The sequence below is a fragment of the Gordionus sp. m RMFG-2023 genome, chromosome 2, assembly GCF_954871325.1.
Source record: "Gordionus sp. m RMFG-2023 chromosome 2, tfGorSpeb1-WG-v2, whole genome shotgun sequence".
In the NCBI taxonomy this organism is placed as follows: domain Eukaryota; kingdom Metazoa; phylum Nematomorpha; class Gordioida; order Chordodea; family Parachordodidae; genus Gordionus; species Gordionus sp. m RMFG-2023.
The window spans coordinates 46,631,315-46,688,371 of NC_088776.1; the positions used below are offsets into that span (position 1 = coordinate 46,631,315).

Consider the following 57,057-nt stretch of genomic DNA (forward strand, 5'->3'; position numbering starts at 1 on the left):
GAATTTATTTGATCAAATAAAATGAGGGTTGAGGAATAAGATAATGAATTATATAATTGGTATTCATGACTCAATTTGAAAGTCTAAGGTAAAAAATAGAAAATAACTAATTTGAAATATTCGTCTCTAGTCTACTCAAGTTTACGACTCAAGTTCATAGTTCGTCTTCTAGTCGACTCAATTATATAATTCTTATTCACGACTCTAGTTATAAGTCTAAAGTAAAAAAATGTAAAAAACAGAATAAATTATTTAATAAAAATAAATCTGAAATATTCGTCCTCTAGTCGACTAAAGTAAATAATATTTATTCACGAGCTCAAGTTAAAAGTCTATAGTAAAAAAATGTAAAAAAAAAACAAATATATTAACTATAATAACTAATTTGAAATATTCGTCCTCTAGTCGACTCAATTTCATAAAACTATTCGTCCTTTAGTCGAATCGTTCATAGAAATATTCGTCCTCTAGTCGACTAGAGGACGAATATATTATAAACTTGAGTTGAACTAGAGGACGAATATTTTATGAACTTGAGTTCACGACTTGAGTCGACTTGAATTAGTCGACTAATTCGACTAACGACTCAAGACTCTGAGTCGGATTCGGATGAACTCGACTTTTTAACAACACTAAGCCTCACTAATATTTAATAAATTATTTCGAAATGAATAAAGATAAAATAGTTAATAAATTAAAAAGTAATCATTAATTGAAATTTTGTAATTTATCATGAATATTTTTTGACTATTGATTTGATAAATAAATTCAAATCAACACTTATTTATCCTTCATTATACAAGAAATTTATATACTTATTTTTTATTATTTATATAAATTTTCAAACTAATTAGCAAAATATTATTTTTAGTTTTTTTTTAAATAGTGGAGATGTGTGAGAAAGGGGATTTTTTTTTCAAAAACCATTTCAGGCGGACTGATAATGTTTTTTCAAAACCATGGGTGGCAGACAAAAAATTAAAAGCAATGCACGGTTTTGGGAGGGGGTAATTACTAGTGGATTAAAAGCCACCCATAGACACCTCAAAACTAGATATAAATATATAATTAATAATTAAAAATCATAATTAGATAAAAATAGAAATTATATTACATAAGTCTATTTTAACAAATGAAAATTAGAAACATTATTTTACTTTCTCTAAATTTCGTGAATTTTTCTTAGTGATAATATCTTTTCCATTTGTTTTTAATGATAAGGTAATATAATCACCTAGAAATAAAAACACATAAGGTGAGAGTAAAGAACTGCAAAATCAATTTATCCTTATACTTGTCCTGACTGAGTTATTGATTTCAGCCTCTATATCGGGGGGGGGGGGGGGTAGGAAGCGTTAGCATCCAATTTATTGAGGGGTTAGAAGGTAGGCGCCTTTAAGGGAGTCAGGAGAAATTTATTGGAGGATCTTTTAAATTTTTAGATGAAATAGGGCAAAATATATTGCTATAAAAATTATAACTTTTATTATAGACCTATTATAATACAATGATATTGCTAATCATTGACCAATTCTATATATTGCATACAATCATAGACATAATTTTCCAAATAAAACTTTCAATTTAAAAGAATTAGACTTTCTCAGCAAATTCATATTCATGCTAAACAGTATACTATAATGCATCCATTATTCATTGTATACTATAATAATGCATTCATTATTCATTGTAAATGAGGGGGTTTTTAATTGATTTCATATTCTATAAAAATAACTATTTTATATTTACAATATTTTGATAGTTTGAGAGCTAAAATAATTTTAGTTATTCTTTTTAAAATTTATGAATAGAGTACCATCATAACTAAAAAAGTGTAATTAATAATGTAAAAATATCGTCGCCGAAGGTTACTGTAATTATTTTTAGATATGTAGACATAGGTATTTAAGGGGGGGGGGGGTTTGTATCCAATAAAAATTCTGTCATGTAGACGTTGGGTCATATTCCTCTCACTATACTTTATAACCTTGCTAGACACAAGAGCCATATTATACGAAATTATAACAGCATCGTAATCGTATTAATATTAAAATGAAAAATGTATAGAATTTAAAAGAATAAAAAAGGTTTGACACTATTTTTGTTGCTTGCCTTCAAACATATAAAAGTAGTAGAATAAAGGCGAAAGATAGATATTGTTTAAAACGTCCTGTTACATTCTAGCTGTACCCGAAATTACTCATATTACTATAAGTATATGATTTCTTTAAAATGTAATAATTTGTGTTTTATAGAATAATTTTCTGCATCTTATAGATAGCGCCTAGAGTATTAAAGGAAGGTGGCGTGGTTGGTTTTATTCTATAGTCGTAATGATGAGGGAAACTCTCCTTTATACAACCTAAATCCCCAAAATAAACATTTTATCGCAAAAGATCAAAATACATACCTTAGAATCCCAGTCTCGCATAAACTTATATAAAATAAGTAATTTCCCTAAGGGGAATGGAAAGAGCTCTGAACTCGATATTCACAAGGTATATTTAAAATTAGATTGACTATAATACTTTTACAAGATATTAGGTAAATCAAAAAATTTAAAAGGCGCGTTCTAAAGGTAATTGTTTAATAATTTTTCAAAATAATTATATATTTTCATTCATTCATTCATTACCATGCCAGAAAAGTGATAATGATGTGAAGGATGATGAAATGAAACCACTTAAAAAAATAACATTATTCTTTTATTGTTTGTGAGATGATAAAAGATTTTTTAACATATAATGATAATATAATTTAATTTAAACACAACTCGTTTTTAAAACCCATATTAAATCAATTGAGAATTTAATCCTTTGTTAAATTTGAAATTAATACAATTAAATTTTTATATGCTCGAAAACTCTCAAAGACTAGGTTTTAAATCCGATAACATTGGTTAAATTACACTGTCTAGATGTCTGATTGTTAAAAAATCTACGAAATTATTACAACAATAAATTATCAGAACTGGTTATTAACAAAACTAATAAAAATATATGTTAAAAACTAAGTCAAAAAAAAATTTATCTTTAAATATTTTAAACATGATTGGTTTACATAATCTACTTCTTATGAAGAATTTAAAAGGATCTTCTGAAAAAGATTCTAGTAAGCTATAAAAATGTTAATAACATATTTATTTTTAGATTATGCGAATACTGAAAATGTTAAAGTCACAGAATCTGGATCGTGAAAATCGATGAGACGGTAAACTAATCAATTTACTTTACCTTAATAAGGTAACAATATATATATGTATATATATATAATATATTAAATTTAAATTTAAATATTTTTTATTGCTCCTTATCATTACTATTTTTGAAAATTTTCATTTATAGTTTTATAGTTAGAGCATTTGTTAAAATTGTTTTGTCTCATATCTTTTATTGTTTTGTTTCGCTTTATTTTGTTTTTCAGTTTGTTTTGTTTCGCAAAGTTTTATTTCGTTTCATTTTGTTATGATTTATTTTGTTTCGCAGTGTTTCCTTACTTTGTTTTGTTATACTTCATTTTATTTTGCATAATTTTGATTCGTTTAGGTTTTTTTCGCAACGTTTTGTTTCGCAGCTCTTTGTTTGACTTCTTCTTATTTCGCGACGTTTTGTTTCGCTTTGTTATGTTACGCTTCGTTTTGTTTATCATTGTTTTGTTTCATTTCGTTCTGTTATGCTTCGTCGTGTCTATCATTTGTCTTGCAGCGTTTTGTTTCTTTTTTTAAGCCTAACAAAACCAATTCTAATAAATAACAAATCAAAGCCTGACAAAGGCAATCATGACAAAGCAAAGCCTTGCCTGGTAAAACCAATCATGGCAAATCGTGAAAAAAGCCAAACCTGACAAAGAGAATCATAAAGCCACGCCTGACAAAATCAATCGTGACAAAGTTAAGCCTGATCATAGGCGTAGCCAAGAAAGGGGGGCAAGGGGAATTTCCCCTTTCAGAAATTTATCACTTTTTGTGAATATCATTTTAAGCTAATAAAAAATATCCCCCTTATCCCTCCCCCACTCCCTGACCCCAAAAAATGTATGCATATATCTTAAACAATAATTTGAAAGAAAGAATGTAAAAGTTGATATTTTTTTTATAAAACTATTCATCATAATTTATACATTTTTGGGAAAAAGCATTTATATATAAAAAGTGAACCAAAAATGTTTTTTAAGAAATGGAATATAAGCCAAAGATAAATCTTAAGACAAAAGTGAAATGTATTATAATTATTAATAATAGATCCATAAAATTATTAAATAATATAATATATCAAATATAATTTTTTATAAAGTGAATAATTTTAATTTATTTATTTTAATAAAAGTAAAATATAATTATAAAACTATTGATAAAATTAAATCATAAATTAAATAAAAAAATTAAAGCACAATACAAACAGTGGAATATTATATGTCGTAGATTTACAGTATATCTAATTTTATCAATTATCAGCTCATAATCAAATAATTTTTACCAATATAGCGAATAATATATTTTATAGAAAACTATAAAATATTGATATGATAAGGACATCAGAAAATATCTTTTAAAGACATTGTGGGGTGAATAATATCAAGATTATTTTTTAATATTATTTTTTATTTAAAATAAATAGATGGCGTTAAATAATTGAATGCAGATTGTTGCTATATTTATTATCAAGAGCATTGATTAGTAAATTTGTTAAAATATTAACTGTAATATATTCTTTAACTGTCAAATATGTCTGTAAAAGTGGAATTTTACCTAATATTTTGTAACCAATTCAATATAATAGAGGAATATTAACTATACGTCTACTTACTTTTTATAAATAAATTTCTTATACTTGTTTGGAATAAATTATTACCATGATATTAAGGTATATACAAGTAATTTATTATATTTTATATGAACTAATAAAAATACATTTTATATGAACTTATAAAAATATATTTCATATAAACTAATAAAAATATATTTCATATTTATTCCAGTTTTTTTTATTAAAAATAACCTCTCTTGTAAAAATATTTTATGACTATATATAGACTAAGGTAACCCGGCTGAAGGCCGGGCAAAAGGGGGCCTAAGGCCCGCCCAAAATGGGGCCTGGGGGGGAGGCCCTCATAAATTTTTTAATCCCCCCCCCCTCATTAAGAAAATCCTGGCTAGTCTCCAATCCTGGCTAGTCTCCAATCCTGGCTAGTCTCCAATCCTGACACAACCACGACTGACACAGCCACGCCTGACAAAACCATTTGCGACAAAGCCATGCCTGGTAAAACTAAGCCCGCCATAGACAATCCTGAAGTCAGTCTGACAAAGTCAACTTGACAAAGCCAACCCTGACACAACCACGCCTGATAAAGCCAGGCATGACAAAGCTAAAACTGACAAAATCAAGCCTGACAAAGCCAATCGTGACAAAGTCAAGCTATACAAAGCCAGGCCTGGTAATACTATTCCTGACAAAGTCAAACTTGACAAAGCTAAACCTGATAAAGCTTTATCAAGCTAAGATAGGCTATCAAAAAAAGCCAAAACAAGTTCATTCACCTTTTAACCGATCCGACATTTAATACATAGTCATTCAAACCAAGCCAACAATTAAAACAAAGAGGATGACAACTTCAGATATTAAGTAATGTAATAGAAATAAAGAAGTTCGTTTATAAATCTTTCTAGGAATTAAGAAATGCGGCAATAAATTTTGACTCAAGAAATAGGTTACTGTCTATTTTTACATCCTATTTTATGAAGTAGATATAGGGATATTGTAAATTTTCTAAATTTTAAATTTCTGACCCAAATATGGAAATGCCTTTCGTAGTATGATTTTGTAAAGTAATTAAACAAGTTAGAGCTCTGCGATTAGGGCTCACTCTAATGGCCATCTAGTTTTTTCAATTCGATGAAAAAACGAAAGGAGCAGAAGGATAGCTTTTTTAGAAAGTGAAAGCCTCGCATACCCCTTATTAGTTTTATTATCGGGGTACACTCCTATTCTGGCGCGGAGCATTGTGTCAGTGATTTAAGCTAGCAACGAGTTACCTGAATTTTTAAGCGGTGACGAAGTTTAGGAGATAGGTTTTTTTTTACCCCTTCTCAAAAATAAAAAAAAAGTGAACCATAAATAACAATTCATTAAATTAATTTGATTTGATTTATAAAAATAAATTTATGATGTGGAAATTCAGCATAATTGTGTTTTCTTTAACTTTAAATTCGAGCACTAATTTTACAGATGTCAAACTTGTTTTTTTAAAATAAATTATACCATATAATATAATCATTATCCCGGTATTTATGTTATCACTTGGATAAAATTGTAAAAAACACAACCATTACAAATCTGTGTATGATTACCTCAATCTTTTGGAAACCTCCCACCTAGATTGTTATTCTATTTACCAGTCTACTGTTACAGAGTAGGGTCACAATCAGTATAATCTGATCTTAAGGTAAAAGTCAAGATGTTGGTTAATATTTTTACATAAATATCTTAATCAATATACTTTAAAAAAATTTAAATATAGAAAAATAAATAATTAGAAAATCAAACAAATGCACAAATAATTCCTATATCTTAGCCAACGAGATGCAAAATATATTGTTTGGGAGATCATGTTTTAGTAAATCCATTGCTCATATTGATTGGTCAAAAATTATCATTGATGGTTATAATATCATTATCTCCTGCGGGTCCAAGTGCACAACATCAATTATACACGTATTAACATAATTTCTTATGCCATTAACTAGGGCATTTAGGATACCGCCGTTACAAATTTACTTACCTTCTAAATCACATATAACAACTTTAGATTACATTACATAGTGCATGCAGAGATGTCAATAAAGATTTTATATTTCAATAAAGATGGGTAGAAATTCAATGATTATAATTGACCTTATATATAATGTCTTTTATTTTTTAAACATATTATGTAAATTTGTTTTATATTTTAACTATATATAAGTTTGTAAAACTGAAATATATATTTTCATAAAAAAGTTCCATTTTCGTACAATAAAAATATCGAATAATTAATCTACAAATAAGGAACTACATAAGAGTTTGATGAAATTTTATCAACCTCAAACATCTATATTAATAGAGGGGGGGGGATATCCACCGTAAAAAATGAATGGTTATAAAAAAATAGAGCAGACAAATTTGAGAGAAAAATACAATATATTAACTTAACATTACTTTTTAAAATTTTCATGACCAATTTATTTTACAAAACATTTTGAGCACAATTCCATTTTAATTAATTATATTTTTGTCTAAAAATCTCAAGATATAATTAGTTTTAAAATTATTTGATAAGAAAATATTTACTCCTATATAACATTATCTTCGATCTCCTCTATCTCAAATATTTTTAAACATAATAGTTTCACCTTTTTATAAAAAAAATTTGTTTTATTTTTTGCTTTAATACACAAAAATTAGCATTATAAATATTTAAATATAGTTGGTCATTGATTATAAAAAATTTTATGTAAAGACTAATATTAATGTAATAAATATAACTATTTATGTTAATATTTATTATTTTATTTATTTTGATGCATTTTAATTTTAAATCATTTTTATACTATCATCCCTAAGTCTAGATCGACGATCAGATAGTATAAGTTTCGTTTTACTAAATAATCTCTCACTAGCCCTGAGGGCAATGCAGTATTTAATTTTATATAGATATTTTTAATATAAAAAAATTAGCAAAAATAATTATTTATTTTTAGATTTAAAAGAGCGTCTCGGGGATTTTTATTATATTAGTTGTCATATTTGTCATATTATTATTATTTATTTTTAAAAATTATTTTGTTTAATATTATCAAATTTATAAATAGTCGCCTGATTTTATACACGTGTAAAACTCGTGATCTCCAGAAAGTATAAAAGGGACTAGATTTTATTATTATGATGACTTTTAGTTTTTTTTAAGGATATATAATCAATAAAATTTGAAGACGAAAATTTATTAATTTTAGTGTTAGAGTTGTGTTGGGTAAATTGAGTGTGTTATAAAATGGCGTTGTACTACTGGTAGAGTTTTTTATATAGCATATACACAATAACGGTTAGAGTTTTTTTTATAGTGTATAATTATCATATTAGTATCCTTTATTTCAAAAATGTTATCAGTGGAAGTCGTTTATGTGATTCTAACTAGGGCATCTTTGTTTGATATTATACTCTTAAGCCTTACCATAAGTATCACGTTGATCTTTAGCATCATCGATTAGAGCATCTTTCATCACTTTAAAGTTATTTAATATCTTAATCATTAATGGCTAGCCACAAAAAATTGTTGTACCAGGGGATAGAGTTTTAATCATCATTGTAAATGATGGATTATCAACCAATTACATGGCTGTATCAATTATAAAATCGACAATGACTTTATCAGCCATTTTCTGAGAAATATTAACGTGTGCAATATTAATCAATTTAGTTTAAATTGAATTGAATTGGTCTTTTTGGGTGTAGTTTTCCTTATACCAAAATATTTAAGATGCTTTTATATCTCTTTAAAACTGTTGGCGTGAACATTCTTACAAAGTAAAATACTATTAAAACTTAAAAATGACAATTACCATTAGGTGTTTTTTTGAGGATACTAGATTTATTTGTGGATTAATTTTTTCTACATTTTAAGCAAATAGTTTGTAGTCACCTTTTGTTTTTACATTGATTTGAAAATATTTTTGAAATCTTGGAAATAAAAAATTTATATTATTGTTATCAAGAACATTTAGGGTACCTTCCACTTCATAAATATTATCATTGTCTGACCAATTACATTGATTTCGATATATATTTGCGATGACATTTTGAATAATTTATACCAGATGATTTAGGTTTATAATACAAAAATGGAAATATAAATTACAAATTGAAAATACAAATTTCAAATTAAATAATAAATTATATAAATTAAATAATAAATCATAAAAATTATAATTAATTATGATATTATATTTAAATTTTCATATTTATAGTTACATTCATTTTGAAAATAGCTAAGTAGCTTTATTTTATTTTATAGAAAAGGGAAAGAACGCAAACTATAAAAAAATAAACATATAAATAAATTTTTTTAATAAAAGCCGTTAAAAATTATTATTTATTTTAATAATTGATGGATGACTAGAGAAAATTTGAGGATATTTAAATTTATATTGAGATTACTTTCAAAAAAAGTAGCGCGCTAAAAAATAAATAATTGGGAAAAAAAGTAGCACACTATTAGCTATCGCTACTAAATAAGATATCGCGTTATAGTATCACGTTACTTGAACAACTCTGGCATCTACAAATCATAAACCATAATATCTTCACTTCCTTAACCCAGCCAGCGTCTACATGAGCGGGAGGGGTAGGAACAGTTTAATCCTATTTTTTTGAGGGGGTAGGGGTAGGCGGCTTTAATGGGGGTAGGATTAATTTTTGGGGGGTTTATCTATTGAATTTTGAGAAGAAATAGGACTAAATTTATTCCTGTAAAAATTAATACTTTTATTATAGAACTTTTATAATACAAATCATCGATTAAATCTATATATTGCAAACAATTATACATATTGTTTTCCAAATAAAACTTTCTGCAATTTAGTTATTTCAGCAAGCTCATAAATTTATAATAATAAATTCATTGTAAATAATGGAGGATTTAAATGAATTTATTATCTAAAAAAAAATCCTTTAGAAAATTTTTTTTGGGGGTAGGCAAAGGTTTTTGAAGGGGGTTTGCATCCAGTGAAAATCCTGTCATGTAGACGCTGAACCCAGCTTTCAAAACGCTTTCAATGTTAAAAGATAGGAATTAAAATTCTCACTTTTAACATTTATAGTGATTTAATGACAGCTTTAAAAAAGTGAATCTGACCTAATACTACTTATTTTAAAATATTTATGAAAGAAATATATTCTTTTATATTTTAATTGTCCTATAAATTTTATTCAATTCAGTTGCAGTGGGACTCGAAATTAATTTTATTTAATGTTTATCTTCTTTCTAATTAAGACAATTTTTAAAAAAGGTAAGACCATAGTCTGCGTCTTAACCCTTTCCGGTGCGAAGATTATTTTATCTGTAATAGTGTTGTGCAGATTTAATGGAAAACATTTCTATATTTTTTAATTTGTTTGTAAATAAAATTATTTAACTTAAAAATGGATAAGAATATATAAATGTATTATTTTAACAATTTTTTGTAAGTCAAATTTTCAAATAAACTAAAAAATAATAAAATGTTCGCTATAAAATCTCAGCACTTTAGTTAGTAGTTTTATTTTTATCTAAATAAATAAAATAAACATTAAATCTTTCAAAAATATTTCATTAAAATAAGTGTTATCACTTCCTCCGGCCATATTTTACATTTATCTATTACTTTTTTTTATAATATATGGCAATCAAATGAAATCATTTGCTTGTTGAAAAATAATTTTTTCTTTGACGATCATTGATAGCGATTAATTTTTACTAGAGATTAAATATAAAAAATAAATGATTTTACAATATTAAAATTTTTCATCTTAATTAAAGAATTTCTTTATTACCATAAGCGGATATTTACCGATACAGTATCCTCCAATTTTTTTTAGGTCTACTCACTTAAAAATTTGCCCATTATCTACTTAAAAGATATATTGAGGCAAATTGCGCTCACAAATTTTCGAAAAAATTACTAATTATTTTTTTTTAATTTCTTTATTTCTAAAAATAACAACTTTCCTAAACTTTTAAAAACATATTATACTTCATAGCATATTTTAGATTCACATACGCGTTTTAATCTTCGATAATTATTATTGCGGCTAAATATTATTAATCTTTATAGTAACCTAGTTTATTTAACAAGCTTAGAGTTTCCATTTGAAATATATTGTAAAAAGTAGACGATGTATTTAGAAAGGTGTAAAAGAAAAGATATAAAACTGAACCAAACATAATTTCGGAAGAAATGTAAGGTTTACTTTTAATCTTTATTAGTAACCTAGTTTATTTAACAAACTTAGAGTTTCCATTTGAAATATATTGTAAGAAGTAGACGATGTATTTGGAAAGGTGTAAAGATATAAAACTGAACCATACATAATTCTTGAAGAAAGGTAAGGTTTAGGGTAAAAAGTCTAACACCAGTCACTTATGGTTTTTATAGCTGAAAGTATTTTGTCAAAAGATGTATATATAATACATACTATATACCATATATTTATACAGAAGTAGAGGTTCATGTTCAAAAAATATTGATCAAAAACTATTCTTGGTAACATTTTCACCACAAGACTTTTTGGGTATTTTCTGATTTCAGATAAAAGTATTATTTCAAATTTTATTAAAATTACTGTTTCCCTCGTGATTAAGCTTAATTCGGAGTTTTAGCACATGTATAGGAATCTCTGGTAAAATGTATGTTTACTTGCTAACTCCAAGCTATATACGACAATAATTGGTAACTAAAAGAGAATTAAATTGCAAAATATCCAACATTTTATTTTTCTATACATTAATTAAATAAATGAAAGATTATTGATGAGAACAATTCCAGTATAAACATAGGGCGACAGCTGGCCAGAATAGCATATTACTCATCAAAAAATGGCCTATATAGATAATTAATTACATCGTAATAATATAATGTATAATTATAATAATCTATCCTTTTCATAGAAATTAAATTCAAAACTCGATAGGAATCTGACCAAACATTTTCATGTTGGCAAATAGGTAGATGAATTATTTTTGATGATATATAGGTCAGTGACAGCAATGTCTAGCCATTTCAATTTCAGATCTTCAATAAGTAATTTTTAAAAACTAGCAAATAAATAATACACGTTAAAAAAATTAAAGCACGAAAATGAAAAAATTAATAATCAATTATTTGATAAATAACAATATTTAATCAACTGGGGAACTGCTATAATTATTAACTCATATAACAGAGGATATTAGGGCTAGAAGAGCTAGAAATAGCAAGTTTTAGCAAATCTGGATTTGCATCAAAATAGGTAGATCTAATGATAACTACTTAATTTTAAAATAAGATTTTATAAAAAATACTTCTTATAAATTGAAAATATTATCTAAATGAATTTCTGTACATGTAATGGAACAGATACAAAACGTATCAACGAAGATTACATTAAATGGGTTATTTCTTCATAGATAAAAAATGTCATTCGAAATAATATTATAAACAAATTAGTTCAAATTGATGGTGTTCTTATTATTTAAGATAAATTTTGAACGGGAATATATTTATTTTTTGACAAATGCTTTATTTTTACGTTCATTCAAATAAATTATCTTAATATATTTTATTAATAAAAAGAGGCAGCATATGCATGCCGAAGAATGCTTTGCTTATGATATTAATTGAAATGAAGTTCATATGTGGATTAATGTCGGAAAGGCACTGGTAAGTCAATATCATACGATATCCCCTAAGTAGATGAGAATACAATTAAAGTAAAAAGATTTGTCTGATATATGTTTGCTATTATTGCGAACTTTACGTCTAGTATCAGGGCAAAAAATGACATGTTTTTCCAGGATTTAAATATCTCTCTCGTTTAAGTATATTAACATCTTGACCAGTAAAATATTTTGTCCAACAAAATTTGTTATGTTGACTATATTAAATAATAGTGTTGTTTACTAAATAATATTTTTTAAAAATTTATTTAAAACCGGGTAATGTTTAGCCAATATGACATATGTTCATCACTACATCCATTTATTTTGCCCCGCTAAATTTTTAAATTATGGCACTCGATGAACAATCGTTACGAATTTCACAGAGAATATATTCAGATTTCTTAGATGATGAGGTACTAATATTTTTTATTCATTTTTATAAAAGATTTATAGCAAAGAGATTCCACATATAATGATAAAATCAATTCAATGATTAAAGCTGAAGGAGTTAGATTAATTGTGAATATAAATGATCTTAGATCTTGGAATGCAGAAAGAGCTCTTAAGTTAACCATATTAATTTTGATTATAAATTGTTTTAGCCTCATTCAGAAAGCTAGTTTGGAATTAATTGCCTTCCAGAGAGCTTTAAAGGACATTGTAATGGAAAAGGATCCCAAATATGCAAAATCTTATGAAGAATTTTATATAGGATTAGAAGGAAGGTTTAAATTTTTTTTATATTTAACTTTTTTTTTACAATAATATTCGAATAAGTAGAATATAAATTATCTAAAATACTATTTATATATATTTTTTAGTTTTGGTAAAAGCCATGTAACACCTAGAACATTAACCTCAGAATTTTTGGGTCAAATTATATGTATTGAAGGCATTGTCACAAGATGTAATATATATTGAAATAACTTATATTTTTACTTTTTTATTTAAGGCTCCCTGATAAAACCAAAAGTTGTTAGAAGTGTTCATTATTGCCCTGTTACTGGAAAAACAATTGACAGGAAATATTATGATTTATCATCCCTAGATTCTCAACCTTCAGTTGGTGTTTACCCAACCAAAGTTTTTAAATATTAAATTATTGATAATCAAGTTGAAGTTTAATTTTATATATTTACATTATTTAAAGTGAGAGAAAATTAAATAAATAAGATAAAGTAAAAGACATAAAATTTACTTCTTTATATTTCTTAAAAATTATGTGGAAATTTAATATTTATATTTCTAGCAACAATTTAATTATATATATGTTTGAAAATATAAATTATTAGTTAATATTTTTTAAAATTAGTGATTATATATTATTTTAATATCATAATTTCTAATTTAAAATCCTTTTTTTTTAAATTCAAAATATCTTTTAGTTGATAAAAATATTAAAATTATTTTGATGATATTTTGGCCTTGTTTATAATAAGCATAAATATAGCAATGCAATGATGCTCAAACAATGTGTAAATTTATTGTAGTATTTTGTGCTTATTATAAATGAGGCCTTATATATTTTTTCCAAGATTTTTCTTGATAATATTTTTTATCAATAACAATATTTTATTTCATTAGATATTTTGACAACATTACCTTTATGTATGAACCTCCCCTTTTGGGTTTGACCACCTTTTTAGTAATTCATCACAAATTTAAGCTTAATTTTTTTTGTCTTAACTTGCAATAAGGAAATCTTTTAAATTAACAAAATCAGAAACATTTGGTTTGCCTAAATTTTATAAACTTACTATTTACAAGGATGAGGATGGTAATTTATTAGAGACTGAATTTGGACTTTCAACTTACAAAGACCACCAATCAATAACACTACAAGAGTTACCTGAAAAAGCTCCACCAGGACAATTACCTAGATCACTGGATATCAGCTGTGATGATGACTTGATTGATATTTGTAAGGTACTACAAAATTATGAGATATAAAGGCCTCATAAATATATGAGTGAGCTATGTACATCAACCTAGTAATTACTTTTTAACTTGGCTTTTTCAATTTTAAAAATTATGTACATTGAGTAAATCTAAAGTTTCCTCTGAATACCAATAATTCCTATGATATTTGTCAAAATCTTATTCAAAATATGGGATTTTTTAAATTGAAATAAACTCAAACACAATTACTAAAAATAAAACTTGGTGTCGTTTTATGGTCCTATCCCTTTAAGAAAAATTGATATTTTTTTTCATCAACACTGAAATTTATATGTCTCATTATATTGTAAATAAAAATTGCATTTGTTTTTAAATAATTTCCCTCAATATTTCATAAAATGACTTTTGGTTGTAGAGTTAGGAAATGAATGTAGATTTTATTTTCATCATTATATATCTCAATTTTAAAAAATCACTCATTTAGAAAAATAGTAAATTTGGCATTTGATCTTATATCTCATGGCCTATTGGTAACAATAAAATTTTGTAATTAATGTTTTTAATTTATCATTATTCAAAATTTTATTAAAATTGAAAGGACTAGATTGAGAAGTGATATATGTGTTTGAAATTTTTACATATCCTGTCCAATGGTTTGAAAAATGTTCCAATTAAACCATTTCTCTTTTTGTCAAGGCTTAATTTAGTAATCATAAATAAATAATTGTTGAAATTGATACTTAAATTAGACAACTTGTAATAAATAATTAACATTTACAATAATAAGCAGGGTTGTGCATTTGACGGGTCAAATACATTTTGGTCAATTGACCGATATTTGACAAATTCAAATAAATGTTTATTTGAGTCAATATTAACTTTATTTTTAATATAATAGTAAAATGAATCTATTATTATTTTTAAATTCATTGTCATTCAATAACTAATCTTTAGTTCTCCATAGCAGAGTCTTGTTCTGATTCATATTCACTATTATCATTTTCTTTTTGTAAGAATATCCCAAATGACCTATTTCTTTCTAAAGAAAAAGTAGAACTAGGAATTGTTAGTCTCTTAATGCGCATGGTTAACAAATTTTATTCGACTAACTTTAGGTTGGAATAAATTGTTTTTTATGGAAATTACTGTTTTCCACATAATTAACTATTGAACATGCCGTTTATACTTTTGAAATTAATTATTTCACCTTAAATTTTCTTGTATTATATCACATACTTCATTAAGTTCACTGCTAGTGAAATGCTCCTCTTGATATTAGGGACCCAAAAAATTAGCAACATTGTGATCACATATATTTATATCGTTTTTCTCTTTTTAAACATATTTTTAATTTTATCTGGTCAATTGATCAACTTGCCAACCCAGATAATAACTGCAGATAAAAAATTTTCCTTCTTTCTTAGAATTTCACTTGCGATACTCTTCTATATGTTTATACAATTTTATGGGAAATATATATAATATAGTATAAATTTACTCAATTTTTTATAATTTAAAAAAAATGTAAACATACTAAGCCTGGGGACCGGGTTCAAATAGTCGGTCTTTACAAATGCTTACCTGCCAAAAAGGAAGGCTATACAACGGCTACCTTCAGAACTATTCTACTTTCCAATAACATCTTGGAACTCAGCAAAGAGATTTCCCCTACGGTATCTGGTACCGATGTATCCTCTATAAAACGTTTCAGTGAACAAAGATCGGTTTGAATTTTTATCCCATAATAATAACTATTTATTATGTAGAAGGCGTTAAAAAAATTATTCATTTTTTTACATAATTATTCTGTATTAGAAACCAAAAAATTTACACTTTTCTTTCTGCATTTGAATTCTGTTTTTAGAAAAATAACCTTATTTTGTTTGTTTTTTTCGATCAGAAATGACATTTTTTTTTTGATTTTGCTTAACCAAAATTTTCCTTTTTTACTTGTGATTTTAAATAATAAATAAATTTTGCGAAATATAATATTTTAAAAGAGTTATAGAAATAAAAAAGAATGAAATTAAAATTAAAACATACTTTTTTAAATATTTATTTATTTTTATAATTATATAGATCATTTTTATCACAATCAAATCTCAACTGTAAATGCATTTTTTTATAGAGAGATGTTTTCGAAATATTAGCTCGTTCATTAGCTCCATCTATACACGGTTTAGAATATGTTAAAAAAGCCGTACTTTGCATGTTATTGGGAGGCGTAGAAAAAATTCTGCAAAATGGTACCAGGCTTAGAGGCGATATTAACATTTTATTGATAGGGGATCCGTCTGTAGCAAAATCACAGATATTAAGGTTCTTCTTCAATGTTTATATATCATTTATAAAGGTTATATTTAATTATTTATAATTCCACCTTATTCATAAAGTTCACTTTTAAATAATCATATTGTTAAACCATATTGTAATATTAAGAGTGGATTTCCTGCATTAAAAACGCCTTTAATATTGATCTTAATACAATTGCGAAGTTATAAATTTAAAAATTAAGATTTGTCAAACTATATTTTATATAAAGATTAGACATAATAAATTAAACATCTTTAATTTTTTTGAAAAATACTGACACAAGGTATGTCTGGAAAACGGCTCCTCGTGCTATATCAACTACTGGTCGCGGTTCTTCTGGAGTAGGTCTTACAGCTTCTGTCGTGGTTGGCGGAGATGGTGGTGGGGAGGATTCGCGTCGTTTAGAAGCTGGTGCGTGCGTTTTGGCGGACAGAGGGATCGTCTGCGTCGACGAATTTGACAAGATGGCGGACTCAGATAGGGCTGCTTTTCACGAAGTTATGGAGCAAGGCAAGGTCACTGTGGCTAAAGCTGGAATACGTGCCACGCTTAATGCTAGGTGTTCTGTACTGGCTGCTGCCAACCCAGTCTATTCTAGGGTTTATTTTTTGAGAAACAATTTTTTTGTCATCTTAAAATATTTTATAGGTTAAAAGTGAAAAGATCATCTAATTCCCAATTTTACTCCATTTCCCTTTCTATGCATAAGATATTTTTAATTTTTTCCTCCGAAAAATATAATAACCATTTCCATAATTTATAAAGATACTGATAATATTTCACTTTCATTTTTTATTGAAAAGAAAATATCTGTTTTTCCTAATTGGGTTTTTATTAACTCTTGACAAATTTTAAACACGACTTATTTTTTGAAAAAAATCTTTTTTGAAAAGGGTATAAAATAAATTATAACAGTAACCGATGCACAAATACACCATTAATGACAAATTCATAACCTCAAAAGATGACCATTTACCTTATACTTGTCTCTTCTCACTACTCTATGTTGACTAAAACTTTAACCCCTTGAGTGGTCATCTTTGGAAGTTTCACTTTATATTGGCGTTTGTTTTTAAATGGCGCCAAATATTTATGAAAAAACATTTTGTTTAGCTTTAGTTTTATGTTTTATTTTCCTATAAATTTTTAGTATAATTTAAGATTTTATTATTACTATTTAATTTACTAATAAACAATGCCAAATTGTAATATTAAAGTATGATCAATACAAAACTCCTATGGAAAATATCGGTATGCAGGACTCCTTGTTATCCCGTTTTGACTTGGTGTTTATATTGTTAGATCAGGTAACAATTTAATTTTGTAAGATATCTTAAATTTCCCTATTTATTAATCAAAGTGGGTTTTAGGATTTTATAATTAATATTTTTTTTAGATGGGAATATAAAGCTTAAACAACTTTAAATGATAAAACAAGAAGATATTTTTAATATATGCCTCATTCAGAATTTTTAAATAATCTAGATAAACTATATGTATAATTATCTAGATCCCTTATAAAAAGTCTGGGTGAATTTATTTTTGAAAAAAATATATTTTGCTTTTTATAAAATTACATTAAAATTTTTTATTAAAATGATGTCCGAGTTTTTTTTCTTTACAATTTAAACAAACAAGATTGGCGTTGTTAATTGGTTGGTTGTGTAAAACCGACCCGGGGTTTGGGTCTAAAAATCGACTAAACCAGCTCTGAGCACGAACCACGAGCACAGATCCTGTGTCCAGACCCGTGGTTTAGAGCTGGGGTTTAGATAAACAAAAACTAAAAAAAAATCTTAAATCTTATTATACACTAATTATAAATTAAAGCTTTTTTAAAATTTTATTCTACATCAATCTCATTTTCTAACCATTTAAATATTGTTTAAATTGGGGTGCTTTTGATTGGAGTCAATTTGACCTAGCCATTTTTTCTCTTCCAGACTATGAATAGTTAACCCTCTTCAAAAATTTTATGGGATTTATAGGACATCTACTAAAACTTTACAAAATTACTTAATTATAATATCGACAATTATCTCTTAACATATTATTTTTTAAACTTTACCATAATTATTCTCAACAATAATCATGCGTTTTTTAATATATTTTTGAAGTTGTTTACTAATTATTATTTTAGTTAATTATATAGAAAATTTTTTATTAAAAAAATATTTTTTTATTAAATTTAACTTTCATTATAATTTTAAAAAAGAATTATTAAAAATAAAATTTCCGTTTTTTTTATATTTTTGAAGTTAGGTTTATTAATTATTATTTTTCAGTGTTGTGATGATTTAATGAAACATGTTGACGATTAAATTAAAAATAAAACCCATTCAGATAATATATTTTGTTTACAAAAATAATTAAAATAATACATTTACTTTTAAAAATTTGAAAAAAAATGTTGAGAAAAACATTATTATTTTTAAAAAAATTTACCTTAAATTAAAACTTATAATAATTATTTTTTTATTTTACGACGATTTTAATTTTAAACTTCTTCAAACCAAGTATATTTTTAATCGGCTAAAAAATCGGCTATATCAAGCTTTTTAGCTGAAAAATATCGCTCTGACCTTGCAAGGTTATTCTTAAAAAGATAGAGGTTAAATTAATAGGCAGAACAAAAAGACGCTTGTTTATAACCCCTTCCCCCCCCCCCCCCAGGTAAAAACGATTCAAAAGCATTCTAAATATCCCATTCAAGCTCAATCTTGTTGAATTTAGGAACTATTGTTATCAAATGTACTTGTCTAAAATACATTTCTAAAATTAGAAAAAAAATCAAAACGTGTTTAAAAATAGCGATGAAATTAAGCAAATCCGGCCAGAAAGTTCGTATCTAATTCGGAACTAGGATGGTATAGCTGGAAATAATCGTTTGGCTAACCAACATAATAAGTTTAATCCTATTTTTTTGCTATTTCTAAGCATAGGTGGTTTAACTCTAAGCTGAGTTGCTTGCAGGACTTTACTGTCTTACCCCAGAAAATGCCATTGCATTTTGCTGTTTGTATACTTTTGGTAAATAATTTTTATTTAATTTGGAATAACATTATACCCCGAGTCTAAACCACGGGTCTGTGCTCCAGGTTCGTGCTCAGAGCAAGCCTGAGCACCAAATTGGGTCGTAAATTTTACGACCTAGCAAATTAACAACACTAAAAAGAGATAAATTTTGGATGACCAAAAAATTCCAAAAAAAAATTAGATTTTTATTCGATTTTACAATTGGTATATTTGCCTTTTTTTTATTGTTGGTCCAGGCTGCCCATTAATTCCTTATTGTTGGTCCAGGCTGCCCATTAATTCCCATTTTCTAATGGTCCTAAGTTTTGTTGTTGTGTTTGCCTTAGTCATCAATAGAGTGATTGCTTGATTCACCATGAATATATGACATGACTGAACAACATTGCTAACTGTCATATCGAAATATTGCATTTTTTTCTTTAATTTTTGAAATCGAACTCAAACAAAATGTCTGTAAAAATCTATTAATAATCTCAACACCTTAAAAAGTTATTTTAATTATCAATTATAAGAGACCTTTTAAAGATATATATGGCACTATACCTTGTTTTAATAATTTTTTGAAAAGGGGCAAGTAAACTTTAACTTAAAACCTTCTTTTTTAAATTGGAAGGCGGACTCTGAACAAGATCAGCGAATATCAGATCACATAGTTAGGATCCATCAATACCGAAAGCCAGGTGAAAGGGATGGATATGCTTTACCTTTGAATCTCAACTCTATGGACAGTAGGCAATTCCTGTCCACATTTTCCCTGGATGAACCTGAAGAATATAATCCTAATGGTATGGATGCCAATGATGATGGTGTAGGAGGGAATAAGAGGCATTCAGGTTCTAATGCGATTTACGAAAAATATGACAAATTGCTTCATGGGCCAGATTATAGGTATTATTTCTTCATAGATTTGTAAGTTACTTTAGTAGTCTACTTGATTTGAAAAAGTCAATAGTTAAATAATAGTTACCTTAATTTTTGCAAAAATATAGTTTTTTTTATAAGAAAGAACTTAACAGCAGCTTTCAAAAAAAAGTATGCACATTGTATGTTAATTTAATTTTTAAAAAATTAAGAAAAATCTGGCCTGACTCGGTGTTGGTAATTTTTTTATTTTCAGACCAGGTCTTGATTTCAAAATCATATCATTTTATGGCCTGAAATACTTTATACAAGCAGACACATCTTTGATAATTTAAAAGTGTAAAAAAAGGTAATATCATTTATAAATAATGATTACAGCACAAATTATATGTAATTTATGTTTTTTTTAGCTGGATTTATATTGAACCAATCTTCATTTAGATCATTTTCATATTTTATTTTCAATTTTTTATTTACTTTCAAAAGAATATAAATTTATTTTAAACGGGATAATATTTTCATTTTCAAAATAATTTTTTTTTTGATTCAGATACCTCTAAAAAATATTTTAATTATATTAAATTAATAAGGAAACACCGTATTCTTAAGTCCCATTTCTTGAAAAAGTACATTCATCTTGCCAAAAACTTGAAACCCCAACTGACGCAAGAAGCAACGATTTACATTTCCGAAGAATACGTTAAATTACGGTCTCAGAGTTCTGTTATGATCGATAATATTGCAAAGGTATTTAATGTTTTCCAGATTTGTTAATGCTTTCGATATAAAGAATCCTAATGAGATTTTAATATTCATATATTTTTTTGAAAAAATTTATTAATAAGCAGTTTAGTTATGGACAAAATAGAAATTGAACCTTATTTTAAAGTACTTTGAGAGGGAGGGGGAAAAAGTTGCTGACACTGCTGTTCAAAATTCCTTTAAACTGTTTTTATTTATGATTTTAAATGTTTACTTTGATTTATATACCAAATAATTGCAAACAAACTATTCTTTAAATTATGCTTGTACATGATCGGGGTTGAAAAGTACTATAAATACTTTGCTACTCCTTTAAAATTTTTTAAAATTATATCTGTTATCTAAGACACATTTTTTTAATCATAAAAAGTTGCCCAAATTTTAATAAAGGTATTATAATAATATATTTAATTTTTATTAATTTCTTAGTTTTATTCGTTTTTAAATTTTATCTTCATTTTACTAAAAATATATATCAAATCTAAATTACTTTTTTATAAAAAAAATCAAGGGTACAAAAAATAGGAAATTTACTATGAATTTTAAACTATAATAAATATTGATTCTTCGAATTAAAAATAAAGACCCAACCTATAACAGTTAGAACCTTGGAAACTTTAATTCGTTTATCTACTGCTCACGCAAAGGCGAGACTTAGTAAGAACGTTGAATTGATTGACGCTCAAGCTGCTATGGATATGGTTCAATATGCCTATTTTAAAAAGGTTTTTTTCTTTCCTTTAATTTTATAAAATGGATTGCTAGATTCGTTCATTTTCTATCATACATTTTATTAAAACCATTGAATGCTGATATTATTAGTACTAATAATTGATAAATTTTTCTGCTTTTGCTGACCCAAATTCAATTTATTATCATTAAATGTTGTAAATTTAAATTTTAAGGATATGTAGGTTAAGAAATTTTGCTATTTTTTTGTAAATATTTAATAAATAATAGGTTTACATAATAATATTAGATTATTAATTTATTTGTGAAAATCAATTGATATAAGGATGAAAAAAATATTAGAGCATAAATTTATGAAAATTATTTTGTTACGAAAAATGTATAAGCTGTAAATTTTTTTTACAATACTATTTAGTCTACATTAATTATAAATATAATTTTTTTTGACCTTAAATTTATCACAATAATTGACACGCTTTTAGAAATAAAGAAAAGAAATGAGAGAATAAATTTTTATAACATTATAATTTTGTAATTTGCTTCATTATTATCTCATTTTATTTATTTGATAATGTTTTTGTGAAATTAACCCGATTTCAATAATGACCTAAATATTTTAAACTCTTACCTATTTTTGCTAATCTTTTTAAGGTCGTAAATAAACCCAAAAAGCATAAAAGTTCTAACAAAAACGCAACCGTAGATAATGGTCAGGCATCTTCCGATGACGAATATTTGAGTGACACCGACTACGATCGTATGGAAGTCACTAGACCCACTACTGATCTATCGATAGGAGGTATTGCATCATATTTTTACTACCAATATCCTAAATTTAATTAAGATTTTTCCAAATTATCTAGCGTAAACTAATCAATTAAATAGGTCATTTGGCATTATATTTGGGGAGGGCGTAATAACTAGAGAGACTGAGCTCCCAGATTCCAACCCATGGTTGCAATTTTTAGTTCATTATTTTCTATAATATTTTAAGTATTTCGACCACTATTTATATTTTAAAAAATTCGTTTGACATAATAATTCAAATGTAGGATATATTTTTTTAAATTTACATTAAAAAGTTTTTAGTTTTGTAAATAATAAATATCTACATTGTGGGATGAAGGGTGGTTTGCTAATAACTAAGAAACTTGTAAGGGTTGCGATGTTCATTTACATTGATGCATATGCTTCACCCTGTTAACCTTGTAGTCATTAGTGTTTTTAAACCGCTCGATTTGAGTCGATTTTTAAAAAAAGGAGAACAAGCATATTATGCAAGCCTGAAAATTTTGTTCATGGATGGAAAAAAAGTTTGGACATCTTTTAGCAAAATCTTGAGGTTTAGGCACTATTTTTCTGGCTAAAATATGAGTTAGCCGTTTTTAAAAATCGGTTCAAATTAAGCCGTTTTGCAACACTAGTCTTTTCTGACAACAGCTCAGTGAGCAACTTAGATCGGGAACTGAAAATACGTACCTTTGCAGTTCATATATAATGTTTTTGTATGCTAACCATATATTTAATGTTGATTTTTGAGTAGGATTTAAAGGATATGAAGACCATTTAAATTTTTAAATGCTCTGAGTGAAACATTTTTGTTTTTTTAATATGTACATTTAAAAAAAAATTATATGTTGAATAAGAAGAGGAAAGTGGAGGATTAACATTAAAACATCAAAATATAGTTTATAATAATCCAGATAATTTATATGGTATCGGAAAAAATACTTTGATTGATGGCAGAATAACTTAGCTCTCAAAGGTTGTGGGACAGAAAGAAAGAAAATTGAATTTAGATTGAAAGGAATAGGGCATGAATATAATTAAAAAATGATGGAGAGGCTAGTGTTGTTAAATAGTTGAGTTTTATCGACTCTGAACTCGAGCCATAGTCGTATAATACGGCTCAGACTAGAGCGGCTCAATAAGCCATTAGAGCCGACTCCCGAGCCGATTTTATATTAAAAATTATATTATTTATAAAAGATATCAAATTTATAAAGAATTATACAAACTATTATTTTATATATATAATAGAGTTGTTAAAAGTTATTTTTTAAATGGATCTAGGTGCAGATACAAATACATCGTCTAAAAATGGATCTAGATGCAGAAATATACAATTTTAAAGATACATCTAGATACAGATACAAATTTTTGCATACTAATATACGGGGTTCGCCGTTGTTCTCGAACAGATACAGCAGATATAATCTTGATCTGTAAATATATTTGGGTTTATTTAGGGGATATTATGCCACAAGCTAAGAATCCGTTTAATATATTATTTGGTGTTACTGTAATTATATATTTTAACCGACCCATAACAGCTTTATTACCCCAAGGTGACATATATTATAAACATCGTTATTGCGTGGTGACTTCTCTATAGATTTCAGATAAATTTTATTTTATAACAAATACATTAAGGAACATATGTGCCAAATTTGAATCCTGAGGATATGTATATTTTAGTAAAAGCAAAATATACTAGAGAATGATTTTTATATTTTTTGGGTAAAAAACAATTTTTTGACAAAATAGAAAAACCAGGTAAGTTTTTTAAAAGATGAACATAGGTATGAATTATTAGATATAAAAATACATCTTCACACCAAATTTAAAATCTTTGTGCTCAAGGGTTAAAAAATTATTCGCGTTAACATTGTTACTCCGTCAATTGCTTTACCCAGGTCTCCCCTACATAGAGAAATTTTTTTAAGAGATATATAATATAATATAACATGATATTGCATCAAACTTTAAAATTTATTTAAAATTTTTTACATTATTATTTATCTCATAAGAATTCAAGTAAAATTTCTTTTACCTGAGATTATACCTATATAAATCCTGCATAATAATTTAATTGTATGATAAATCAATTGAAATTGACGCAATAATTTGTTTTTTATTAATATATTTTCGAATATTATAATTTTATATATGTATAAATAATGTAAAAAATATTATATAAACAATATTATATAAACAATTTAAATAGTATAATACATAAATTATTTATTCCCAAATATTATCGGTAATAGTAAAAAGATTCACATCCCACGAATTTAACGATAGCGTCTGTTTAAGAACGGATGAAGACATCCTATTTCTCTTCTTAGTCATTGTATCGACAGCTAGAGAAAGTTCTTTCACTTGATGCGGATGTAGTTTGTTGTGCCATAAAATCTTTAGCTATTTTGGACAACCTTGGAAAACGATGAGTATACCGAGACCACCATCCCAAAACATTCTCGGTGGTCTGTGCAACTGGGTCTGATAAATAATCCTCTATTTCCCCCATAGCAGGATTCACGGCTTCTTGGGCACAGCTAAAAATGAATATATAATTTATATATAAGTTAATAAATACTTACGTACGTTCGCAATTCATTAAGTATATTCACTGACATTAAATGAGATTCATTTTCTTCATTAGTAAAATTATATCTATCCAAATTATTATTATCATCATTATATTGAATAAATAAATCTTTGAATCTTTCATAATATTCAGATGTATTCAAAATCGGCTGCAAATATTTTTTCTTAATCCTTGGATCAAGTATACCGCAAACGTAATTAGGAAATGATTCCATAATTACAATGTAACTTTTACATTTTTCCAGCATTTTTGTAGCCCCACTTTTAATACAATTTTTGTACTAAATCTACATACAGACTCCAAATTAGTCTGTATTTTATCCATGTATAACATGGCCATACCGATATTACTGTGGCTCTCCTCTATTTCGCAGGTTATTTTATAAAATGGAAACAAAAATTGTTCCAAAAGCACCAAAAATTTAGATTCCTCGGTGTTTAAGCTAAAGTCTTTATCACCACTGTAATCTTTAGCTAGCTGGATAACGGCCTCGAGATTCTATTAAAAATTAAAATATGTTAAATGTTATAATTAAAAATACCTTATTAATGGCTGTAATCATGATGTACTTGCTGTTCCACCTTGTGGCAACATCCATCGGTATTCTAATACCCCCACTTATCTTCATGAATCCTTGCATTAATTTGGGGCTTCTGTGAATACTTTTTACGAAGCCCTCAATTTTTTCTAATGATGGGAAAATATAATCCAGCCCGGATTTCACGATAAGATTTATAGTATGGGCTAAGCATCGGTGATTATACATTTTTTTTTATAATTTTTTTCTATATATTCTATCAATAAATTAACTCCATGGATAACATTAGCCCCATTATCATTCGTTATGCTTATTACTTTGCTAATAATTTCATATTCCTCTAAAGTTGTTTTTATTATTTCAAAAATATCCTGACCACCATGGGGGTGTGGGAATTCAAGAATATCTAATAAATTCGTTATCATCCATGTTTTATCTATATAGTGGATTGTTAATGAACAAAACGTCATTTTATTTAATCCGGTCCAAATATCGGTTGTTAAGGAGACTTCACTACGAAGCTCGTGAAGATTGGTAATAATGTTTTTTTTGCAGAGATGTATATATTATTGAGGTATTTAGTTACAGTTTGCCTGCACCAAATACAATTTTTATTTAGATATTTGAAAATATCTTTAAAATATAAGCTATCTAAAGAATTAAACGATATATTTTGTTTAATTAGATATCGCAATATTAATTTATTAATATGCGTATTTTCATTAGCCGTTAATTTTCTTGTTCCAAATAACGTTTCAGGTATATCATCTTGAAATTATTATTAATCGTTTCCGGGTGCACAGTCTGCATGTGCTTCTTCAAATTCGCTAAAAAAAATAAATTTATAAATTAACTCAATATATACTTGTAGCTGTACTAGCCTGATAATGTTTATCACACAAATTACATTTACGTCTTGTTTTTTTTGGTGTAGTCTGGAAACTATTTTTAAAATTATAATTCTCCAATCGAATGGATCTAGATAAATTATCAAGGTCAGAACCGAATACTGAAATATTAAGCATTTCCTAAATAAAATATAATTAGGAGGATATTTTATAAATTATTATCAGAATAATAGAATCATCCATAAATTAAAAAAATTAAAATTTTTACAAAATAAATTTATGAAAATTATAATAAACACCGGAGTATTGAAAGGTTAAAATTATTAAAGTCTACCTCTCCAATGGAAATAATAGAATCATCCATAAAATAAAAAAATTAATATTTTTATTGAAAATTTTGTATATAAGAAAATATTTAAAAAAATTAATATTTTTATTGTATATAAGAAAATATTTAAAAAAATATAAAATTATAAATATGAAAATTTTTTAACAAAAATAAATATTTTTATTTAAAATAATCTAATTTTTTGGGAAATAAAAAAGGAAAGGGAGGGGAGGGAATAGAATTGGATTGGAAGTTTAAAAAAAACAAAAAATAAGTAAAAAACGGAAGTTATTAATATAAAAAAAATAAAACTTAAATTTTAACATGCCAGCCATCCGGCAAAAGGATTCAAAAGAAGAATAGAAATAATTGTTATTTTTTTCAGAGAAAAATTTTTTTTTTAAAAAAATATTAAATCAAGGAAGGAGGGGGAGGGGTATTTTTAGAACAAAATTATAATACATACTTTTAATAATTTTATATATTTTTATATTATATTTTATTCTAGGAATTTAATAAATTAATCTTAAAGTTTGATATATCATGTTATATATCTCTTAAAAAAATTTCTCTATGTAGGGGAGACCGGGGTAAAGCGATTAACGGGGTAACAATGTTAACACGAATAACTTTTAAACCCTTGAGCACAAAGATTATAAATTTGGTGTGAAGATGAATTTTTATATTTAATAATTTCTTACCTATGTTCATCTTTTAAAAAACTTACCTGGTTTTATCTATTTTGTCAAAATACATATCCTCAGGATTCAAAATTTGGCACACATGTTCCTTAATGTAATGTATTAGTTATAAAATAAAATTTATCCGACATCTATAGCTATACTAGAAGCCACGCAATAACGATGTTTATAATATATGTCACCTTGTTGGGGTAAAGCTGTTATGGGTCGGTTAAAATATATAATTCAGTAACACCAAATAATAAAAAAAAGTATATTTTAACAACTTTGTATTATTCTTTATAAATTTGATATCTTTCTTTTATATATAAAATATTTTTAAATATAAAATCGGCTCAGGATTCGGCTCAAACGGCTGATTGAGCCGCTCAATGCTGAGCCGTTTATTACGACTAAAAACTCGACTCGAGTGGCGGCTTAGCCGCATCGGCTTAGCCGTTTGACAACAATAGGAGGGGCTTGATTATTAATTATAAATATATTTATTTATAATAATTTAGGGCCTAAATATTATAATTTCTTAAGTTACAATTTAAAAAATCATGTTTGTTTTAGTTTTACATAGTACTCTTGTTTATTCCACGTCAACCGAGCGTGAGATATGCAAGTATAAGAAAAAAACAACATAAAATTAATAATGCGTAAAGAAGTCTTAGAACCCTTGGCTTTAGACAATGGATTGTGCCCAAGGGAAATTCCAAGCTTATGGATAGAGTTGTTAAACGGCTCGATTTCTAAACTGCTAACCCAATATTTTAGCCCAAAAAATATTGCAAAAACCTGGAAATTTTGTTTATAGTTTGCAGAAAAGCTTGGAAATCTATTAGCAAAATCTCGAGGCTTATGATATATTATGTTGGCTAAAATCTTAATTTAATATTGGCTGAATCGAGGCCGCATAGCAACACTACTGGTACAAGATTTTGAGCTGAATTTTGGCCACAATTAAAATTTTTCATAAAATAAAGTAATACCTGAGGGATCTGTACCCATCGTAAAAACATCGACTCTATTTTATAGGCATGAAGATATATTTTCTGTATGCTTTGCCAGCAATGATAGGACTCTAATTTTGGCAAAGATTGATCCTCTTTTTTGAGATCTGTTTTTCGGGTACTATTTAGAGATATAATATCTTGGGTGATTCTAAACATTTCCCTGTCATTTAACCTTGATTGCCACCAAAGAAATCATTTTTTACACGTTTAATTTTAAGCCGATTTTTAAAATAATTAGTATCGTTTTTATCTTACTATCAAAGCCCTATATCACGCTCGGTTGATATAAAATGATTACTTACTATTTCAATTTATGCTATTCCAAAAATTGACAAAATCAGAATTTCTAAAACAATAGAATATGTGTTTAACATTGGATGTAATAAGACATTTTTATTTGATACCATTTTAGGAGCCTTTAAAGATATGATAGAAAACATAATAATCGATTTTCGCATGATAAAATAGCTTAGATTTCAGTAGGTTTCAATTTCTGAATGCAGTCAATCACTTTTTAAAAACTGTTTTCTGACTGTGTAACGATTCTAAACCAGTTCCAGGTTTACCTTTAACTACTTAGAATATTAGAGCTAGTTTTCTTATTGTAATATATATAATCTATTGAGTAAAGATTCACGATTCTAGCTGCCAATACCAATTCCGATATTTTACCTAAATATTTTTTAAATGTCGATAACATCCGATTTCGATATGGGCCAATATTTGTAGAACTCTTATATTTAAATTTATATTATAGGTTTTTATTATTTAAGCGAGCATTCATATTTTTTAAATAAAAATTTTAAGGAATAAGATAATTTTAAAGGAAATTGGTAATAAAGCATTCTCTTATCATAGCATCTAAGAAAAATAATAAAAAAATCAAATTTATTATAAAATGGATTATATAATTTTTTCCTCAAACGTATCACGTCAATACCGCGAAACTTTTACCGCGAAATGTATTATCGCGAATGCATTATCGCGAATGTCGATTACCGCGAAAAGATATTATAGCGAATGCATTACCGCGAATGCATTATAGCGAATGTATCATAGCGAATTATTAGCGCGAATGCATTACCGCGAAAATATTATAGCGAATGTAATACCGCGAATGCATCATAGCGAATATATTAGCGCGAATGCATTACCGCGAAAACATTATAGCTAATGCATTACAGCGAATGTATTATCGCGAATGTATCATAGCGAATGTATTAGAGCGAATACGTTACAGCGAATGCATTATGGCGAATGCAATATCGCGAATGCATTACAACTAACATTATCACAATGCAATAGTGATTTATATTTGACAAAATTATATTTAACCCATTTATTAAGTTCCAAAAAACCAGAGAATCAGCTTAATTGTCTATATTTATTTAAAGTAGCGTTTTAAAATTATTTACCTCTAAAACACGTCACTTGTTATTTATGAAATTCGTATTTTATTAAAAAATATGTGGAATTTGGTATACTCAATTTTTTTAACGATTAGATTAAGTCGTTTTTTACAAAAGACCCTATTAATAAATATTTTATATTTTAAGATTGATTCTAGTAAAAGTTAATTTTTGCCCCAACAAGCCCCAAACCCCAGGCTTGTAGATTATATTGGTTTATTAAGTCTCCTATAGGATAATTGTTATTATCAATAATACACCATTTGTATATAAATAATTCATAAAAAATTTCAAAATGTGATATTTTATTTTAAAAAATGTTTAAGTTTTAATGAATTTTTTAATTTTTTTCTAATTCTTTTGATTATCAACCACCAGAAAAGGTGAAAATTAAAGGGAAAAAAATAGAATTTAAAGCTATAATAGCCAATGAATACTTATTATATCATATTTTTAAGCATAATATAATTAATTCGGCCTAATTCTACTAGCCCCTAGTTACTGATATGATTAACCCTTTCCAGCGCTAAAAAAATATGTTGATAATTTTTAAATTTTTTAAGATTAGATGAAGGGGAACATTGGACTAAAGCTAAAAAATTTCTGATGCCCATAATTAGGGGAGACCGGAGTTATAATGAACCCAGGGTTATAGTGAGAGTGGCTTTATTTTCTAGAGTATTAAACTCTAAGAGATAATTTTTTACCAAAACTATATACTTATATATTGCATATGCGGCTATAATTTTTATTTCTATCGGACCGCTTGAAGAATTTTTATAATGCTTTATATCATTCGTACCTTCAAAAGTAACTTTTTATACTTTTACTATTTTCCAAAAATAAAGATTAATATACAATTTTACCACACAAAAATCATCTTATATAAAAGAAAAAATCCTATTTTATAGAATAACAATTTACCCGAAGAAAATTGATAATATAAATACTTCAAAATATGATCTTAATCAAAGTGGTGCTACTGGGGCTATTTTTATGGGGTTAGGTCGAACCTTTTTTTTTGCTATTTTTTAAAAATTTGACATGCAAAAAAGCCAAGGAGAGACCAACTAAAAGAAAAAAAATCGAAAAATGTTATTATATGATAAATAAATGTTTGGTATATAAATAAATTATATCAAGCATAACAATCAAGACTGCTTTCAATGTCAGTTATTAGTTATATGGCTTTGCAATTTTATTGTTTTTTTATTTGCAAAGATTGTGAATGTTTTAAATGATTTTATATAACACTTTTATGTTTTAAATCATTAAATATATCCTAATAAAAAAATATATAACTTTTATATATGGAAAATTAAACAGTTTATAATAGCCTCGACCAAGGGCTTGTTCGTCCCCGGGTAGGGTTCACTCGGTTACCAAAAAAAATTCCAGGAAAAATGATATTTTGAAAAAATTATTAGAGATGTATTTTTGAAATTTAAACATATCATAAAACTAATAGAGCTGAACAAAATGAGATATTTTTTATTAAAAATGATAAAGTACTTATAATTTTCTTAAGGTTTGCCTTTAGGGTTCGCCCAATGACATATAATAATACCTAGACTGACGATTCATTCATTAAAAGTGTACATCAATACAAATCAGCTAGAGACGCCATCTTGGTTACTGTAATAAATATTAAAATTTTAAACGAGAGCCTAATTTTATATTATATCTGATGCAAACTTTATTAAAGAATTGCCTGATCATCGAGATAATAAGAAAGTAAGTTATCAATTTAATATTAGTTTTTAACATGAAAATAATTATTATAAAGGTTACCAAAATGGCGGGTCCAGCTGATTTGCTTTTAACGACGCTTAAAAATGCATTTTAATGAATGAATCGTCAGTCTAGGTATTATTATATGTCATTGGGTTCGCCATAACCCTGTTCTCCCCTACAAGTTTTCAATAAATTAAAAAGAAAAAACTTGATGTTTAATATTTAAAATGATTAGATGAAAAAGAGAAATCTATTTTATTACTTAGAATCTTTTTTATATATTTTGAGTCAAAAAAAAAGAAAAGCCTTAGCCTTAATTTCAATAAAACAATGTTTTTAGAGCCAATCCCCATTTTAACTTAATTTTCAGATTCAACTAAGTCAGTCGATAAATATAAAATTGTAACTTTCTTGAAACTCCATTCGCGATATGATAATGCACTCTATAATGCATTCGCGATAATTCATTCGCTATAATGCATTCGCTATAATTCATTCACTATAATGCATTCGCTATAATGGATTCGCTATAATATATTCGCGATAATTCATTTGCCATAATACATTCGCTATAATGCATCGGTAATATATTCGCGATAATTCATTCGCTTTGATGTATTTGCTATAATACATTCGCGATAACATTTTCGCGGTATTACATTCGCGCTAATACATTCGCTATAATATTTTCGCTGTATTATATTCGCCATAATGCATTCGCTATAATATCTTTTCGCGGTAATCGACATTCGCGATAATACTCAAAATGTTAAGATAAATATATATATAAATTATTGAGATTTTCTTTAAAAATTTAGGGTTTACTTTTTCATTTTACCTTTCTTAAATTTTATCTTTCTAATTTTAGTTATATTATTTGTTTTTTTTATATGTACGGGATCGGTATTTTCAGAGTATCTGCTGATTTTTAAAATGCTGAGAATCAGCGTTGATCTTATTCCAAGTATTTTTATTGCTGAGAATATTTTTTTTATTATTTCACACAATTAATTTATTTCACAATTCTACTTAATTTAAAAATTAATATCTCCATTTTTATATAGATAATACTTTGCCCGAAGAAGTGTCCATCTCACAAGATATGGATTTGGATGTGAATACTGAAAAATTACCTCAAATAATAGCCGATGATAGGTAAAATATATCATTTATTTATCTCCTAAAATTGACAAAAGCATCACACATGCTTATATTATTTTTTAAAAACCTTTTATTTCAATAGAAAAATCTAGATAATGAAACCTCAAAAAATATATTTTATAGGTGACAATTATAATTATTACCTAGGAAAATTTTAACTGGTTGATTTATGACCTTTTGAATATTTTATGATTGCATTCTTATTTTGCGATTTCGTGTCCCAGCAGTTTTATGAATATTTTGCCCTATCGTTTAAAATATCTTGCCTCTTAAAAACTTTTTAAACGGTTTTTGCTGTATTTTTAAGACAATTCTTTTGTTTAACCATTATTTATTTTTTTTATCTCTAAAGATTAAAACAATTCAAGAAACTGTTGCTAAAAATATTCGATTCTTTCAACTCGGAATTTGTAGAATTGAAATACGTGCACGAAAATATCAATATAGATATAACACCAGATATTAATGAATTCACTTTAAATGAGATAGATGCAGCATTGGCTACGATGTCCAATGCGAATCAAATAATGTTGGATAAAGGAAAGATATTTCGAATTTAATTATAATTATGTTATGTAACCATTATACACTATTATAGAAATGTGATATATAAATTATAGATTTAATTAAATAAAAAAATATTGTCTATCAGATAATATATAGGAAATCATATATTTAGAATCATTAAATATATATTCAAGATACAGTAGAAATATAAATTAAATAAATATCAAAACCTCGTAGAATCTACCTTTATACTAGGGTTGGCAAATAAAAATCAATTTGATTTAAATCACCCCGAATTTTTTTAAAAGACGGTGATTTGACAATATTCTTAATAAAATTTTATTTACTAAATTTGATCAAAATACTTAATATAAGAAAGTCAAAGACAGATTATTTTAGAATTAAATAATTTTTATATGAAAATATTAAATTGTACTAGTAATCACTATTTATCATTGTTTTAATTTTTGATATTATTAATTGAATAATATTCTAAAAAAAATAATTAGTTTGCTAAATTCAAGGCTATGAACCCTACTTCTAAAAAAGGGGTTCTTAAAATAGAAAATATTCTACTGAAGCTATTTTACTATGAATTAGATTCATCAAATTATTTCATCGGAATACATAATTTTATTAAACGGGTTGTGGCGTGTAATTTTACCATGATTTATAGATAAGATATTAGCTGAAAATAGCCACTACAGTTTCATTGTTTGTTAAATTTGTAATATATTGTGGGTTAGATGATATAAGAAATGTCGGTGAAAGTATTATAATAATGTTGATTTTCAAGATGGTGGGTTATAAAAGCTTCCATATAATAATTGAATAATAAACTAATCTAATTTAGACATAATCTTTTTTTTAAATTTTGTCAAATAACTAAACATTTTAAAAATAATTAAATTGCTTATGATTTGTGTAATATTTTGTTATAAATAATTGATTTATCTTCAGGAAAAAGGTTAATTAAATCATATTTAACAGATTATAACTGAAGAACTAGTTTCTAACAGAAAAGAAAGGAGAGGGAGAGTTTTAAATTTTTTAGGACATACTAAACAATTGCCACAAAATTAAATCAAAATTATTTCAAATTAACGAATATATTTTAATTAAATCATATTTAACATAATATAACTGAAGAACTAGTTTCTAACAGAAAAGAAAGGAGAGGAAGAGTTTTAAAATTTTTAGGACATACTAAACAATTGCCACAAAATTAAATCAAAATTATTTCAAATTAACGAATATATTAAATTTGACCAATGTATCAGTACACCCAATTGTGAAATAACAGAGCCAAAATTGAAAATAATTAAACCACCATTATTTTATTAGTCTATAAAATAAAATTTAACAGTTTTATTTAAGGATATTCAGATTAGTATTCGTTAAAGAAAATGAATGTCTTTCAGACTAACTGATATCGAATAGTTAAAATTTTTTAAACAGTTTGCATATATCGAATTTTTGATTGAAAATCGGATTTTCATTTGGCGACTTATCATTATTTTTTCAATTACTAGATCTCCTGAAGCATTAAATTTTTACAGGTAAAAAATTATGATGTATGATATTTTTCTTCTAAGTCTACTTCTTTAATTAAAATATTAATATTTGGTTTATATTTTTTATTTTTTCAAATCGATGATTTTGTCAACCCTACTTTATACACGATATTTATCATTATAAATTCATTAACATAATATAATGGATGATGATATGATTGTAATTTATTTACTATGATTTTGTTTTTTCTTCAAAAATTACAATTTTAACTTAAAAACCTTAACATAGAAATGCAATATTTAACCGAAAACCCTATTTATCAAAAGAAACAGCAAAGATTATTATAAAACCTATATCTTAACCCCTTTCATTATTATTAATTGGTGGGAAAATATTATTCGGGATTAAGGTTCGGCTCGAGTATATGGGCTAAGCTGTACATTGGTATCGGATGAAGCCTAAAAAAACAAACTCGTCGAATTTTATAAAAAGCTTCCACATTGAAATATTAATTTGCTTCTCGTATTTTGGATTCCCATTTTTGAACCATAAAATACAGTGATAACCAAATTGTAAAAATCAGCGCAGGGTAAACTTTTAAATAACTAGGATATGCCGAAAAAAATCGAAGCGCCTTGAAATGGGATCGTAATTTTGCATCTCAAAAAAAAGAGTACATTTTGAATTTACAATATATCTTTTTTTATGAATATTCGTTTTCATTCTTGGTTAATAGTGTTTCAAAATTTGGCGTATTAGTTTTGTATTGCGTTTCAAACAAATAAAATCTTAGCGTTTCCAAATTGAGATCGAATTTTAGAATTCTTTAAAAAAAATCTATTTGCGTTTTTTAACCAAATGCTTAAATTTCATCAATTTGCAGGATACCATTTAAAATGCTTTGCGTTTCGACGCAGCAACTTTTTTTTCCTTATATTTATAAATTTTTTTAAAAAATGACTGATTATTTAATTGAATTATATTTTATAATTAAAATTAATCGTAAATATTTTAAAATAGCACACTATGATCCAATAATTTGTAAGCGAAATTGAATTACTGGTTTTCATGAATATGCCCATTATTTATGCCAAAAATTTTTTACGTGATAAGAAAAAAAAATGGTTGTGTCCCCAACAAGTTTATGAATATTTTGCAATAAAATAAAATCCTATTCTATAATGTTGCGTTTCCAAATGCGATAATATCGATTTCATGGTGTCAAAAATAATATTTAATACTTAAATTAGGCCGATAATTTAAATTAATTTGTTTCTTTTTATTTTTTAAAAAAGTGAGATGATGTTCAATCCAAAATCAATAATTTTTCGGGGTTGGAAAATAGATCATTCGAGGATTTATTATTTTTTCTGATCAGCTGAAGTTTTATTAATTGGCCTTCTCCCGAATCTGAAGAATTAATAGAGCGCGTTTTCTTAAGATCGTTCTCAACTTTTAAATGAATTGAACTGCCCTTTTCCACTAGATTTTGTTCGTAAGCGGCGGCGAGTTGATTGACGACCCTTCTTTCCACCTATTTATATGATATTATCATTTTATAGTAAATTTAATTAAATAATTCAAATCGGCTACATAATTTTTTCTAAAGAAAAAAGAAATTTAGAAACCGAAACTGGTTCTTAGAAAAATGATATATAAATCCTAGTCAAATCTTTAAAAAAATGGAACCCTTTTTAGTTCAGGTTCCAAACTCTAAAAAGATATTAAGGGTAGAGATATCAAAAAAGGAACATATTATCTTTCTCTCTCTGTGCATCGTCCTATTTTAGTAATATTTTAAAATATATTAATCAATAAATTCTACGTTATTATTATAAAATAATGGAATAATCAATATTTGGAATTGGATATCCATCATAATTTCATTTTTAATCCATTAAAAAAATATTCGCAAAGTTATGTCGAGGCTTGGCTCTTTTGTTGTTGATATTTCTGTAACCCATTCAGAAAAGCGAATAGGAAACACATTTTTTGGTTTGTTATTAGTTAGTCCTAGATCATATTTTCTCTCTCAAAAATCAGGCTTAATAGCCATCAAATATCCTCCCCTTTTAAATATATTCAGTCTGAATAAAGTATTCAATTTTGAAAAATAAATGAGATGTAAAGTAAAGGAAATATCCTTTTTTTAAGAATCATCAAGTTTCAAGCGCTGATATTCATAATCTACCTTTTATGTGAGATCAAAATTTTTTTATAGTAACATATATAGGACAGGAGTGTTGCTTTGCACCCTTTGGAATGCACGAATGTTAGGCAATGTCTATCTTAAAGTCAGGCTTTTGTTCATAACACTTAGAAATTGTCAATAATATTGAAATGTAAGATTAAATCAACCTCATATTTGATAGATCTAGCACCGTATCGAACATTGTAACCATCGGCTAACACGTCTAAAACTTCTCGGTCCCAAGATAATTCAATATCGTTGCGTTTTTTGGCCTATAATTTTTTATAATTTTATCGAGACAATGTGTATACAAAAAGTGGTAACGAAATAAAAATATAGTATAGAAGGTCCAAGGAGCACGTCCCAAAAATGCTATTGGGAGGGAATGCTGGACTTTCTCTAGACAACTAAAATATGAAATAAGCATTTTTTTATAAAAAAAAATCAAAATTATTATGTAACCTTTACAGCCCAAAATTTTAGTTCCTTGAGGACTAGTTTGGTTATCTCGGGTGGAGAGAATGGCAAAAAATAAACAATTTCATTGATCCTTCCTAAAAATTCGTCCCTTCTAAAATGTCTCTTTTATAAGTTTGATATAATTATATAAAAATTATAAATTGCCTGACAAAATGATGTTTACATTGTTTAATATTCAAAATCTAAACACATAAATGTTTACTAACTTTTAGTATAGGTTCGACAACTTGTTCCTTGAATTTCTTGGATAACGTTATCTCTTCAATATCTTCTAGATTTTCTAAATCTTTAAAGAAAAAAATATACATGAATAGGCATTGAAATTAATTATTATGGATTATATGGCAATCATTAATAATTTAATGAATAAAACATCCAAAGATGCCATCTCCTAATCTAGTCCTTTAAGCTGATCCCTGTCAAACTCCTTAAACAAAACATATAGAAATTTTCTATATATTGACTAAATCTGATTTCATTGAATCTAGGATTAGACTAGGGACTAATGAATGTTAGAGTTAGATTGATATTTAATAAAAAAATTAGGAAGGAGATCCTGAAAATTTTTAAGGGAATCATTTGTATCAAAATCTATTAAAGTGCTTTAAGTGATATTTTATTTTATTTTAATACATTTTTTTAAATTTATAAAATGCAATATTGTAAAATAAAAAATTATTTTTAATAAATATAAGCCTGTTATACTCATTTTGCCCGAAATTTTTTTACGATGGTCACAATGTTTTGAAAATATTTCTAACCCGCGCACTACTATATAGTGCACATTGAATATCCACGAATTTTGTAAGAGGAGAAATTTGGGTGGATTTTTTCAAGCATGAATTATTTTGAATATTTTTAGATCTCCTCTTTAAATAACTTTGGCCGTAAAATTTTTTTTTTCTATGGAGTACCTCCACTTAGCATTAGTACGCTTTATATTGATTTTTCTATTAAACCCAGAAATGAGCAGCTTTTAGATAATTATACCTTTCCTTCTTTATTTTATTCTATTTTAGAAGTAGATTACAGCATATCAAAAAAAATTACTTTTTTTCTGTTTAGCCATTTCAGCAGCTTCCTTTCTCAATTGTAAGGCGTGATTGGCGATAACTTCACTGGCCAGATTCGAAGTCATAACAAATATGGCGTCTTTGCATTCGATAGTTTTACCCTTTCCGTCGGTAAGTCGTCCCTAAAGGGAAGGATAAAGATGGAAAAATAAACATTTTATAAATCGTTTTATTAAATGTTATTTTTTCGGAATAAAATATATCATCTTTTGGGTAACTTTAATATAATGTTTGTTTCTGCAAATTTAAAAATTATTTATAAGAATTTGTCGTTTCAGAAATGGGATAAGCTATTGCATTTTAAAATATTCGGAAACTTTATACTACATTGAAAAATACTAAAATAGATTTGTTTTAAATATAGTTTTCTGCCCTTTTCTCGCCTTATTTTTCTTTCTTTCTTAAAAAGGATAATTTAAAATCAATAAGAAACTTAAAAAATAATAAAATAATGCAAAACATTTTTATTTTAAGACCTATTTGTTAATATGCGTTATTTATTTTAGCTCATGATACACTTCATCTCTAATGATAGAATGATGAAATTCGCAAATGTTATACTTCATCAAACAATTGCAACATAATGGTTAAAACGTCAGGATGGGCTTTATCAACTTCGTCGAAGAGCACTACGGCATCCGGACACTCCTTGAGTTTGGTGGTAAGTTGACCACCTTCTTCGTGACCAACGTAGCCAGGAGGAGAACCTATGAATTTGGCCACCTCATGCTTCTCTTGGTATTCGGACATATCGAGACGAATGAAGCCTAAAAAAGTTTTAAAAAATCTTTTCAAATACAAAGATTCCGATATGATATTAAAAAAGTTCGCTCGATAATTACTGCAATAGATGGGTAATTACGAAATTTTTAGCAGAGACCTGTAAAGGTACCATTTTTTTTAATATTTATTTTTAATTTTTATAGCTAATAATGGCAATTTAAAATATTTGGTTTTAAAATATATGACCCAGGTATATTTTTAAAAAATTTTTTAGGCCCGGCCCGGTTATTTTTAGCCATTTAAGACAATATTTAGCACGATAAGCGGGCTAGAGAAAATTTTGTAAACAATATAGTTTTCAGAGATTACAAAATTATTATGGGTTGGCCAGGTTTGAGAAAAAAAATTTCAGGCCAATGTCTACCCCATATTTAAAATTAAAAAATTTCCAAGCATCTCAATTTTAAATTTAATTCAATATATCACAAATCTAAAATAATTAAATTTAAGACATTTTTATTAAATTACAATAAAAATAAGTGGCAAAATTTTATGAAGTTGCATGTGACTTGGTTTTTTGATCAGGCCTGGCGATGTCTGCAAAAAATTTTCAGGCCAATGTCTAGCCCATATTTAAAATTCAAAAATTTTGAAGCATCTCTATTTTTAATTTTACCCAATATGATTCCTATCACAAATTTAAATTTTGATATTTCTAATACCCTTAATGCCCATGCCCACGGGTTACATTGCAACAATTTTACATCTTTTTCTCCTAAATTTTAATATAAAGCATATTTAGTACTATATATACAAACTAACTAATTACCCCTCAACCCCGTCATTCTTGACGAGTTATTAGCTAGCATTTTTATAAATAGGTAATTTTTAAATTAAAGTTTAATATAAATCTTGTTTGTAATTCATTCTCACAAATCCTATTAAAAATTAAAATTTTGCACATTTATAAACAGTGTTGCAATTTAATGTAGATAATTAAAAAATATTTTTATTTAAGTCATTATTCAAACTTCTTATATTATTAGTAAATTTATTAATAATGTAATAGACAAATTAAATCTGACAAAATGATAGTATAAAAATAAAATCATGTCCAAAACATAATTCTAGAAAATTCAAGAAATTTAACAAACAACGACTTCATAATACAAAGTATAATAATAGATATAATGGAAATATAATTAATACAAATGATTATATGAGGAAGAAGGGGGGGGGAATAAAATCTCCTTGACAAAATTTTTATAACTAGATAAAAAAATAAAACTTAGCACTTATAAAATTTGCACGTTGTTTAATAAACTATTATAGACCGACATCATAAAATCAAAACCCTAAAAATATAATTAATAAAAAATTATATAGATGGCGTTAAATATTTTTATGTCAATTATTATCACTAACTTTTGTTTAGAGCATTTATTGGTGAAATGTGATAAAATATTAATATTATTTTGTTGAAGAATCTTTAATATGTTTTTAATAATAGAATTTTATCTAATATTTTATCATATTTTATTACAATAAACAATAGAAACCCTAAACGTGAGATAATTTTCTGGATATATCAAATAGTTGATCGAAACCTTACATATCCTGGGTTCGAATCCTTGCCATCACAAATGGTAGGCAAGGGAATTTTTGATAAAGAATATTATTTCTATTTATTTATTTATAAAAGAAATTTTATAAATATTTTAAAAAAGCAAGATAATTAGATTATAACAACCTCGCTGAACCCTTCAACATAAAAACGAAATATTGACTCGACGATATAATTATTCTCGATTTTTTTCTTGTTAACAGGCTTGTTTTGAGCCGATTTTTAAAAACGGCTAACTCAATATTTCATCCAGAAAAATATTAGGCAAGCCTGAAGATTTTGTTCATAGAAAGAACAAAGGTCATAACATATATTATTGAAATCTCGAAGCTTATACATAATTTACAAGGAAATTTTAAATGTTTTATTTAAAATCGTAATCTTAATATCATTTTATAATATAATATTACCTACACTGGAGATCTTTCGGGCCGGGGATATATTTTAAAATTACAAGAAACAACCGAATATTTTTTTATAAGCAAAATTATATAAAATTAAAACAACGTTCGCGAATTACTAAGAAGTTTGCTGTTTCCTCTAGTAGAGTATAAAATTTAATCATACATATTAAATATATATGAATTCAAAGAAATAAATTATATAATAATATTCGATATTAAAATGTTATAAAAGCTATAGATATATTTAAATAATATAGCTTTATTATATCAGCGCAAAGTGTGGAATTATAAAATAATATTTTCAAAATAATTATTATATAACTTTTCGATATTATAATTATTTTAAATTTCACCATTTTGCTTTTGCTTAGAGCTAACGGAAGGAAATTATAATAAGATGACCTTATGCAACAAGGGAAATAATGTTTTATCTAAAAAAGCTCTAGAATTTAGCAAGAAAGCTATTTTAAACAAAATATTAATGCTTTTATTTAAATGGGTGTTAATTATTAAAAAAAATGTATAACCCATTTATTAAAATTAGTGGTAATTTTGAAAAAATTTTCCCTGGAAAGTAGTATATATCATTTATAAGATAGTTAAGTTCATTTTTATTTCATCTGGCCAATCTTGTGCCAAGATAAATAACGTTAGTTTATAACTAAAGAGCCATTTTTGCCAGATAGCTTTAAAATTAAAAATTAATCATTGGTAATTGTTCACTTTGAAACTAGTAGAACTTCAATATCAAATAAAAAAAAATTCTTCGAATTTTTCAAATTAAAATAAAATCTTCAGGCAATATCATAGCTAAGATGTCACCCATGACAATATGGAATTGGTGTTTAGGAGTTCTTAGTTTTTAAAATTATTAAATAAGTCTAGGTTTTGTTATGTATATAAAGGGATAAAGCATAAAAATTCCCAGTTGATATTATAAATTTACTATAATCAATCCTTCCATTATTCGATATTGAAAATAATGGTGAGTAATTATAAATTATGAAAAAAAAATCATTTGGAGGGATTTTAAAAATATATTAAATTAATTTGATTTAAAATTATTAAAAACTTAATAAAGTATATAAAGAACAAAATTTTTAATTTTTTGATATTCGAAGCCCTAATATTAGGTGACAGAATAAGTTACACAAATATTTTTTGACAATATTTATGATTTCTCCTCTGAAAAGGTATTTATTTTCGTACAAATATTTATTTATCATCAAATATCATTACGTTTATCATAAAAATTTAAAACTATGGAAATAATGTATAAACATTATTCGAGAAAAAATAAACAAACCAATATTATAGTATCCATCTGATTAACAAGAGTTTAACTATAATTTTATAAAAAAAATCGTATAAAAAATTCATCATACACTTTATTTGAAGTCCATCATTCAATATTCTAGTTGGAAGTGGGGATATAAATTGATGGTTTATAGTCAATTAAGCTCTGAGACATTGGTCTATAAAAATTATTTGCTTAAATCCATATTATTTCTTTTTAAAGATTATCATATAATAAACAAAAATAATAAGTTTTATTTATCACCTTTAACTGTTGCAGAATTGCTTTTAGATTTTGGATTGTGTAGATATTTTGCTATTTGTTTGGCCGTTTCAGTTTTACCTATAGATTCAAATATAATAATATAGTAAATTTCGAATTTCTCATGAATGTTATTAAGCGTAAGTGTCCAAGTTTCATAACTATAATTAGTAACTAATTTTCGTGAACCAAATTTTGGAATCGTATGTTATTCGCAAATTTTAAATGAGCACATATGAGTTATGTAAATTTAGTTTTAAATGTTTGGGACATACGAATAAATTAGTAACTAATTTAGTCGATCTGAATAATTTATCAAATCTATTATGATCCTATATTCAAAAAAAATCTATTCTATAAAAATAACTTAACAATGGAGCTTAAAATTTTAAATTACTGGAATTTTTTTTTAAAAAGGTTTTCATTTGCAAAATATCTTTTAAATATGGGGAAGGGGGGGGGGATTAATATGTGGAGTATTACCAGTAGAAACTTATATTACATGATGCATTCTATCTTTCATAAAATTAATTTTTATTAAAAATAAACCTATTCCAGAAGATCCCAAAAATAGGAAGACCAATGGGTGTTCATCGTCAAACCAGCCGTTCTCTTTGCGTCTTATAGCCCCGGCCACAATAGAAATAGCCATCTCTTGTCCTATTATGTTTTGTTTAATGCGTTGTTCCAAGGGAAATTTGCGCCTTTCTTCGGCTTCGCGCTCTGCTTTCAGGATTTCAAACTATAAAAATGATAGGATCGGTTTAAAAAATAATTTTTTTTGGAAAATATATATAAAAAAAAAATAATATTGCATTTTTGAACTTTATAAAAATATTCTAGTTAAAAAAAGCTAAAAAAAAATTGAGAATAAGTTTTATATAAAGAGAATTCCTCTCAAGTTTCAAAAGTAAATTAAGAGCATTTTCCCATTAAAAGCTTCTTAGTTATTAAAAGATAAAAATGAAAAATATTGGTTAAAATTGTGGGTCACAAATGAGCAGCGATGTACCGCTAATCATGGCATCGGTTCATATTCAATTTTAACCTTGTGGGCGGTATTCAAAAATGATAATTAGCCTCCCTAAATCAAAAATATATGCGTATAAATTTTAGGGCTGTGCCGATATTAAATATCCAGTCGGATCGGCGCCGATATTTAGCGTTTACCAAAAATATCGGATAGGACCGATACCTGTAAAAACCGATCTGATCTTTTTACTTTTTTTTTGTTATTTTATGTGTAATTATTTTACATATTAATATTTTCTAAATAATTTTTTTTTAAATAATGCAAATTCACACCACCCCTTAAATTTTATTTATTTTTTTTAATAGATTTATAGTATTTTAAATTTTTTTTATAAAAATAAAAATAGAAAGGACCCAGTGGAACTATTTGTAGGTTTGGGTTCTGAAAATCTAAACTTATGTAAACAGCACAAATTGAGGGTTGGCGTTTTGCGGTACTCTATTAATTTAAAAAAAACGTAACGCAACCTTAGTTTAAATTGAGGTGGGATTTTTAATACTAAAAAAAATTCAGTATGTTAGATTGAAACAAAAAAATGTGCTAAAAGGTATTTTAAAAAAAACCAGTTAACGCCTATAAAAATGATTTTTAGCGCCAAACGATAATTTGCATACCATTCGAAATGCCTAATTTGCGCTGGCAAGGCAGAGCTTGAAACCTCACTCAATTTGTGATTGAATGAGTATTTGATATGGATAAGTTATTTTTATGGTTTGGTATCAGTACTGGTTTAAAAGAATGCACCCGTGCATCTGGACTAGTGTTGTTAAACGGCTCTATTTAATCCGATTTTTAAAGGCTAACTCATTAATTATTCAGAAAAATATTAAGTAAGCCTGAAGATTTTGTTATGGCATAAAGCATCTGTTAGCGAAATTTCGATGCTTACACAAATGTTTTCTAGCTTAAATATTGATTTAATCGCAAAATCGGCTCAAATCGAGCCGTTTGACAAGATCTTAGGAAATGAAAATAGAATTCAACGATTGTTTTAAGGTCTAATATTTAAAAAAAGAAAGAAATGAAGAAACTTAAAGATTAAAAAAGAATTCTTAAAGACATTTTATGTTTTAGAAAATTGAACTTTTCCTAAATTGTGTATATGTTTTTTTTGTATACATTTATATGATAAACAGTTTATATTTCAGGGGAAACTCAATTTAAAAACAGATAATTAGTGTTGTTAAAAATTTATTCATAAATTTGCAATGTTACTTTATTCATATAATCTTTTAAAAGTTTTTCCATTTTTTCCCCTTTAATGTAATCAATAGGTTTATGTCCATTTTTGTTTTCCACCAATGGATTTGCCCCTAATTGCATAATTTTTGAAATAATTAAGTATAATTTATATGATTATGATAAATAAAACTTCAATTGTAAATATTTAATATCTGCATAATAATCATATTTTAATATGTGAAAAAATATAACTCCCTTAAAATCGAATACAAATTATATTTAAAAAAAGTATAAATGAAATTATTTAAGAATATTAGAAGAGGAATCAATACCTCAGCTGATGGCGTAAAAATATAAAAGAAAATCATTTCCGAATAATACTAGAGATGCATCAATATCTCAGTTCATACAAAAATTATACAATTAATTCCTTCGAAACAGAATGGTGTAAGTAATGAAGATAGTATATCCCATGTGTTTTTTCTGGACATCGAATGACACAAAAAAAATACTTTATTTATATAAGAAATATATAATTTATCAATAATATACATAATTTTATATAAAAATATTTTTCTTTGTTGCATAATTAAAACTTTTGAAGTAATATTTCAAGCTGAACTTGGAGTTGAATCAAAAACTGAGAAAATAAAGCATAAAAAGTGCTACAAGTAAAAAGTTAAAGATACCTGTATTGAAGCTGTTGAATAAAACTACAAAAGTAAATCTTTCAGTTATGGTGCAAAATCAAACCTTAAAAATATTTTCAAATAGATACTATTTTTAATAATTTTAATAATAAACGATTCTATATAAAATAAAACACTCATAGATCAGCACTATTTAGTTTTCAGCCAGTGGCGTAGCCAGGACTTATCCAAGGAGTTCTTCAATCAAAGCCAGACATAAAAAAAGTAATTGAATTACAGGCGAAATATAAATTATACATCGTGCCTAGCGTAAGTCATCAAAACTCCTGGAAGCATTAACTCTGATATGTCAAAAATTAATGCGTACTTAGTATATTTTAGTGCTTCAACTCGTTTGATAGATAGTTTAAAGAAAACCGCATTATTGGCAGGTAAGGATAGAAGGAAAATTATAGAAACACTAAATCTGGGTGAGCCAATATAGACATCCCTTAAATTGAGTCGTAATCTGATTTTAAATTGCAAAATTAATTACATTTACAAATACATTAAGGTTTACTTTTCCCGATTTAAAATATTTATGAATCTTATGATTCTCTAATCTTTATAGCTATTCTCTGTTCTTATCGGTATATTTAATAGATATAGAAGTAAAATAGTTTAAATTTTAAATGGAATTATATGTTCAAGAATTTGATAATGAATGCTCATTAATATGCAGTCCTAAGCACGAAGTTTGCTAAACTTTAGAAAGTATTAATCAATATGTAATTTAATAGTATATTTTTAGCTTAATTTCGATCCGATTGATAAACAGTATAAATAAAAAATTAATTAGCAAAAGGGACAAATTATATGCAGTTTTTTAAATATGATTTTACAGTTAAATTATATCAGTTTTATAATTTTATTTAGTTTTTAAATTAAATTCGTAATTTTACTAATTTTAATAGCCATTAGACTCACTATATTCGGTAAAATCTAACATATACTTAAGACTGCTAAGCAGCGCGAAGAAACCAATAAGATTCTCTTAGATTTTTTAGCGAACTTGCGGTTCAAGCTAAGGCCTAATACCAAGCTCGTGGACCACGTTCGCGGTACGCTTAGAGTTATGCAACAAAGATAACGGCTAGTGTTTATATTAAATGGGTAAAAAATTTTATTAGACACTAAAACCCACTACATTCAGTAAAATCCAATAAATGAAAAATAATTTTATTAGAAACCGGGAAAACATGAATTAAAAACTGTTTAATTAATTATTATAATCTGAAAATAACAACTTAAAACTGTGAGATAAAAATAATCACAAAGCTTAAATTCTCAAAATATGTTTTACCTTTAAATTTGTAAAAAGGTTTGCATAAGATAAATCATGTCTTATTTTATTAAGTTATAGCCCCTAAAGAATAATTATAAATATAGTTTCATATTTTTTCCTAATGATGATCAGAATACTCATTTATCAATTTTAGATTAAATTTTCTGTATAACAAACTATGTCTCTTTATTGAACAAATTAAATATCAATTAATAAAATAATGTAATTATTAATTTCAATTATAATATTGGATTTTCTTTATAAAGATAAGAGCCTAAAGTTTATGTGATAATAAGCTTTGCCTATGAGGGCTATCTATATCACCAGCTGTGATGAAGACTGATTCTGATGGAACACTTGTTGCAAGAGATTCCAAATATTTACATGCAAGGTTTTCCAAAGTTAGAAACTTTTGAGCATAAAACTATATAGTAATATAGAGGATCAATATTGGCATGTTTGTTATTTAATAAAATTTAATCTCACGTGATTTTTATTTACTATAAACAATAGAATAAACAATAAAAAAAATAAGAATTGACAAAAACTTTGAGAAATTTTCTTTTAAATTTTGGAAAAAAACATTAAACATTTCTATTTTAAAAGATACTTTTATTTATTACAAGAAAGGGAAATTAAATTTAGCTAAATTTCATTCAGAGGATATAAATATATCCGAAGGCCTATTAATTTCAGACTTTAAATCTTGGTATAAAAGATTAATCTTAGTAGATAATCTTCAAATAAACACAATGGAAGCTTTGCTTACTTTAAATATATTTTGGAATTTTTTTCCAAATATATTAAAATTACTGTATATTTTGGGAACATAACCAATAAGTACAAGCCCAAATGAGAATCTTTCCTTCATTATAGAAAATAAAAATATCTCAAATATATAACATCTTAAAATCGATTAAATGGATAACTTATAACATATCGAGATTTAATATAAAAATTGGTGCAATCGCAAATGAATGATATTTTGATTAACTTTTTAATCATCATATAATGATTAATTTTATATTTTACTATGACTTACATATTGGCTATAGCTATAATATTTTTTAACAATATTTTATTATTTGCTGTTGAAATTGTCATTTTTTGGTTATAATAAATTTTATATTTATTAATTCTACTATATTTATATTGTTCTAAAAAAAATTTCAATATTTAAAAAATTACCCCCCACCCCCTCCTTTAGAAAACTCTTGGTTAAGCACCTGACCTTGAAGTTTGGCCTCAAATCAGTTTCGGGCATAAAACATCTTTTAAAAGGGCTGGATTAGGGCTTTCTATTTTTTGACTCAAAATATATTAAGCAAATTTTGATATGTTTTAAATAAATGATTTAAAAAAAATTGATATAAGTAGGGATACACCGATATTTTTATCGGATCGGATCGATATTTCACCCATTTTAAAATATAGGTTATATAATAACATTTTCCGATCCGATATAAAATGGCGTCTTTAAAAATAAAATGTTATAAAATTTTTATAAAAAATTGTATCTAAAATATTTATTTTTATAAATAAAATCGAAATCCATTTTTATGTTTAATATAATAATTAGGGGTGTACCGATCAGAGTTGTTAAAGTAGCGCGCTACTTAGCGCGCTATCTTTTTTGGTAGCTATAGCTAATAGCCGCTACTTTTTTAAAATTATTTAATTTTTTAGCGCGCTACTTTTAAAAAATATAATGAATTGTAAGTATAAACATGAAAATTTATATATAATATCATAATTAATTATAATTTTTATAATTTATTATTTAATTTTGAAATTTAAATATATTTTCAATTTTTAATTTATATTTTCAATCTGTGTTAATAATCTAAAATGGCATCGCCCATGGATATCCAAATCCTTGAAAGTGATTCAGACATGGAAGATTCAATGGAAGAAAATGTACTTAATAGCTCTAATAACGATTTCCCATTCCCTAGATTTGAAAAATTTTTTAAAATAAATATTAAAACAAAATCTGGATTCAATTTCCTGTGCTTAAAATGTAAAAAAAATATAGCATCAAATTAATCGAGTAGATATAACCTGAAGAAACACCTAAAGGTAAATTGTTATTTTTACATTATAATATTATTTATTTTATTAGACTGTTCACGCCTATTGCTATAAGTAAATAGAGAAACATATAAAAAATTTTGGTATAAGAGAATCTTCATTCAAAAAGACAAATACTATCCAAATTAACTGATAATAAACATGCCAATATTTCACAAAAATTGGCTGATAAAGTTATTGTTGATTTTATAATTTATACAGTTCAGCCAATGTCCTTGGTTGATAATCTATCATTTACCATGATGATTAAAACTCTATCCCCTGGTACAACAATTTTACGCCAGACACTAATGAATAAAATAGCAGATAACTTTAAAATGATGAAAGATGCTCTAATAGTAGAGTTATCAGATATATCTTATATATGTACACCGGCAGATAGTTGGACACATAACAGAAGGTAAAAACTTATTTATATTTATAAATTGATCTGATTAAATATTTTTAGAGATTCCTTGCCCTCAAGTGCTAGTGTCGAGAGATTATTTAGTAAAGAAAAGCTTATACTTTCTGATCGTCGCTCTAGACTTGGGGATGATAATATTGAAATGATATTATTATTAAAATGCAACAAATTAAAATAAATAATTATTTATATTGCTTATTTTTTTATAATCTAAACTAACTATATTTTTATATTTATAAATGTTGATTTTTATATATTATTTATTATACATTTACATTATAAGCAAAAAATAAATAAAAAAAATTTGTTTCATTTGTTTCTAAAATTTTTTTTATAAAAAGTAGCTAATAGCGCGCTATTTTTTTGACAAATAGCTATAGCGGTAGCACGCTACTTTTAAAAATAGCGTTTAAAAACTCTGATAAAGATACCACTTTTTGGAGGCCATCCGATATTAATCACATATCGGCCGATTACCTATCGGATATCATATCTAATTTTGTATTCTGCAAAGGTACCAATGGTTTTAATTTTTAATATACTTTTTATTATATAACATCTATAATTTAACTATACCATAACTTATGTCATTTATGTATATTATAATGATCAATTATAGTGTATATTCAATTCAATTGCAATTCTAAAAGTATATAAAATATTTTTATTGTTAAATCACTTTTATATAATAAGTAATAACATTAATCTATATACATAATAAGTGATAAACAAATATATTATGAAAATTGAAATAAATATTTAAAATAATATTTAACATTAATATATCAAAGATTTCTTTTTAGAAATACCAAAATTTCCAATTTATCAGAGGTCAGCCTGCAACAAAGGTAACTGTCAATATCACCAGCTTCACTAAAAACAGATCCTGAAGAGATTATTGCCCAGCCCACTTTTATAAACAGAATGCACATAAAAAATAACAATATGGCAAAATTTTTATTAATTAATTATTCTTATTAAAAAAATAAACATAAAAATGGATTTCGATTTTATTTATAAAAATAAATGATTTTTTAAAAATAACATTTTATTTTTGTTAAAAACGCCATTTTATATCGGATCGGAAAATTTAATAATATTGGTCGATAACCGATATTTTAAAATGAGTGAAATATTGGCCCGATCAAATCAGATAAAAAAATATCGGTACATCCCTAATAATAATATTTAATAAACATTCTGCCATATTGTTATTTCTTTTGTGCATTCTCTTTATAAAGGTGTGTGATAATCTCTTCAGAATCTTTAATGTTATTACTTATTATATAAAAGTAATTTAATAATAAAAATATTTTATATACCTTTAAAATTGCAATTAAATTGAATATAAACTATAACTGATCATTATAATATATTAATGACCTAAGTTATGGTATAGTTAAATTTTAGATATTATGCTAATAAAAAGTATATTAAAAATTAAAACCATTGATATCTTTACAGAATACAAAATTAGATATGATATTCAATCAGTAATCGGTAATATCAGTTTAATATCGGAAATATTGGATCAGATCGGCCTCCAAAAAGTGGAAATCAGTCAGTACACCCCTAGATATAAGTATTGATGAATTTCTATGAGATAAATACCTGAATTTAATAAAAATTTTGCCATTTCTATATTATCAACTAGCACTGAATAATGAAGGGCAGTACACCCTTTAAAAGATGCTCTAATGTTAAGTATATCACTGAATTCTTGTTCTCTTTTCAACAATACATCCATAGTATTCATATTAAATTCTTTGGCAGCATTATATATATTGGAAAAATTATCCTCCATATCAATATCTGCACCTGCATCAATTAATAATTTAACTACACTATAAAAAATATTTACAATCTTCAATATATATATATATAATTTAACTCTATATTTCCATTAATTGAAGCAACCATAAGAGGGGTCCATCCAAGATAATGACGCTGATTTACATCAGTTTCTAATTTTAGAATTCTTATAAGTACAATGTTAAAAATTATAATTTAAATATACAAACTTTTCTACTTCTTTAATATCATTAATTTTACAAGCTTTCAGCAAATTTTCAGCTAAAAACAAAATATGAATTTATATTGATTTTAGGATATACTGTTAGAATCATTGTATTTTAGGCAATATGCAGTAGATTTATTTTGAAGGACTAAGGTTAAAATTAATCCTGTTCCTATAGGTATGGCAGTTTTTGTAAGCTTGAAAGGTAATTGGTAAACTTGATATAGTTTTGGAAAGAAATATGAAAGTTTCCTGTGATTATTTTGAAGATGTTTTATATAGCGCAAAATCTTATATTTACTATGAAATTTTAAAATAGTAAATAAAATCATTATTTAAAAAATATTTGAAAATCAGAGTGTCCTTTTAAATTAAAATAATGAATAGACACCTGTCTAAAATTATGCAATTCCAATGACATATTATATGTTATAATGTAATTCAAAGAAATTATATACATTATCCTATAATGATATACAGGAAAGCTTAGGATTACTATTTAGATATGTAAAATTTGGATAATAATTTATTTTTCAATTTTATATGAGATACTCATTACGACCTAACGTAATATTCATAATTAATTTGTATCTAAATGATCATATTCTATACTTTATTTTAATATAGCTTATTGAATAAAAAATCTGAACCTCAAAATTAATATATCAAATAAATATTGTATACTTGAAAAAAGAAACCATAAAATTTGAATCTTTCAAAATAAATACTTAGGGAACAAATATTTTACTAAATAGATTATTATAGTGCTGAAAGAAGAAACGCGTTACTGTTACTCGTTACCTTTTTAAAAAAGTAACGCACGTTACTGACTATTCAAAAAAACGAGACAAATTAAATATTATAAAATAATTAAAAATTATACAAATAATTAAATATTATACAATACAAATAATTAAATTTTATACAATACAAATAATTAAATATTATACAATACAAATAATCAAATATTATACAAAATAATATTTATTTTTTCCTACAATATATAATATAAATAATACTGTACAAAAAGAATTAATAATAAGATAAAATCTATTTATAAAAAACATTTTCATTTATATTGTTAAAATTGTGTTCATATCCACATTATTATTTGAGAATCATTTTATATAGGTTATAATTTTATTTTATTTTCTTATAATAATTTAAATTTTCATTATAATAGATTACATTTTTATTTTCTCAAAAAAAAGATGAATTACATTTTTTTTGTGCTCCCTTTTTTTAACAAAAACAATCTTTATATATATCTTTCTTTAAACAATACAAATTGATATATCAAAAAAAAACATGTTAAGTGAATAAACAAATGTCACATTAAAATGATATATATTAAAAAAAGAAGTTAATATAAAATTTTGACCCGAAAGGTATAATCTCTATTATTTAACAATGATGTTAAAATTTCAACCGAAAAGTATAATCACTATTATTTTACATTCCACCCTCCAAAGAAATTCGGCTTGAAAGGTATAATCTCTATTATATAACAATGATTTTAATATAAAATTTTAACCGAAAGGTATAATCAATATTATTTTACATATATAATAATAATATAAATAAAATTATACAAAAATAATATATTACATATATGATAACATCTTTTTGTAACAATTTTTTATTTATTTTTAGCAACAATTGATTTTCAAAATTTTGACCAGACAAACAAGAGCGCTAAGTACTCAACCAGCGTCTACGTGACAGGATTTTCACTGGATGCAAACCCCCTTTAAAAATCTTTACCTACCCCCCTAAAAATTCGCGCCACCTTCGGCTGCGGTGTCTTTCTATTATTATTTTCACCTTTTTAATTTATTGAAACTCTTTTCAGATAATTTATAAAGGATAACTTATATTAATCTATCTCTACTACCAACTATCGATATTTTGTCAATATAAAAAATTTATTTTTTAGATAGCATTATGAGCTTAAGAATAGCAGAAAGTTTTATTTGGAAAACAATGTGCAAGATTGTTTGCAATATATAGATTTGGTCGATGAATTGTATTATAATAATTCTATAATAAAGTATTAATTTTTACACCAATATATTTTGTCCTATTTCATCACAAAATTTAATAGATAACCCCCCAAAAAATTTATCCTACCCCCATTAGAGCAGCCTACCATCTACCCACCTTAAAAATAGGATGCAAACTGTTCCTACCCCTCCCGCTCATGTAGACGCTGTACTCAACACAGCTTTCGCCATGCATAACACATCTTCAATTGGCGCAGAGGATGGAAGAGTTGTATCATATTTAATAAATTATATTTTTGATTCAGAGAATTTATTTTAAATATTTAAAGAATTATTATCTTGAAAAAAGCTTAATAGATCATCTTCAAAAGAATCTCGATTCATTTCTGATAAAACACAGAAGGCAGAGAATATTAATGATAAAATTTATTATGAAAAAATAATATTTGAAAGACTTTATTTTTCTAAAATAATTTTTATATCTATATCTTCTTTACAATTTTATATATATATATATTATTTTTTTTATAAATATTAACATATATACAAAAGAAGGATTTTATAAAATTAAGATTTATTTTAAGGTCAATTTAAGAAAAGAACAATTTAAAAGGCTTGATTTAAAGTTTTTACATATAGAAAAATAAAAGTAAGGTTACATTATTTACATATTTAACATTTCCCTCTTTTTTAAGTGACTTCATTCCTCAGTTTCTCATCTTCACCACTAGTCATTTGTTTCTCTATTGCTCCATTACTCATTTTTTAGTACGACTTCAGTTTGTTTGATCATTGAATTATCGTTACGGTTTGAGTTTGTTTGTACATTGAATCATCGTTTGTTAATTTTCTGTTTGTATTTGCTCATCCCATTTCCATTTCGCTTTTAAATTTTTATATTTTTTATCAAAAATTTTATTTACTTATAACAATAATTTTTTTTTCTAGGTCGTAAGCCATAATTCCGTTTTTGAACTTGTGAACTTTGACCTTGGGATTCTTGAACTTGTTCTTCACTTTAATAACTATCACTCCTTTCCCCTCAACTAAAAATCTTTGTACTTTGTTGTAGAATTTTCATTTGATATTATGTTCATTGTTTAGCCTCAGTCATATCTTTTTCATTGGTTTGTTCATATCACTAGCATGTTATCCTGATCGTCTAATCATTCGCTTGATCATCATTATCCCATTAGCTTGTTCATCTCGTTATTTATTATCACTTATATTTAGTATTTATCTCAAATAAAATAATTTTGGAATAATTGAAATGATAATGGAATAAATAATTTATCAGAATCATTCATAGAAAAAGAATAATAATCATATTAATAAAGAATCATAGAATATTTGAATTGTAGCGTTTTATACAGAGTTGTACATTTGCTCAAAATAGATCGTAAAATTTGAAGATCTTTTATTTTTTAAAAATTTTGTGTAACGATCTTCAAAGATCTTCATGATATTTATTTTTTTACCCCTTTATTAAAAGCCCAGATGTTTTTCAATTTTATTAATATAATATTTCTTTTATGTTTTATACCTCTCCTCCTGCCTTGAAAATTGAAAAACATCTGGGCTTTTAATAAAGGGGTAAAAAAATAAATATCATGAAGATCTTTGAAGATCGTTACACAAAATTTTTAAAAAATAAAAGATCTTCAAATTTTACGATCTTCAAAGATCTTGCTCAAATTTTTGAGCTAGATCTCGCTCAAAAATCTTCAAAGAAGAACTTTTGTACAACTCTGGTTTTATATAATAATTTCTTATTTATTATAAATTTCAATTATTTTTATTTTTAAATTTAACTCCCTTATTTTTCAATTTAAACAATTTCTTCATATCATAATTTATCTTCAAATTGTCCTTTATAAAAAAAAAATTTTTTCGCCTTCCATTTTTAACAAATGATCTCCATATCACATTTTTAAAAACTTTTTTAACATTTAGTTATTTAACTTTTACCTTGCCTATCTTTATAATATTTATAATACGTTTCTTTATTTTCAAAGTTTTTTTAAATTTTTTATTAATTATAAAATTTTTTATTTTATTATTTTCTTTAATGTTTATTTCATTATTATCTTTAATCACAATTATTTCTTTAAAAATTATCATATAATTCATCTCTTTTAATTTATAAGAATCTATTTCGTTTTTAACATTTGGTATTAATTTACATGATTTAATTTAATTCAAGTTTTTATTATTATGAGATTTATAATTATAATGTTCATGCCTTTTTTTGTAATGTGTTTCTTTATAATATTTATTATCTAATTTTCTATTTTCATAATAATTTTTGTTATTAAATTTATTATATTGATTAGTGTTATAATTTGTCTTTGCATCATATTAATTATTATTATGATTATTTTTATAATTTTGAATTTATAATTTTTATTAGAGGTATGATAATAAAATTTAAACAGGTGATTAATCATATTGAACTCTGCTAATTAAAAAATTAAATTTTTTAGTTTTCAATTAATTAATGATTATATTTATTTAATTAGGGTTATAAAATAATTAAATAATAATAGTCAATTAAGCTTCAACTGTTAATGATGCTAAATTAATATTTAGTGAGTGATATTGATATTTTATTTTTAACACAAAATTTGATTGCAAGCTGACATTGTGAAAATATAATTTATATGTATTAATTATAATATTTAATAGTATTCATTTAATAAATATTTAGATAGTCTTATTAATTTTTAAATAATAAAATTAAATCTATATTTTACTTAATAGAATTATAAAAGAAATCTTTCAGGGGGCAATCAAAAAATTTATTTTTAATTCAAGGGCTTAAGATTCCATTAAAAAATTTTTTTTTTGCTTCAAGTGGATATTCAAATTTCCCAGGGGACTCGAGCCCCTGCGCCCCCCCTAGCGAAGCCACTACTGATAGTATATATTCAACTGTATATATGTGTTTGAATCAATGATATATATATATATCATTGGGTTGATATGAATTAAAAAACTGGGCTTAAATTATTTATATTAAAAAATTAATAAAAGTAATTTTATAGTTCAATAAAATATGTTCTTCTATTTAATATTTTTTAAGAAAAAATTTAAAGTAACGAGTAACGTTTTGAGTTACCGTTACTCAAATAAAAGAAACTCGTTACCGTTACTCGTTATCTCTAGAAGAAGGTAACAA

General features: G+C 25.6%; 2 protein-coding genes across 3 annotated transcripts; one reads left to right on the forward strand and one right to left on the reverse strand.

Annotated features, from left to right (window-relative positions):
- Positions 1 to 12,776: 12,776 nt before the first annotated feature.
- Positions 12,777 to 33,658, forward strand: LOC135923154 (DNA replication licensing factor MCM3-like). Its single transcript, XM_065457746.1, has 16 exons — positions 12,777 to 12,842; positions 12,883 to 12,995; positions 13,032 to 13,154; positions 13,251 to 13,336; positions 13,382 to 13,512; positions 14,197 to 14,355; positions 15,867 to 16,052; positions 16,457 to 16,647; positions 16,925 to 17,240; positions 17,859 to 17,948; positions 20,291 to 20,565; positions 21,129 to 21,285; positions 21,885 to 22,025; positions 22,642 to 22,789; positions 33,002 to 33,092; positions 33,451 to 33,658. Exons 1-16 carry the CDS (start codon positions 12,777 to 12,779, stop codon positions 33,656 to 33,658), a joined length of 2,481 nt encoding a protein of 826 aa, XP_065313818.1.
- Positions 33,659 to 36,199: 2,541 nt separating this feature from the next.
- LOC135923270 (mitochondrial disaggregase-like) lies at positions 36,200 to 52,229 on the reverse strand. Of its 2 annotated transcripts, none has more exons than XM_065457930.1 (13): positions 51,974 to 52,229; positions 51,881 to 51,932; positions 51,751 to 51,837; positions 51,471 to 51,703; positions 45,422 to 45,519; positions 43,723 to 43,915; positions 43,177 to 43,254; positions 39,426 to 39,631; positions 38,842 to 38,986; positions 37,998 to 38,077; positions 37,774 to 37,893; positions 37,479 to 37,583; positions 36,200 to 36,654 (listed from the first exon to the last, which is right to left on the reverse strand). In XM_065457930.1, exons 1-13 carry the CDS (start codon positions 52,206 to 52,208, stop codon positions 36,427 to 36,429), a joined length of 1,860 nt encoding a protein of 619 aa, XP_065314002.1. In that variant the 5' UTR covers positions 52,209 to 52,229; the 3' UTR covers positions 36,200 to 36,426. The 2 variants fall into 2 exon arrangements, with proteins under 2 accessions (XP_065314002.1, XP_065314003.1); XM_065457931.1 differs by having other exon boundaries at positions 36,205 to 36,654; positions 51,889 to 51,932; positions 51,974 to 52,112.
- Positions 52,230 to 57,057: the final 4,828 nt, after the last annotated feature.

What these genes read in the sequence shown, in the direction of transcription:
- LOC135923154 (XM_065457746.1), top strand. Translation starts at nt 12,777, where the DNA reads ATGGCACTCGATGAACAATCGTTACGAATTTCACAGAGAATATATTCA. An exon ending in TGAAGGCATTGTCACAAGAT is followed by an intron (nt 13,337 to 13,381) that starts GTAATATATATT and finishes TTTTTATTTAAG; the next exon opens with GCTCCCTGATAAAACCAAAA. An exon ending in TTGGTGTTTACCCAACCAAA is followed by an intron (nt 13,513 to 14,196) that starts GTTTTTAAATAT and finishes ACTATTTACAAG; the next exon opens with GATGAGGATGGTAATTTATT.
- LOC135923270 (XM_065457930.1), bottom strand. Translation starts at nt 52,208, where the DNA reads ATGATTTTATTTACTATTTTAAAATTTCATAGTAAATATAAGATTTTG. An exon ending in TAAAAGATTATATGAATAAA is followed by an intron (nt 43,916 to 45,421) that starts GTAACATTGCAA and finishes TCATTTTTATAG; the next exon opens with TTTGAAATCCTGAAAGCAGA. An exon ending in AATGGCTAAACAGAAAAAAA is followed by an intron (nt 38,078 to 38,841) that starts GTAATTTTTTTT and finishes TTTTCTTTAAAG; the next exon opens with ATTTAGAAAATCTAGAAGAT.